The sequence below is a fragment of the Neodiprion virginianus genome, chromosome 7, assembly GCF_021901495.1.
Source record: "Neodiprion virginianus isolate iyNeoVirg1 chromosome 7, iyNeoVirg1.1, whole genome shotgun sequence".
Classification (NCBI taxonomy): domain Eukaryota; kingdom Metazoa; phylum Arthropoda; class Insecta; order Hymenoptera; family Diprionidae; genus Neodiprion; species Neodiprion virginianus.
In genome coordinates this window covers 6,313,595-6,382,205 of record NC_060883.1, presented here as the reverse complement: position 1 = coordinate 6,382,205, position 68,611 = coordinate 6,313,595, and the positions used below count along the sequence as shown (strand labels likewise).

At 37.2% G+C, this 68,611-nt stretch overlaps 1 protein-coding gene and 2 long non-coding RNA genes across 4 annotated transcripts; 1 reads left to right on the top strand and 2 right to left on the bottom strand.

Moving 5' to 3' along the window:
- Positions 1-4,033: 4,033 nt before the first annotated feature.
- Positions 4,034-5,664, bottom strand: LOC124308636 (uncharacterized). The gene is made up of 3 exons (XR_006909053.1): positions 5,602-5,664; positions 4,573-4,667; positions 4,034-4,092 (listed from the first exon to the last, which is right to left on the bottom strand). It is a non-coding gene; the product is annotated as an uncharacterized LOC124308636 (long non-coding RNA).
- A 3,299-nt stretch (positions 5,665-8,963) lies between these two features.
- On the bottom strand, positions 8,964-15,614 carry LOC124308717 (uncharacterized). Of its 2 annotated transcripts, none has more exons than XR_006909067.1 (3): positions 15,600-15,614; positions 10,153-10,471; positions 8,964-9,198 (listed from the first exon to the last, which is right to left on the bottom strand). It is a non-coding gene; the product is annotated as an uncharacterized LOC124308717 (long non-coding RNA). The 2 variants fall into 2 exon arrangements; XR_006909068.1 differs by having other exon boundaries at positions 15,596-15,610.
- Positions 15,615-18,134, top strand: LOC124308716 (ejaculatory bulb-specific protein 3). Its single transcript, XM_046771685.1, has 4 exons — positions 15,615-15,755; positions 16,720-16,891; positions 17,625-17,719; positions 17,876-18,134. Exons 1-4 carry the CDS (start codon positions 15,750-15,752, stop codon positions 17,975-17,977), a joined length of 375 nt encoding a protein of 124 aa, XP_046627641.1. The 5' UTR covers positions 15,615-15,749; the 3' UTR covers positions 17,978-18,134.
- The last annotated feature ends 50,477 nt before the right edge of the window (positions 18,135-68,611 follow it).

Genomic DNA, 68,611 nt, shown 5'->3' with positions numbered 1-68,611 from the left:
ATTTATTGTAAACATGAACCAGGAACCACGGAGCGCTTATCCTGGAAGTCGAGAAATTTTATTAGCGGACTGACAGCTACCGAATTTGGGGTTGCGCGAAAAACGAATTGATACAATTTATTGTAAACATGAACCAGGAACCAAGGAGCGCTTATCCTGGAAGTCGAGAAATTTTATTAGCGGACTGACAGCTACCGAATTTAGGGTTGCGCGAAAAACGAATTGAAATAATTTATTGTAAACATGAACCAGGAACCACGGAGCGCTTATCCTGGAAGTCGAGAAATTTTATTAGCGGACTGACAGCTACCGAATTTAGGGTTGCGCGAAAAACGAATTGAAATAATTTATTGTAAACATGAACCAGGAACCACGGAGCGCTTATCCTGGAAGTCGAGAAATTTTAGTATCGGACTGACAGCTACCGAATTTGGGCTTGCGCGAAAAACGAATTGAAATAATTTATTGTAAACATGAACCAGGAACCACGGAGCGCTTATCCTGGAAGTCGAGAAATTTTATTAGCGGACTGACAGCTACCGAATTTGGGGTTGCGCGAAAAACGAATTGATATAATTTATTGTAAACATGAACCAGGAACCACGGAGCGCTTATCCTGGAAGTCGAGAAATTTTATTAGCGGACTGACAGCTACCGAATTTAGGGTTGCGCGAAAAACGAATTGAAATAATTCATTGTAAACATGAACCAGGAACCACGGAGCGCTTATCCTGGAAGTCGAGAAATTTTATTAGCGGACTGACAGCTACCGAATTTAGGGTTGCGCGAAAAACGAATTGAAATAATTTATTGTAAACATGAACCAGGAACCACGGAGCGCTTATCCTGGAAGTCGAGAAATTTTATTAGCGGACTGACAGCTACCGAATTTGGGGTTGCGCGAAAAACGAATTGATATAATTTATTGTAAACATGAACCAGGAACCACGGAGCGCTTATCCTGGAAGTCGAGAAATTTCATTAGCGGACTGACAGCTACCGAATTTAGGGTTGCGCGAAAAACGAATTGAAATAATTCATTGTAAACATGAACCAGGAACCACGGAGCGCTTATCCTGGAAGTCGAGAAATTTTATTAGCGGACTGACAGCTACCGAATTTAGGGTTGCGCGAAAAACGAATTGAAATAATTTATTGTAAACATGAACCAGGAACCACGGAGCGCTTATCCTGGAAGTCGAGAAATTTTATTAGCGGACTGACAGCTACCGAATTTGGGGTTGCGCGAAAAACGAATTGATATAATTTATTGTAAACATGAACCAGGAACCACGGAGCGCTTATCCTGGAAGTCGAGAAATTTCATTAGCGGACTGACAGCTACCGAATTTAGGGTTGCGCGAAAAACGAATTGGAATAAGTTATTGTAAACATGAACCAGGAACCACGGAGCGCTTATCCTGGAAGTCGAGAAATTTTATTAGCGGACTGACAGCTACCGAATTTAGGGTTGCGCGAAAAACGAATTGAAATAATTTATTGTAAACATGAACCAGGAACCACGGAGCGCTTATCCTGGAAGTCGAGAAATTTTATTAGCGGACTGACAGCTACCGAATTTGGGGTTGCGCGAAAAACGAATTGATATAATTTATTGTAAACATGAACCAGGAACCACGGAGCGCTTATCCTGGAAGTCGAGTTTCACCGCGTAGCGGACCCGAAGCGCGGGATACGGGAGGTTGAGAACCCGGTACTCGAAATACGTAGCGGACCCTAAGCGCGGGATCCGGGAGATTGAGAACCCGGTACTCGAAATTTGCGGAGCGCGACTCTCATCCGTCCGCTCTACTGCGCGGTTCGTTGCAGACTGAGGAATTCGGCTAGCCGATTTTAGATCGGTAACGTCAATTTCTGAACATCCGACATCCAAACTTTGGTTTCGACCTTTCATACTATGTATGATGATGTATGATGTATGATGTACGATGATATGATATGATGTATAATGATTTTAGTTTTCACGTTTCATACAAGGAATACACACTTTATCTCTCCTGCCGATTCCAGACTCAAGCGGCCAGGCCCTTCGATGGTCAGCCGTTGACTGAAGATATATTCTTCAGTGAACGGGTCGGCTAATAACGCTGCCGTTCTGCGACAGTTGGCGATGAAAAATTTTGCTCGTATCTTCCAAATGTGTGTTAAAAAACACTTGAAGTGTTAAGAAGCTTCGTTCTTTCTCTCCCTGTCACCTTTTCAGGTCTTTAAATCACTGCGCAGCGTTAAATACTGTCTCATATACGAAGCATCCATTTCATCTCGTTCAAAATTAGTACTCTGAATTTTTTTCCATCCGAATACTTTTCGAAACACAATTCCGCTCCTCCACCCAACGCAGTTACTTCACTTGCGACCAGCTAAAACAGCGTTTCGATTCTATGCCTATGAAAATTCAAGATCGAGAGAGCAAATGAAAAGTTGTTGGAATAATTTTGAATATTAATGTTATGGGATACATCGAGCGCGTGTCGAATAGAATCCCATTTCAAAATGAATAATTCTTCTCTTTTCATATCATAGCTAATCTAGTAATATAGGTAAATAGGATGGTTGGAGGTGTTCGGAAATGCTAGGATATTTCAAAAGTTGAAGTCGACGATGATCCGGTGCATCAATTTCGTCGTTACAGATTTTCTTTTCCCATGAGGCATAGAGTATTCAACAACGAGAATGCAGTCCTTAAAATCGTTTATTCATCTCTGTCTGGAAAGCTAATTCGCAAGGCGTGGTATTCTAGATATGTCAAAACTAAGCTAGCGGCACGTGTTTGCATTATTAGAAACATACCCGTACTCTACATACACTGTTTCTAATCTTTTGCTACATTTGGTTTAATCCCCATGCTTCCACAGCACGAATAGTCGGAAATGTTTTTGATTATCCATAATAAAATAAAAGAAGTAACAAAGCTTAAATTTATTGTTAAAGCTCTAATAAATACATCAAACTGCGGTCGAATCAATTCATTTATTATTTGCACATGACCTCTATATATTTGATAAATTATTCCTAAATACATTGAAACATATGTATTTAAATTGAAATATCATGCAATGGGCTGTGTAAACTGCAAACTATAATTTCTATCAAATAGCTGCTTTTATGTCAACAGGGCTTTGAGACTCAGTTAAGTTGGATCTCGATTTTTGCCATCGTACGTAGGACATTGGGTTACAAGAACAAATGCGAATTACGAAGAACTCCGTATTAGAGATAAGGATATTTTAGTTCAAGTATACCTATACACAGAAATCCGTATGTGAATATACTAAAACCTCTGTGTTTATTGTAAAAATCTAGTTTTATATATGTGTATATATGTATATACGCATGCATAAGTATACATATACATATATACACATACATGTACATAAATAATTGCCAAGAAATTAGAAACACTCACAACTTGTCGCAAATAGAGTAAAACGTAAGGTTAATAATATACAAATTACACAAGCGCACCATAAAACATGGCAAGGGTAATCCTAGTGCAGTGATTGTATAAACTGAAGAAATATACATTTATATATACATGATATAAATTAATAGTCTAGAAAAGAGTATTTAGAGAGCTTATCTAATTCCGATCTTGTCACAATAGATCATTAACATAATCAATATACGGTTAAAGCTGTATTAGCTACATTCAGTATTAGAGATAATATTTTTTATCCATTTTTATAGTTATTCAATTTCTTGTATAACAATTTTTCAAACTTCACCGCAAAATGCCCAACGAGTTCTCGTAGTGGAAATACGAGTCCAATTACCTTACAGATGGCATTACGTTGATTTTTGCCTTCTCGCGTCGAGTTATAAATACAGAGAAATCTCAATGAGAGCTCATTTCTATAAGATTTACTGTAGTCCTATATTCGTAGCTGTACCTGTTATTCTATATTACATACTGTCCTAAATTTTAAACACACGGCACAACAATGGCTGAAAGCACAATGGCAAGAAGAGAGGAGCAATTTGCATCTTAATAAATCTTTTCTTCTTCATACGTAGCAGAGCGATGTCACGTCGGAGGATATGTACTAGCGGATCACTAGGTGGGGCACAGAACTGAAACATAATTATGTTAAAAATCTTCAACATCTCTTACAGAAAGTAGGTACTTTGCCAGACCTTATATACCAACAACGAATATTCATAGAGGCTCTATTCATAAATACTTACAAAAGTAATCTAATATTTTACCCGCAATCGCTTATTACTGATAACTTCATATGATAATATCCCCTTCCCGCCCCTCCGCGCCCCTCCCTCCGCCCATCCCCTCCCCTCTCACGACCCACCCCGCCCTACCTACTTCTGCTCCTACTCCTACTCCTACTCCTATTACGACGACTACTCCTACTCCTAATCCCACTCTAACTCCTACTATTCCTACTTCTACTCCTATCCCTACTCCGAGTCCTATTTCTACTACTACACCTACTCCTACTCCTGTTTCTACATCCACCCCTCATCCTACTTCTACTCCTGATCCCACTTCTGATCCTGATCCTACTTCATCGAATACTGTAAAAATGGTAAACTCACCGAGCAAAATTCCTCGTCCTCCTTGTCCACCTCCGGCCACCTCCAACGACCGCCAACCACCTCCAACAACCACCGATAACCACCTCAGGATATACCTTGAATAGTAATAAATATTTTCAGTATGAGAACACGTCAAAAATATGGTGTAAGGATTAACATAAGTAATCAATTAATTGATAATATAATAAATCTTATAAGTGCATTTATAGCTACTGAATTTGTGCTTGCGCGAAAAATGAATTGAAATAATTTATTGTAAACGTGAGAAGTTTCCAAAATTTTAGATAAAATATAATTACAATTGCCATTGAATATTGTAAAACTGTTTTACTCACCGAGCACAAATCCTCGTCCTCCTCGTCCTCCTCGTCCACCTTGTTCTCCTCGTCTTCCTTGTCCTCTTCCTTGTCCAGCTCGACCACCGCCAACCACCTCCATCAACCACCGATAACCACCTTGGGTTATACCTAGAATGGTAACAAATATTTTTAGTGTACGAACACATTAAAAATATTATGTAACGCATAATATGAATAAATAATCAATCAATATGTAATGAATTATATTAGCGCCTTCCAAGCTACTGAATATGTGCTTGCGCGAAAAATGAATTGACATAATTTATTGTAAACATAGCAAGTTTGAAAACTTATGGATGAAATATAACTGCATTGCCATCAAATATTATGAAAATGTTTTACTCACCGAGCACAACTCCTCCTCTTCCTTGTCCACCTGCGACCACCTCCAACCACCTCCAACGACACTGCCAACCACCTCGGTTCATACCTGAAATAGTAATAAAGGTTTTCAGTATAAGAACACATCAAAAATGTTGTGTAAGGATTAATATAATCAATTGAGTAATCAATAATATAATACATTTCATTAGCGCGTTCGTGGCTACTGAATTTGTGCTTGCGCGAAAAATGAATTGAAATAATTTATTGTAAACGTGACAAGTTTCCAAAATTTTAGATAAAATATAATTACAATTGCCATTGAATATTGTAAAACTGTTTTACTCACCGAGCACAAATCCTCGTCCTCCTCGTCCTCCTCGTCCACCTTGTTCTCCTCGTCTTCCTCGTCTTCCTCCTCCTCGTCTACCTCGATCACCCGTAGCGACCGCTAACCACCCGGGTTCATACCTCGAATACTAATAAATATTTTTGGTATTAAAATATATCAAAAATATTGTGTAAGGAATAGTATAATTCTTTCAATGACACATTTCATTACACTGATACATATATACATTTCTCACTGGCACCTGGACCGCAGAAACTAAGCAGCGCTTGGTCAGAAGTCACGAGGTCACGAACCTGGACCAACCAGAACTACGGAAAATTAGTCCTGAAGGTCAAAAGTCACTAGGTCAAGGATCTGGACAGTCAGAACTTCGGAGCGCTTGTTCTGGAAGTCGAGTTCCTGCAGGTAGTTGACCTTGAGCGCAAAAACTACGGAGCGCGTGTCCTGGAAGTCGAGTTGCACCAGAAAGTGCACCCGGAGCGCAGGATTCAGGAGGTACAGAACCAGTCATTCGAAATCTGCGGAGCGCGATACTCATACGTCCGCTCTACCGCGCGGTTGTTTCCAGACTGAGGAATTCGGATAGCTGATTCCAGATCGATGACGTCAAGAGAAACAAAATTTTGAGTTACATCACTTTCTGATCGTCCGATCATCCAAACTTTGGTTTCGAACTTCAATACTATGTCTGATGCATGATGATGCATGATGTATGGTGATGTATGATGTATGATGTACGATGATATGATATGATGTACGATTTTAGATTTTACATTTCAGACAAGAAATACGCACTTCATCTTTCCTGCCGATTCCAGACTCAAGCGGCTACCCTTTGATGGTCAGCCGTTGACTAAGGATATGTTCTCCAGTTAACGGATCAGCTAATAACGCTGTCGTTCTGCGACAGTTGGAAGATATAAATTCTTGCTCGTACCTTCCAAACGTGTGTTAAAATACACTCGAAGTTCCAAGAAGCTTTGTTCCATCTCTCCCCATCAAAAAAAGAAAAAAAAATCACCGATAATCACCTTTTTAGGTCTTTAAATCAGGACACTGCGTTAAATACTGCCTCATATACGGAGCATCCGGCATTGAGTCGATTAACTTTTGGAATCGATTCATCGGAATTTCATTCCACTCATTTTCTAGAGCTTCATCAAAAGCGTCTTTGTTCGAATCATTTTTTATTCTTATTCTGCGATCCAACTCCTCCCACAGATATTCTATAGGATTCAAATCTGGACTTTGACTTGGCCACTCTAAAACCTTGACTTTTTCGCGTTTTAAAAAATCACTAATATACTTGGACTTGTGTTTGGGATCGTTATCTTGTTGAAAATACCATCCAGCTGGCATGTGGTGTTTGGCGTATGGTAGCATTTGAATCTTCAATACTCTTTTGTAAACGAACCGATCCATATTTCCTTCAATTCGAACCCACGGTGCAACTCCAAAGCGTGAAAAACATCCCCAAACCATCACACTGCCACCTCCATAATTGACCGTGGGAATTTCGTACCGATAGTTATATTTTTTATTTACAGGACGTCGAACATACTTGATACCATCAGATGACATTAAATTAAATTTGCTCTCGTCACTCCACAAAATTTTAGACAAGTCTGATCTTGACCATGATATATACCGTTATGCAAACGCAAGTCGGGCCTTCCTGTTTTTTGTAGGTACTAAAGGCTTTTTCGTCGGTCTTCGTCCATGTAATCCAAAGAGTTTCAAGCGTCGTTTGACAGTGGAAACGTGAATGTCGATGTTATATTTTTTTTTCAATTCTCTTTGTATCATTACAACTGACTTGCGAACATCACTTGTTGATGACTTTTTTATGATATGATTGACTTTAGGAGACGTTTTTTTTTTCGGACGTCCACTGCGAGTTTTCCTACCAATTTCGGAAGAAATTTACTCTCATTATTAATTTCTTGTATCGCCGACAAGTTGGTAAGTACACACGGGCTGAGTACTGGCCTGGGCTTACCATAACGAAGTCTGTGTTACTCGGAAGGTGAATGCAGCCTGCATCACGTCGAAATCGGTAACTCTCTGATGTTCTGCAGTAAGTTCTCAACTCTATCGTAGGAACATCTCAGGTAGCGCAAGCGCACGACGATTTTTGCTTGTCACACCAAAGCCCATTAGGGCAACTTTCTTTATATTCTTCAGTCAACGACTAGTTCGTTTACGAGGTAAAAGAAACACCACATGATTTGAAATGGGTGGAGGATATATGGATGGTAAAACATCAGTGTACTAGGTACCATAAACGGCCACTAGGCGGTGAAGTTTCTCGCTACGGAAGTAGCTTTAGGGATTATCATAAAACTGGCTATGTCGCTAGCCAAGTTGGTACGGATAACAAGAGACAAAGTCATCGATCGATCGTATTACAAACGATGACGGCACAATACCAAGTTTTGAATCTCGGCATTGTTATTGTCGACAAACAATCAAAAACTAGTGAGACATGTGTCTCATTTATATTTCTACGTGAACATAGTTATGTTATCGGGTATTATCCGTTGAACATCGAGTACATCGGCAAAAATTTTGTATAAACAGATTTAGAAAATGATTATCATTCCAATAATACGTTTGGTGCGCTCGCATAACATTAATGTTTGGTCGATACAAAAGATTTGTGTAACAACAAATTTCATTATGTGGTTCGTTTATTGAACTCTTGACTGAATCAAACGTGGATTTAGAACAAGCTTAATTTGTTTTAATCTTTTAGTCGTTTCAATCACACATTTTTTGGTACAAAATTCACATGTCACAATGGAGACTTGTTCGTCCCATCGTTCGTGACACTGTCCATCTTATTTGCGGAATCAACGAACTCACAGTGTCCGGGATCAAGACCGATTTGTCCGGAGGCTCGGCTTCGACTGCCGTTTCTCTCCGCTCCCGTAATCGGTACCCCTTGTGTTTATCATCAAGTCTCCCTTAATCCCGTGACTGCGACTACGTTTGGTGTTTATCCCATAACACCCAATTTCGTGTATAGCCCTGCTCACAATAAATCAACTCTCAACGTGTAACTCAAACTGGTTTATTATCGATCGCAAATAATACAGCGTAACGTCAAAGAAACAGGTACAGCTTTTACTTCGACAAATAAATATTATGTTCGCCAAATTGATTACAGCAACTAGTTGAATCAAACGAGTATCACTTGATTCAAATAATCCTTTCCATCCGTGTAATTATCTAATTTTCCTCATAAGATGCAAATGCTAAATATAATTCAGTTTAAATATAACTAACAGACTGAACAAGATGAAAAAAAAAGTTTAACGATTTATTATAAAAATACAATACGTATTTGTTTATTCCTCGGTTCTCACATTCTCAATTTACAGTAATTTTTTTTTTTTATTCACCAATATTTATAGATCTTAACTAAACGGTCATGTTATACAATATGTAACATTATTTTCGGGCAACGGTTGATAGTTGTTCTCGTATTCTGGTAAGACCGTCTAAAAGAGTGTTCAAAGTTTCCGGAGGGAGATCCAGAACGAATTTTTTTGTCTTCATTTCACTTTCTTCGTAAGATTTTGGTTCCTCGACCTGAAACAAATTACATACATTCGTGAATTCACAAGGAAATTTGGCTACCTAATTTTGTTCGGACCTTAATTATATTTAGTATATATAATATTTATAACTCTTCGAACTGTTGAACTATGAGCTGTTTATTTTAGGGAAAACGGAATCTTTTTATGTTCGGCCTTCTTTATTCGTTCATGGAAAAAAATATCCAATAAATTCGATCCGTTGTTTTTTGATTTAACAATTTCGTTTTGAAATTCGAAACCATGTACCAAAAACGTACAAAAGTTGAAATATACGTAGTACGGTAATAATTTCATTTTCCTTTTTTAGGTTTCAGTTGCCAATTTTTCTCACCTAATAAAAATTTGCATTTATATCTACAGCTGGCATGAGAAATGTATTCTTCGTAATTCGCATCAGCAATTAGACTTTTGAAAATCTTAAGTCATTCGCGTGAAAATTGTTTCATTCCACAAAAATACAAATCCAGTCATTCACATGAATTAGATTGTAAGATAAATTTCGCTGAAATTTTTTTACGAAGTTTGAAAATACTAGCATTCACAGAAAAACTAATCTGTCCAACAAATAATAAAAAAATACTCAGTCCACGACTTGTAAGTTTGAAAAACCGTTTTAGTTGTATCAAAAAAAAATCGCAATTATTCATTAATCTTTTGTTTCTCTCGAGTTTGCAAATCAAGCATTACAGTGTCATCTACCGGTAACTGGTGGAATTGATTTTCTTCCTTACCGAAGGTAAACAATGAGTCACATCAATTTTTCGATGACGAAAAAAAAGTGTAAAATAAATATAACAAAGGTTAAAGGAGTCAATAATCATCACCAATCAAAAAACTGAAGACACAGAAATCTGCCATTAGGATTTCAGAGCCAGTCGATGTGAAAATGTTGAGACTCGATTCGTGGAATGAACTGTGACAGATTAGTTGAGCTATAAGTACTCACAGTCAATTGCAGCAAGCAAGTTGCCGACTTTTCATTCGTTGATGTGGAATTCGGACTTTCATCGATCACGCAGGTTGATTCAATGAGTCGCGACGGTGTTAAACAGCTCATCGCAATAGAGTTGTTGGCTCACTTCTGCCAGTAGTAACGACAGGAGAGGAATAATAACGCGTAACGCAGTCGAGATAGCTTCTCCACTTTCCTTAGTCGTTGTTTTGTTTAATACTCGTGGCGCCATCTGGGGGAATTTCTCTTAACATTCGGTTCTTCCTTATTTCACTGTTGGTATCCTCAACAATGTACCCGAGAATTGTTGGCCCTAGAAAATATTACGTGCTAAATTGTGTTTATTAATTTATTATTGTCCACCTTTTTGCACTCCAACATTATTGACATTTTCTTTTTTTTTTTTCACTGAAATTATTGATAATTTTGCCTGGTTTTGAACCTGATAAATATATGTTTGTAGTAAATTATGGTGAATTTTCAAACTGCTATTATCAGAAAAATTGAGTCTATTAATTTATTATTTTACACCTTTTCGAACTGGAACATTACTGACATTTTGTTTCTTCTTCTTCACCAACGTCACTAATTTTGCCTGTTTATGAAACTGATAAATACATGTTTGTAGTAAATTATGGTGAATTCTCAAACTGCTATTCCCAGAATTTTGAAAAATCGTCAAAACAAGGATTACAAGAAGTTTAAGAAAAATAAAAGAAGAAAATTGCGAATTTTTAAATTTATCAAAATATTGTATGAGTTTTGCAAATTGTTGAATCGAATGAATCACTGCAGAATTAGCGGTTTTTACTCCAATAGAACGTCATTCAAGATGAGATTTTCTTCGTGTAAAATTTTCGATCACATTGATAAAGAAATCTAGGCTTGATCCAGTATAACAGAATATTAGTAATAGAAAAATAAATGACGAATATAGGTTAAATAAATTTTCGGCGTGATTCATAACAGAATTTATAAACAAGTTTGAAGTTAAAATCGAATAGATCATTGATCGGTAGAAGGTACTTTAGCTGTACGCTGTAAATCTGACGGAGTGCAGATTACAAATCTTTTTGTCAACGAAGTAAAATATTAAAAAAAAATTTGCTCGAAATTCTTAGACTTTAAATAAGGTTCGCAACTCTTGAATAAACAACATTGATTACGTATGGTAACTATTCCAACAACGAAGAGAGAAGTCAATTCGTATAATTTTAAGGTACCTCATACATGGCGTGACGTATTCGGCAGTAAATTGCACGCATCACGGTTCTTGGTAAAAATATTACGGAAGCAGTTTTGCAGAGTTGTGTACACACGCAAAGTTGAAAGCACTTACATCGGCAATCAATTATACGTTTTTTCAACGTTAATGGTTTGGGCTAATCGTGATAGTTGTCTATGACGGGTATTCCCCGGAATATAATTGACAGTATGAAAAATTCCGTGGAACTATCAATTTTATAGTAACTATATACCGACGAGATGCTTAATTCGATACGATTTATATTCACGCGTACATTAACCTTGGTTAAACCTGTAATCTTAATTACGAAATAAAAAAGATTCGTCATCGTATAAACACAATCGTTTTATACAATTGGTTAAAGTTTTATAACAATTGACACGAAACTATTTTGTAATCAGATTTCTTGAACGAATCTTTTCTCTTCAAGTCGCAGTGGAAATAAAAATGCTTCGGAAAATCAATACTTATTACTAAAACGCGTTCAAGTTTCATCGGATAAGTAATTAGTTATTGGACAAACACAGTATGTGAATAAAAAAATAGAAACAATTATACGAACGCTGTTAGCTCCGAGTCAACTTTGAATTTAAATATTTGTATTTCGCAAATATCGAAGGTGAGTCATGACTTTCAAAAGTTCCGTTAGCCGACACCTTGAAGCAAATAAAGTTTCTTAAATGCAAATGCAAAATCCGTGCGGTAATTTTTAGTGGAAGTATAATTTTGTGTTCGAAGCCTGATGAAGAATGCAACGAATTTTAATGTACCAAAAAACCACAAATTATTTTAATAAGCCGGTGACGTTGAATAAGGTTGTTCACATTGAATCGTCATTCGAACATTTTTCAGACTCAGTCATTGACATTTCAGACACTTTATAACCGCAACGAGTTCAGACAAATTAAATTCAAGAAATTTTAAATTTCGAGCATCGTACGTTGTTTTTTTTTTTTTTTTTTGTTTTTTACAGAGAATGTGAAAATTGCGGGAAATGTGCCGATAAAGAAGGAATTCAAGTCACCCGACCGTTTACAGATACAGAGTTGGTAGCATGCCGACAATTGCGCTTCTCTTTTCGGCTTTTGGTACCCTTAAATTTACCGATCATGCATAATATGATAATAATTTCTGTGTTCTATGATAAAGAATATTTTTTCGTACAAACAGCGTGTGAAATAACATTGTAGAATCATGTGAATTGAAATTGTTCCTATGAAATTCCAACCAAGCGGTTCGAGATCAACAGTCGGAAGTGACTAATGCAAAGCAATTGTTGTTAACAACGATGGGTAAAGAGTGAAACGATGAGTAGCAAGCTTGTTGCTAATCGATTCAAGGTAGACACTTGAAAGCGAGGAGTGGCAGGATCAAATTGGTGATAATTATTGGAAACCGTTGAAACTTGAAAGGTTTTTTTATATTAAATTTTCGCAAAAACTCAGCGGAATATCTACCGCGAATTGATAATATTCGAAAGCATCTGGCAAAATCAGAGAACTGTAACGTATTGAAGCAATATTTGAGGAGGAGTAAGAAATTTGCTGGAAATTTGAATATTTCTCAAGCCTAAGCGTTCCGCGGAAAATCAAGATTTTTTATTTACCGTTCCTGAGGTTAGTTTATCCGGAAATTCTTCTTCGGATAGAAAATCGGAAAAAATGCTGGTACATCTGAGAGTTTTGAAGAAATTGTAATGGAATACGTCATTTCAGAGTTGATCAGTGTTTCAGTCATGGATATTTCCTTAGCTGTTTATTTATTATTGTAATGATGGTTTGGCAAAATAAGGATCGAAAATAAAAGAATATAGCAAAATTAGCACTGCATTGATTAGCAAAAAAAAAAATAAAATAAAAAATCAATGTGATTTGAGGATCATCGTTCTCAAAAGCAAGCAACGCTGACCACGTTCCATTTTAATCGGATGGGATTTTCCAATATTTAATCCAATGTTATTAATTTTTTGTTATTCGTTTCGTCGATAAACGTCCATTCATTCAAACTTAGATTGAAAAAAAGTATCCCGTTAAATCTCAGCGTCGTCCGAGCGTAAATTGTCCGGAGATATTTTTTAACCTCCGATGTTATTGAAGCTGTAACTTTGAAAAGTATAATTTTCACATAACTTATAAAAATTCAATTAGATTTGTACAGCACAACGCGACGATTAAGAATGATAAAAATAATCAATATACTGCGATACATAATAAATTATTCGAGTTGACGTAGTCGACAAAAAATTAAGAGAGAAGGTAAAAACCTAGTTGCTAATACTCGATGACGCAATCTTTGGTTCACCGATTGAGATACGCGTTAATGCTGAATCACGATCTTAATGAATTTTTTGCTGCAGCTGTTGCCACGACGCGTGTACGATTATTTCGGTAAGATTTTTGAGGCTGCTAGAATCTTTTACAAGTTTTCCACACTGAGGAAAATTTTATTCGTTACAGTAACTGGAAAAATTCAGTAAAACAGGTGTCGTTAAAAACTTGTTCGTGAAAAATAAACTCTCATTTTCACAAGAGTAAAATCAATTTTCGCAGGGCTTATTCGATATTGTTTATTTACTATTCCAAAGAAAGGTAGATAAATCAACAACCGTTTGCAAAACTCCTACAATTTGTTTTTTTTTTTTACAAAGCAGGTAATACGTAGATGATTTCTTTTTAACAGGCGTATCGGTGTTTCGTCTTCCGATTGCGTCATATCTTCAATCATTTGACATCTCTTCGACAAATTATGAATTCGAAATTATACGGCCGTCTCTCCTTCGGCAAATTCCCCCTCCTGTATCCTCCTCACGGGAACGGACCACGTCTCTTCGTTCGCACTAATCACAAATAATTAATGTGGCTCTCTTGATTTATTCATAAGCTTCGCTCGACTTGAACGCCCTATCCTTACTCGAGAAAATCGATTCTGCGAACACGGCTTTCGACGCAAATTTACGACCCGTAATAAGACCCTTTTTGTCCGAGAACAGAATAATCCAAGCATGCACTTTCAACTATATTTCCTACGTCAAGTTTCAAAATTTTCTTTTACTTTTTTTTTTTAAGGATTTTTTTAATACCTTTTTCGAATTCACTCTGGGTTCAGGATTCAAATTATTACATTTTTTTTTTTTTCACAAAATTCTTGTTCTGGACGGACTTGTATGTCTAAAATTGTTTTAAAACAATTCAGAATCATATTTAAACTATGACGAACAATTGACTCAGGCTGAAAAATTGAGTATATATGAAAAGAAGTTTTTTTATTGAATTGAGTATTTTATGAATTTTTTTTTTTCATTTTTAGGGGTGCATAACGCAGTGCAAGCCAAAATAATGAGGAAGTATTTTTTTTTTTTCGTTAAAAATGATAATGTTTCGTGTTATAGGTGATTGAATTTCACTGATTTTAATATATATAGATATATCTTAACACGGGTGACGTCACAATCTTATAGTTTTCAATCTGTTATATTAACGGCAATTTTGATTCAATCGAAAAAATAAAAAATACCTCCAAAATATTGTTTTCCAATCTGCAAGAATATGAAATAAAAAACTTTCAATCAAATACTCAATTATTAATCGAGCGTTCGAAGCAACGATTTTGAAATTGATCGAAAAGAAATTCAATGTTATCGGTTTGTCATTCTGAAAATCGATAAAATCATATTTATCACAACCATTAATTTGTTTATCGCACTCTGTGATAGCAAAAACGCAAAATTTTTGAAGAATATAGATTTTTTGAAAAGTTTTCATCGAATCCATCGCTTCGATTACGAATAAATGTCGAAAATACAATTTGGAATATCTTCATCAATGCGCGCAGTCTGTAAGTGAGATAAATCCTTGAAACTGTTTTTGCGTAAATATTGACAAAACTTTTCTATCCTCAAGAGAACGTGAATCAAATACAGCGACCGGCTACAAATATTGCAGTGTATGAAAATCCCATCTCATGAATAAACCCGGGTGACGTCTGTCCGCGATGTTTCATTCGGTGAAAAACGGTTTTAAAAAATGACGATAGAGAAAGAGAGAGAGAGAGAGAAAAAAAATACACCCAACACGCGAACTCTTTGAGATACACAAGCAAACACGTCAGGCACACTCGATCCGGCAAAGATGGAATTAGCGAAACGTGATACGACCGGTGAATCTAATCGGTTATGCAAAACTGTCTTCATACTTACGTGCGGCTAAACAAATGACCGTCGAATAAGCGTCTTGTCTCGATATTTCAAACAGAGTTCGCGGAGTCCAAGAGCTATATAAGCAGCCGGTAAACTGGCATCGGCATCAGTTCCGATCCTGAAGTTACAAGCATCACTCAATAAACAAACATGAAGGTACTGTGACCGTAAAGTGATTCAGTCTATATAGTTTCTCATTTCGCTAGCCGGTTCTTTTTTTTTTTATTTTTTTACGAATTCCATCGGTAACAACACCGAGTTTCGAATAAACATGAGTATTTTGAATCGAAATAATAACGATAAGATTGAGAATAAAAATTACCGAAAATCCGACTTCAGATACGTGATCAGCGATTTAAAGAAGCTTCGAGTACCAATTTTGATCAAAGTTCAAATGTTTTATATATAGTTCCTTCTCTCCGGCATATCTGATCCACCGAATTTAAATTTAGCAAATCCGACTTGAAGTTCATGATCAGGATCTAAAAATCATCACGGTTATTTTTCAGTCTTCATTCGAATTCGTTATTTGTTCTCCAGATATAATCATTTTCATTATACTCCTCAGAATTTCGTTACATAAATAATTGGAAAAGTACCGAACCGATCAAAGCTAAAGTCTACTGTTTCGAATTTAAATAATAGTAACAATAAGAATGAGAATAGAAAATATCGAAAATCTGACTTTAGATTCGTGATCAGTGATTCAAAGAAGCTTCGAGTACCAATTTTTATCAAAGTTCAAATGTTTTTTAGATTCATTTTTCCAGCATTTTTCTATTTCCAATATCCATGCACACCGAATTTAAATTCAGAAAATCTGACTTCGGATTCATGATCAGCAATACCAAAATCATTCATTCTCCAGCTAAAATCATTTGTATTTTACTCTTGAGAATACCGTTATTTAAGCAATTGTAAAAGTACTCTACCGATAAAAGTTAAAACACTTTTAAGTTTGGCAAAGATCGGAGTGATTACAAAAACTTCCCGTTCTCCCTAAAAGCATAGAAAATAAGAATATTAAAAATCGTCGAGCGGATGTAGGATTTTACTGGCTGTGAAACGTAGCTTTGGCCTTGCTTGGCTGAAATTAATTCATCATGAAAAATTTTTTCAGGTCGCTGTGGTCGTTCTTGCCCTTGTGGCCTGCGTTTGCGCCAACTCTTACACCACCAAGTACGACAATATCGACTTGGACCAGATCCTCCAGAGTGAACGTCTTCTCAAGAACTACGTGAATTGTCTTCTTGGGGTCGGCAATTGCACCCCCGATGGCAACGAACTCAAGAGTGAGTCGTGCATTGCTGATTATTAATAACATTATATTATTATCATTATTATACACGTATTCATCATAATTATTAACGTATACAACTTAATTTTCCTGTCGCATGTACAAATACTCCACGTTATGTATTTTATCAATCTCTTATATCAAAACTTCAATACACAGTTCCAACGAGTAAGTAAAATCTTATTCGTGTCATTTTTTTAAGCAGAACGTTACTTGGACAAATTTATTAGCCTTAATCATCATTATTATCATGTCTGCAATGAGAAATATTTCATTTTTTATAGACTCTCTGGTAAAAACCAGAAAATTAATTTTCATTTTCTACCTAGAACTGTATTTTTCGTTTGTGGTAAAAAAATTAAAATAGTTTAAACAGTTGAATTGCTCTAAGTCTGTACGAAATTTACTCATAGATGAACTATTTTTGTTCACTTAGATACTCTACTAAATTTTGAAAATATTACAGGAAACACATTTTTCTCATACCCTTTAATTGTGTTGATGTATATATAATTCTATCATCGGAGAATTCAAATCAGTTTTTTAAATTCAACCAAAGAAAATCTAGTATATATATATATATATAAAAGTTACTGTCCATTCGATTATGACAACTCGTACTACATTATTTTATAAACGAATGAAAAATCGTGTCAGTAAAATGATTCCGTGACGTTTGGCAATAATTATAATAAATAATTAATGAAAATTCGTTTCTTACGTTACAGAGGCTCTGCCCGACGCTCTTGCCAGCGATTGTCTTAATTGCAGCGAAAAGCAAAGACTCGGTAGCGAGAAGGTGATCCGCTTCCTGGTCAACGAGGTATGTACACGAGAATCCAAGATATCGTAACATCTCAATTTAAACCGTAGTTTAGATGTGTAGTTAATCGATACGGAAGTTTGTTACTATTCCGCATATCCAGCGTTTGCCTCTGGCATCAAGACGGGTCTGTCAATATTCGTTTGTACGTTACAGCGGCCGCAAGTTTGGGCTAAACTCGCCGAGAAGTACGACCCTAATCGTCAGTACCAGCGTAAATTCGAGGTCACTGCCGCCAAAGCTGGAATCAAACTGTAAACAAATACAGAAGACAGAGAAAGAGAGAGAGAGAGAGAGAGAGAGATAGAGAGAGAATGCAACGCGTTGATTAGTTGGGATTATAGTTAATGTTAAATTGAATTGTAAAGTTTATAAAATGTTTTGTGAGAATAAAATATTGTTATAACAAATGCAATAATTGGTAGTCATTTATTTATAAATAATTAGCACAGTTACAGTTCGTTGAATATGCTCAAGAGTACCCGCAGTTATGAAGTTACCCAGCTATTTATTCAAAGAGGTAACGATCAAAACAGGAGATTCTTGATATAATTACTGAGAAAAAAAATCTGTCGATCTAATAGAAAATTTCTTTGGGTGAGACGGAAAAAAATTTTGTTAACGCGAATAATTTTATTCGTGGGATAGCAAAAGATTTGACAGGGTCAACTTGGCAGTGCAGATTTTTCCTAACAACGAAAAATTTGGTGAAATCAAGTTATATTTACGTCGAACAACAAAATATTGTTTTCACTAACCGCAAAAAAATCATTTCAAATTAACAGCTCTTTTTATCAGTGATCGTTGATTGTGAAGTGTTTCTTTCAGAACGACGTCTTGATTGAACTATTAATCTTCGCAAAACGACAACAGAGTTTCGACTCCGAATGTTGTTGACGTGGTTTCACTATAAGTAGGTTATGTTATTATTATACCATAAAAACGACCAGGATGACCAGCATATTTATCTAAATAAAGATGAAAGATAAGCTTGACTCGCGACAAAATATAAGGTATATTTATGTAAGATGACAATCTTAGATGAAATTATCTCTATTATATACAACACAGGTTCGGTAGCAATTGCGAGTTTATCGATCGAGGTTAGACTGTACATCAGATTGATGAACATTGATGCAGAAGGGCTTGGAAAACTATTATTGTTAACTGACTGACGACCGTGATTACATTAACAAGTCATCATGAAAACATAAATTTAACTCACCGCTTGACACGTTCCGAGTGTAATGGCTCCCCTGTCTTGTAGACTGAAATATTGCCATGGTTCGCTCTCGCAGGCCAATAGAATTCAATTGATTCGCGCAGGCGCGGTAGATCACTCAGCCTCGTTATTCTCTATCGGTACAGCAGTGCGCTGTAAAAACAGTCGTATGAAAATTTACCAGAAATGTCCTGTTCGTACTAAAATGGAACAAGTTTAGTAATGAATTCGGAAATTCAACATCAGGTAGCGTTGGATTGACATGAAATTATAGTTTCTAAAAATCCAAATCGCATTTGCAGAGATTCAATAACGGCATTAAGAAAGTTTTAACGGCGTTACGCAGCTAGTCAAATTTCGCTTTCGTTGGGTGTCTGACTAGCCTAGGTATTAGATTTTTCAGAGTTTGGCAACGTCGCGTCACGTTATTGTGAAATCTTTGTATATTCACTCCATACATAATATTTTCAAGATCCGTCATGCGTAAGACCCACTTTATTTTTTATTTATAACCGAAAAGTCACTCTAATCCAGCGATTTCATGTTTTATGCATGTGATGCGCTGTTGCCACATCGCAACGTGTCATGGCCTGCACAGCTAGATACAACTTCAGACCTGAATACGTCTTTTTATATTTTAAAATAACTTTTTCCAGTATCACAGAAGTGGTAAATAATTCTGAAATATCTTTATCCACAATTATTAGACTTGTTTCTACTGCCAAAGTACTTCGACGATATTTTAATGTAACTTCGTTACAAATTCAATGAATAACTTCAATTCTCGTCCATTCCTCCGTAAAAATATGTGTAAAATGAGCGAAGACATATTTGCTTATATCTTGTAAAAAATACCATGATACGATAAAAAAAAATTTTAACCTGGGGATTGAATTGTAAGATTTTATCGAAAACCGAACGTGAATTCTCGTATGGTTATAACTTTCTTAATGACGGCGCAGGCCTTGAACTTGTGGCTACAGAGCCGGTTGGCATGAAGTATAATTAGCTCGCGGACGCCGAAAAGAGTGGATTGGAGAGAAAGAGCTAATAGGTTGTGGCAGGGCGAAAGGCTATCAGCTTGAGTGCTGTTGAGCTTCCTAACTCGAGCCGCCCGATCAGCATTACATCTACTTCTGGTAGAATCATCCGGGGTAAAGTTGATGCCGAAGCTGAGAGAGGATCGAAGGGAAAGGTGATCTCGCATTAATGTGACGCTGTATCCTCATCGCGTATACAGGTATCGCTTTTCATCCGAACGAGGAGAAAATTATTACAACGGCCAAATTTCTGGTCAGCATAAAGATATCAGCAATACTTCGTGACGATTAGACCAAAACTTCTCGCACTAATGATTAATCGTCAATTTTTATGCACGCGTACGAATTTTTCAAGACAACTGTACGTTTACGTTTCGAGCTTATTTCGCAAGCTCGATTCTCGGTTTTTCGTACATACATCAAATATATTACATCTAATGCGAAGTAATGATTGAAATATTCTCGGAACGAGCTTTCTATGATATGAAATTCAATGTTTGCTTATTGGCCAACGCTGGAAGTAAGAAAGTATGATTGCAAGCTCGACGTTATCGTGTAAGCACTTCATCGCCTCGGCCAAGCTTACAGTTTATCAATCTTTCGCCTGTGTGGCTTCACGTCGAACTTTCGAATATGAGAAATGACGTTGGTACCATAGTTTGGAAAATACTGTATTATGGATATCAGAATATTTGTATTGAAAAATGCGCTTATAGTTTTAAGGTGAATTCAAGATTTAACGATGAGTCAGGAACGGGCACAATGAAAAAATCCTGGAGAAGTTTTAAGTACAGTTGCAGATCAAGCTAGGATATTATTTTGTCATTATTTCGTGTACAGCAGAAATACTTCCCAGTAGTTTAAAATTTTCATAAGAATATCGACAAGTGATATTAAAATGCCGCCGGAGTTGCGTATTTTCATATACGCGGATTTTATTATTACCTGGAGCTTTTAGAAGTTCAAAGGTTCACTGCTCGAGGCTACGTCGTCCTATTGAACTCCAGCTCCTGCAGGAACGGACGAAATATTGAAACTATGTTCAACGTTGATTTGTGCTTGCATACCCCGAGTCCGAATATAAACCTTTACAAAGTCGTCATCCCATGTGCATTCCAAATATTGCAATCCACTCCGAATCTCAAAATATTCGGCATCAATCTCTGAACGCTTATAACGCTTGTTCGGTACGTGATATTATAATAATCATTCATGTTGCGATTATTAATATCATAGTCACATTCGGAAAATGTTACCTAATTGTGACAGGCAAATTCGTGTTCACGCGTGACCAAATTTTAGAATTCATGAACGATCTACAAAACATTGTGTAAAAAAAACAACCAGATAAAAAGTTGAGTCGACCTATTTTGTACAAGCATGTAAAATATTTGTTACCAAACATTTAGAAAAAACGATAGAAGAAGTAGAAAGTTTTCTCCGTGGATTTGAAGACACAGAGCAGCAGATGAATATATATATATATATATAGTATAGTATATTAGACTGTATAAAAAAAAATTGAATATTATTTTGAAAATTTAACTCAAAAGTATTGTTTCGAAAGATGAACAAAAAAGATGCTTTCCAACTTTCAGCTCTTAATATGAATATTTAGAATTGCATCATCGCGATTTTCTATTTCGCTTTTAAATAAACTGTATTTTTCTATGGAATTCAAGGCTCTATGTAAAGGACCACCTATCGTTCTACGATAAATCTACTATTTCAAAAGTTATACGAGGTTAAAAGGTATCAAAAAATATTAACAGTCATCGGTGGCAGTTAGGCTCGATTCAAAATTTTGAGGTTAGAGACGGTTGGTCACCCTGACAAACAGCCACTCTCGGATTATAGCGCACGCGCATTAAATGTTAGCAGACGACGGGCCATGCAGTCGTTAGAAATTCCTTCTGTATATATCTTACACTTATGTACGCGCGTGTGTGTGTCATTAAATCCGGTGATTCATAACAGAAAGTAAAAGACCGAGTCCCGCGGGATTGTCGTAAAAATAAGCGAATATCTCCTGTATTATTTCCATCGGTTAAGCTCGCTCTTCAAGCACACTCGAGTATTTTCCAAAAGGCTGAATGAAAAGTTGTCCTTACTCAGTCAGAAGGACAGGTTCAACTAGGGCTTCGTGGCTTCGTGGCTTCGTGGCTTCGGTGGCTGATCCATGGGGCGAAGAGATCGGGCAGCGGCGGCTAGTCTCTCGGTTAGTACCTGGCACTTGTCCAATTCGACATCGAGGATTTCAGCTTCGAATGACCGCTGAGCACGGTCTTCAGAATGCTCGAAATTGCTGCCAACCAATTCTCGCGATTTCCTGCTCTTCGCTCGCCTTGGCAAGAACGCTCGTCATGCATAATGAAGCCGTTATCAAAATTTCCCGAATTCCGATCGTAATTGTCGCCCCGGATGCGAGCTCGCTTTATGCCCTCCGCACTTCGCTCCAATCCCAACAATATTCAACTGCAGTTGACATCTATGAGGTGTTTCAAGCACTTGGGATGACGAAAAAAGCGATTTTTCAACGATTTTTCACGGAGAGTACATTTCAATTTCTCGATACAAATATTTGTACACATATTTGGGTAACATTGAACTTCGTTCTGATATCTTTTATCTGGAAATATACCGATTTTTAAAACTGATATAACCGATCCTCTGGGAGCATTGCTGAAAAAAGGCGTCAAGATTTCTCGGAAACGGCTGATCCGATCAGTTTCAAATTTTTACACAAGCTTTATGAATATATTTTTCAGTTCTTAATCCGAGATTTCTTCTCACCGATAAAGATTTTTCATTGTAACTTTTTTTTGAGAAGCCGCCGTATTGTTGAAAATCAATACTTTCCTTGTTCCTTAGATTAAAGACCAAATAATACCTTATATTAACTGAATCTGTCTTAATTTTTGCATTACAGATGATCCAGTCCAGAGATAATATCTTGTTCACCGCAAGACGATATTTTTAAGGGTGCTCCCGAAGATAAGCTACAGCAACTTCAGAAATCATTATTTTTACAAATAAAAAACATCAGGATAAAGTTCAATGTTACCCTGATACGTATATAAATTTTTATACAAATAAATTGAAAAATCCTTGAGAAATCGCCTTCCTAACTGCGAATAATCACATATAAATCGAACTTCCGCTATCGACACTCGGCAAATTATTGCACTTATACGTACATATATTGTTCTCGTATTTAATTCAAATTAATCCCTCTCCGTAACAGAAAGATATTCGAAACCGGAATTCGGCCCGGATCCGCAACGAACGGGGGATCGGAAATCAAGATGTAATTATACGTCATCCAGCAAGACTCTCCGGGATTCTCACGAACGATATAAAAATCTGTCCTTCTTCCTGTCGTTCAGACCGTAATCTATGAAAAGTGAGGTTCGAATCGCGTGACGTGGCAATCCGAGGAAGGCTAATTACCTCTCGATTTACTTCTCTTTAGCAGTCTCCCTTATCGGATATTATCGTAGTTATGCATCCAGGTACTTTTACAGGTTTCTTCTTGATCGGTGTAACTAATTCATCCACGCGATCATTTTTATTCCCGTTCTTTTTTTCATTCCTACGATACTATTATTTTTAGTTATTGTTAAGTTTCAAAAATTTTTAGGAACATTTAAGACAGAAGATTCCGAGTTGAAAGCCGATCATCAGTTTAAGTATAAAAATTCTTATCTCTCTGTGTTGAATTGAATATGCACCTTGAGAGATGATTTTTCGTAATGCAAAATCTGCAAAATCTTCCTCAAACTTCTATGGAAACTTCCACGTGAGAAAAACCGTAACGGTGTTTTGAAGAAATTTTGTTTTTCACGAATAATCGGTAGAAACATTCGTTGGAAAAATAAGAACAAATATTCTGTAGAGATAGAAATCTAGATAAATTTTTTAACACATTACTCTCAGCACGCCTTACAATTAGAGATCAGATACTTCTGAACAACTTGCATACCATTAAAAGTTTCCACTGATAAATTTTACCTATTTTGTGATAAATAAATTTTTCTTTCAATACGGATTTAAACATGTGAACGAAAAATTCGAATTTTGAACGATGCGAATTTTGACATATTGATTCTATAGACAAATTATTTGTACAGTATGTGACGTTTTTCTTTTCTTTGTTTTGTTTTATGTAACGATTGAATATGAAGTAAAATAGATCACTAAAGAAAAATGCACAATATAGTTGAGACTAGATAAAGAAAGAAAGATTATTCACTTATTTAGCTAGTTGTTAGGGAATCATATTCGTGGCAAGCCAAAAAAATTGGCTTGATAGTACTAAATACGAAATATAAATCACAGCACAGAGTGCACAAATAAAAGTATACTTTAATTTCAACCCAAAGAAAACAAAACGGCAAATATTGTAAATAGTGAAATACATAAATGATGAAACAACGACGATTAACATTTATATTAATCAGTAGAGCGTTTTATGACGTCAGGTATACGAAGGGGGATCGAAAATCAATAGTATTTTGTGCAATTTAGACTGTTAAAATAATTTTCCGTTCTCTTTCCTCGTTCTACGTTGAGCTTCGAATTAAATGGGTGGAAACAACACTTCCGTAAATTGTACGAGACTTTCGGAATTCACGGCCTCGCACAGATTCTAATCGTACCGTCTCTCTCACAATCAAACGTTGTAAGCCTACTGACTCTCTGATCCGCTCAGACCTTCCATACTTACTATTTATTTTGAAATAGAATACAGCGCCACAGCTATAATTGACAAATTTTCTCAACTCTCTGACCGGCGGTGGTTTGTATACCATATTCGATAATCGACCGGCTTCCGAATATAACTAAGTATAGCAAACAAGGTATCCTAAATTTAATCCTACGAAATAATTGAATTTCCGATTTCTGCTAATGTGAAACAACTTTGCCAAGCGTAAGACACACGATCATCGCGTTACCACTCGGAAGTCTAGTAATCGAATAATATTATCTCCTTTCCGAGATCACGCCGATTCTCGCTCGCCTTCGATTATCTCCGTAATAATTATAATTATCGTTTAAAATTGCTTCACAGCGTTGGATATTTTTCAAATCACATCCACCGAGAGAAATTTTTAGTTTCGGTTACCGCTCAGTCCTTAACTATTTTCATTTTTTACCACAATCGAAAAATATGGTTCTAGGTAGAAAATGAAAATTAGTTTTCTAGCTGATACCGAAAAGTCTAGTATCCGTTACTATTCTTTCTCATTACGATCACTGTTACTATATTTTCTTGAAACTGTTGCGAAAATTTAATGCTTGTGCAACAATAAATTGACATTAGAGCCTTACTTACCTAAGAAAGTACAGTAAACCGAAAAAACTGATTTTGCGTTGCAACTATCAAAAAGGGATCGACAATAGCGCAAAATGTTTACGCGTACCTCGTTTTTCGTAATTCCAACAATTTTCAAACAGTTTTTTTCAACGATGCCTGTTTTACCGAATTGTTCTCGTTACTATAACAAATGAAATTTTACACTTTATTGTAGTGCTCATTATAATTCTCAGCACTGTACATAACCTCTACAAGCTGCGTTTGACAACCTGAGAAGCTTGAGTTGGCGAGCCTGCACGTACGATGTGAGAACAAAGACCGCGCATGCGCAGCCTGACGTTCAATCTGCTGAGTTTTACCGTTTCTTCCCAGTTCAAAAGTAACTCATTCTCCTGAACCTGCAGCTTTCAAACTCCGCTAGCTGACCGTTTTTCGCGGTCTGAGCGATGGACGTCGATAGAGCGGAGCTTTGATCAGCGAAGCGCGAGTCCAACGTACGTCAGAAAACGAAGCTGAGGTATCGCCGCTGTTGCAGTTGTAGCTGTTAACCAGGACATTTATCAGCGATCAGGTTGGCAGAAGTCGGTGCAAGAATTGTCAATATTATTGGCTTCCCGTCGTCGACAGAGAATCCTGAGCTTTTCCACTCCTCGTTTCTTAATTCCCTGCATCGCGTTGCGAGGGTCCATCTCCCAAAGCTCGATCGCGATAAAGGGTCTTTCTTGGAAGTCTACAGATGGATGGAGGGGAAAATAGGTGGTTAGACGGGCGGACAGGCCGCACTGATGTTGTGGATCTGACATGCTGCATTGGGCTCGGACCCCTGCTGAGTTTGACGAGGCTGAGACGAGGCTTTGGGCTTCGTGTGATCAATCGAGTAGGAAGTTTGGGGTGAGTTTCGCGCAGAGTTTGATGGTTCGCTCTGTTTAAAGGGGCCAATCGTTCGAGTTTCCAACATTTTTTTTTTTTTCCTCCCTTTTTCTCTTTTTCGCCTGCGTTAATTTTTGTCCCCTTTAACACGAGTGTGCAGGGCGGTTACTAAAGCGCCCGTAAACCGGTTTGCTTTTCTTTAAATCACCCCGAAATGACAGGAACTTTCCCGACAAACCATTAGTCAAACGTAATTAGGGATACAAAAAGTGCGGCGAAAGTACTGTTCCTTTTAGGGTCGAATTAACGCAGACCTTTTACTCAATAAAATGTTGTAGAAAATCAGCGGGCCTGCTCTTAATTAACTGACAAGAGCCGAAAGAGCGAACAGTTTCTCACGTACGTAAAACGAATCACCGAATTTCGTCGTTCCTTAAATGCATTTATACATTAATTAATTAAGGAAGGAGTAAAAAAAAGTCCGGAATTGATCAAACGAAAAGCTTTTGGACTGTGTCGGTAGTCAAAAAATGTTCCCTTCATTGGATTCAGAGTGGTATCGACGAATCAAAAAAATGAACCGATGTCGATAAATGAAACTTTGGGATTCCGGCAATTTGAGACATCAGAAATGGTCTGTTTTCCCAACGTAATATCGGTCACCTCGCTTAACATTCGGTGCTTTTCATCATGGTGAACCTCCCGTCTACACGTACCCAAAACGCAAGGTGTAATCTGCAAACTACTTAGTTTCGCGTAATGGCTTCTGGTCCCGGTGAAGAGCAGCAAGCATGCACGTGGCAACTTGTCGGGAATACTTTGAAACTTGAAGTTGGAGAGCTCAAAAACTAATCCCGCCATGCACTCGTGATACAGGCGAAATGCTTGGCGGCATGCTAAAATGGGAAACGCGTGGACTTGTAACACCGTCAGAAACTACTATTACCACCCCGGTTTAGTGATAATTATTATCGCAGCTCGTCACGTGTAGACTATACGTTATTATACAACCAGCTTCTAAGCCAATATTCAGGCAAAAGCTGAGCCGGTAAGCAGAGAGAGAGAGAAAGCGAGATGAGCGTTGAGCAAAGATACATTTTACACATATTCATGTATGAGCCTAATTTTGTTTACCTTACCTCTAAATACTGAACGAGAACTCCAGGCGTGGTTTACGGAGTCGAAATGAGAACCCGAGGATTATAGCACTCTGCTTTACCGGTAAACATCTTTGCGGACATATTTCTGCACGTGCGAAACTTCTTCATCTTCACGGGGCGCGTGTCTCAATCTGCGTATAGTATGTCTCACGACACGTTTTCTAACTTGGAGTGAAAATATGGTGATTTTTTTTTTTTTTTTTTAGTACCTGATTATACATATATTTGGGCATCTTGTTGCCTTGGTAAGAAGTCGACTTTAGTCAGTTCAGGACCATTATTTCGTCCGTAGAAATTTTTGTTATGTAATATGGTGGTTTGACAGAGCTCAATACATATGAATATATGTGGTTGTATAGTGGAGAAGTATGTTCATCAAACAAATAATTCAATTGATTTATTATTTATTTCATTGGAGAAGGGTCATTGAAAAGTGAGTGTTTCTTTTTTTCTTGTGAATGCGATAGTATCTGAAAATTGACTCAGGTCGGATTAAATTCATATGAAATGTGATGAGAATAGACCTGTAAATTTGGGCTAAAAATCATTGTTTTTGCGGTGATTTAATTAAGTGATGAGATCGCAAAACGAGTTTTAATCAAATTCTCATATTTCCGAACTGTGCCGAGTTTTATGGAAGTACAAGAAAATGTTGTACTAAAATTTTTAACAATGTAGCTTATAAAACGATATTTCATCCCAAATCACTTAAAAATGGTTGAAAATTCAGAAGATGCGTTTTAATTTCACTCAAAAAATCATATTTTTTTCCAATTTCAGCAAACGGATTTTTTTTTTATCCTAAGAATGTGTGAAATTTACGTTTTAGTCAAAAAGCTGTGAAGACAGAAATACAAAATAACAAAGATTTGAAAGTGCAACTAAAGTTAATCGAGTTCAATTGATTTCAAACAATATTCCCGTAATACCGTGAAAAAAAAAACAAATTCAGGAAAGCATAAACTTTAGCTACATAATAGCATAATTATTCATGATTCTGAAGAGATTTCATCATCAAATCTTGTCTACAATTCAAAAGTCGTATTATTTGATCAATTTCAATGAACTACAAATCTACAAAATTAGATTTTACGTAACAGTTGAGTATTTTTCAATCAAGTAATGGTTTACTATTCATCACTCATGATGATTTCACTAATCATGTTTTTTCGACCAACCAAGAATCTAATTGTAAGTAGAAAATATAACTGTTTATTTGTAAAAAAATTATTCATGATCAAAATAAGCTCTAGTTTATTGAAATTGTTGAATCGATGTTAATTTTTTTTATTATAGAATTGATTCAGTACTGAGATCTCTGACAAGGTATCAATAATTATGCTATTTAGTTACAAATTCCATAAAAAAAAAAAAATTTATTCCAAAGGAATATCGCTTTAACTAAATTGAACTTATTGAATTCCAGCTGCACTTTGAAACTTCCGTTACATGATATTTCTGTCTTTACAGTTCTTTGACTGAACTCTACGTTTGGTATATCCTTAATAGTCAGTTCAGTTGCCGACTTTGTTGATCAAAACCAGTATCATTGCAGTCTTGAAAAATCTAATATTCAACGGAACCAACGTTATGAAAGAAGTATGTTTTACAATTGGTGAGATAGTAGAAAATAGAACTGTGAATAGAATAAGTCACCGCAATTAGCCGAGTTGAAGAAATCCGTAACATTTTTACCACTTTACAGGAATTTGAAATGAAAAATCGATATAACATAAGGTATTGCTGATAAATTTAGTATTTCATTATTGAGGGTTTTCAGAAAAATCTTTACAGCTTAATATAATCTGTGTACGACTGTTCCTCAATAAAATAAATGAAAGAATAATAATATTCTAGTCGTCAATCTCCGTGAAGCCAATATTTGGCAACAATTAGGCTACGTTGGAAATTCAAAAATATTGCGAAGGGAAGTAGGAATAACGAATTGTGCACCGATTACGAATTTCCGTTCAGGATCTTGAGGATCACATTTCCGGGTGCAAGCTTCGGGGATTTCTGTTCACGAAGCCTGAGGTAACGGGAAAATCTACCGGGAGTAGAGAAGGGGTGAAAAACTGAGAGAAGACAAAGTATGAAACTCGATTTGAAACCTGCGTAGCTTCCCTCGGGCGAAAGAATTTTCCCACCCTTAAACCGAATACCGTTCCGAAGTAAAAGATTATGAAATATAAATCCGCTGCAGGTAGATCCGAGCTCATTAAACCAAGTGCGACTGGAATTGATACAGAGGCAGAACTCCAACGAAGACATTATCAACTTCCATCGAACCGACTCGCATGATGAATTAATTTAATATCTCAGATTACCGTTGTAACCAACTTTACAACCGAGTTTACATACGTCTTTCCTCCGTTTCTCTGCTTCTTTCTCTTCATCCCTTAGCTCTCTTCTCCCTAACCGCGAGCTTTCCGACAATTATATACCAACGTCTCGAAAATCCGCCTTGAAATATATATCTGTTCAAGTACACTCTCGTCCTAGTTCCGTATTTGACTTTTCAATGCACACAAAGCAAGTGTCCACGACTCTTACCGTATTATATTCCGTCTTATGCTTCCTGTGTGTAACTTTCTCAAACTTATTCCGCTCCACGTCAAATACAGGTGTTATATTTTTCGCAATCCGAACGTAAAAATTGGCATTCGGTCATTTAGAAATTCATTTAGATGTAAGCAAAATTACCTAATTTTTCATTTTTTTTTTGTCATGAATGTGCGACAAGCTTCTTACGCGATTTGACTCATTTCTCCGGTCCACACTCACACTGGGAAAAATTTGGTTTGTTTTAGTTGCCATAGGATATTCCAGTAAATCGAGTACCGTTGCAACGGCTATTTAAATGTTGTTGAAATTGCAAGAATATTTGATACAACGTTTGGTTTACTACGAATTTTATTTTTTCTAATCAAACAAGGTCTTTGTATTGATTCGTTGTTACACTAACCGTTACGAAGTTTTCTGGGTGCAACTTAAAAACTATTTTTCATTTTGTACGCAGAATTGTATATTTTGGTTATGGTAAAAAATGAATCACAACTACAAATTTTTCTCGCTATATTCTCACTGTCAGAGAATAACAGTAAAATTTTTTATAGTTCGTCTTTTCTCGCACGGGTGAAGAGATAACACCGTTTTTGATGTTTTCGTTGTCATTTTTCAAGTTACGATCAATGACATCGATCAACGTAGCAATTATATGGTTTCAACGGTCAACGAAATTGTACGACAAGTTTTACAAATCAGTATGAAAGTCCTGCTACAGCAGAATAATTATTATACATTAACAATAGTAGTGGTTATTGTAACAAAAATTTGTTTTTCTCTCCGATTACGAACAATTGAAATTCGATGTTCAGAATTTTTGAACAGTCCAAGCATCGTCATGTTCGATATAATATGTGTTGTACTTGCAAATTGATGCTCGAATCATATTGGTTTGAATCAAAACCGCGAGTTAAATTTCGCAAACGTTCCAAAAAGAAGGCATCTTCTATTGCTAATCGTAGCGGTCACGTTTCACAAGATTTACGGGAACAAGAAATACGTTCCTAAATAGCTCCATCAACGATGTCCACTTTTCACAACAATTTCCACTGACTATTATCCCAGATCAAATCCGTCTGAACAGTTTTCGCCAACTCAGCGGCCTCTAGAATACTCGCGATTATAGATAACGCGGAAATCGATGCTCGCGAGGTTGAAATCCGTTCAGTTTCAGGTATTAAAAGGTCCGAAAGTCGAGGTAGGCAGACGGGTGTTCAGTATCCCGGGTGATCATTGGCGGAGCAGAGTTTTCGGCTAATTTTAAAGCTGTTTGCGGAAGAGTTTCGTACACCTGTGTAATGAGCAAAGGTTCGCGCATGTACGCCGTTAACACGGGTTCATACTGCGACCTACATTACGTATACAAGGTGTTTTCAAGTGAACGCCGCGATATGTTGAGTTGCCTACCACTTAGGGGAACAAATATCGGTAACACAGACTTACGAGTTATCGGTAGGTAGCGCTTTTAAAGTCCTTACGAGCGATCTGCAAATGATTGTGCTTCCAAGTTGTGTGGATTTGGCTAAAAAGTTACCAAAGCGTTCAGTGATTGCGTTCCGGAGTCATAATAAAGTGATTACATGACTTTGACTTGACTGAAGTGACGACAAACTCGTAGGCCTGTTTTACCGATATTTTTTCCCCTTGGTGGTAGGCAACCCAACGTACTCCGGCGTTTACTCGGAAACACCCTGTAGACGTTCTGCATACGTGACAGGGTGTCGTTTCGAGACCAAACAGTCCCGACACACCCACCTCCACGTGCTAACGAGTTTGTGACCTCTGATATTCACAATAGCTGGCCCTCTGCACCCTCGCCCCTGACCTCACCTTCGGCCCTTGCGTGCACGAGCATTGGAGAGCCCGGGGGGTGAAAGTCTGCTCGTAAACCTGCTGTGTATCCTAATTGCATCGAACCAGCGAGTACATACGGTTTTAAGGATGAATGGTCGAAGGTTACTCACGATAAGATGTCTGTTGACTTTATCGAGTACTCTGGTAAATGATCGAATTGATCGTTGAAAGAAATTTTTCGTTAATTTGAATAGATACGATGTCACTTAAAAAGACTAATTTTTGTTTTGAGCACTTTTTTGCTCAATGAAATGACATTTCTCTGATCGCCGTATTCGGTTTAATCAATAAATCCTTTCTTTGTGATCGATAAATCTGTTACTATGTTATTCACGCCGATGATATTCAACACTAATAAAGCGACGTCCATAATGTGTGATACAAATTATTATAATTTCAAATTACAGAAGCTAACGATGTGAACAATCGGAGAAAAAATTGTACCGATGAAACGTCCAATATTATTGAACACTGAGACTTTCGATCCGATTCTAATGTTTTTTAGTTCACGTAGTTTGTTCATTATAGAGATCTTTAGAAATCGAATCAACAAAATTTCACGAATAGATATCTCCAGAGTGAATGAGAATAGATTTGAATATGTAAGGTACAGAATATATTCGTTGACAAATACATTTATTCGTAATAATTACGTTACAATGTGAGACTTTTCAAATATTTATCAGTCAATCTTTCGGAATCTGGTTAGTTAACAAAATGAGCTCTAGCATATTGAAATAGATTCAGAAGAAAAACAGAATTTATTGATCTCGAGACTTTTCTCAAATTGTTCATAATATCTTAACTCGTGGGGTTAGCATTTGTTAAAACTCATTTCTCTCACATAGGGAGAAATTCAAAGTAATTTCACTATAAGCTAAGATATCCTACGAAAGTAGTTAGTGACCTTAAAAATCTTTACAGGTCGATTTCAGTCTCAATCAAAAAATCTCAAAAGAAGAATACACATATAATTATTGCGAAAATGATGAACACGATGTCCGAATAGGCAGTCAGATTTTTCGGAATACTAAATTTCGCAGCGGTAAATTTTAGAGAATCGTTGGTGAAATAATCAGTGAGTTTGAAATAAATGTATGAAGGTACGCTTAAGATGAATCAATAGTTAACAGGGAGATTATATTATAAACGAGGAATGAAATTTATTCTTCCATCCATGCCGTGTATTTTAATTTAACAATTTATCATAAAGTTTTAACGATAAGAGATCAGGGTATTGGCTCACTAAAATATTATCTTTTGCCGGAGGGTAATGAATCAGGGCATTTTATCTCAGCAAGAAATTATTTTTGGGGGTTTATATTACGTAGGGTTCTGAGAAACCGAGGAGGGAAGAGCAAAGATACTGCTCCAATTACTAAGGTTAAAGACTAAAGAAGAGACCGGGACGAGGGTTGATTATCAAATGGAAATTGCCAATTGGATAAAATCGTTCTTTTGTTCGTTTGTTTTTATGCTTGTTTTTTATATTTTTCTTTTTTCTTTCATTCGCTCCGAATCTGACGGAGCGGAACTTTTGCATCAAATCACAAAACGCTTCCAATCAAACTTTAAAAATCGAAGTAACGCGGCAAAGCGCAAAGTGGAAATGCCGTGACTGTAGATCAGAATTTAATTGACGCCACTGAGTGACAATTCTTACCGTTATACGCTGTACTAGTTTGAATTTCCCGGAGTTGAGAGCTTCGCGTGCTTTTATAGGACTAATTCATTGGGATGTGCGCATTTCATTTCCGCATTCAACCAGAATTGCGTATAAAATAAAGGGCTAATTATCGCACGGCTTTGTCGTCCCTACGAATAATTATGTATATATATAGACACTCGACAAATAAATGCCGAGCAATAAACTCCGTTGTATAATATATATTCGCGATTATTTATGCAGGATGGCTTTAAAGGGGTTGGATTGCCGAGAATGGGTACGTTTTTCAATTCATTAAATTTGTAGGCTGCGAAAATCTATTTAACAATACAAGGACAGAAAATAGTGAAATTATAAACGACAGCTCAGGCATTGATTTTTCATTTCAAATCGCTTCAAAATTATTTAAAATCCAGAACCCAGATTCTTCGGATTTAACTCCTCGATGGCTCATTTTATTCAGTAGACTATTTTATACAAATTTATAGAACCGGTTTTTTTTTTTTTTTTTATCACAGCGATATTGTTGAATATTTGATTTTACAACTTGCAGCGACATTAAATATATCAACGACAAATAACCAGATTGAATTGACTGACGACAAAAAATCTTCTGAATAAAATCAGTCGTTGTTGAGGGAAATCGAACTAATTAACTGTATTTTTAGACATTTCGCAACGATTTGAAATGACGCATCCAACCTTTTTCATGAATACCCAACGTATGACTGTATCTCGTGATATAAACAATAGAAGACATCGATTTTTGGATATTCAACCTGCTTAAGATATCGTATCGGGAATTCCTGTCTTGACGATTATTTATTGGGTAGGTTTGTTTTTTTTTTTTTTTTTTCAAATGTCAGAACATTGAGGTATGTGTACAAAACTTAGCATCAAGACTATCCATACAACGTATTGAACTATTTCATTCCAAGTTTCTCAAATATATCTGAAGAACAGTTCAAGCGATTGGAATTGGAAACTTGAAATTTGAGGACAATTTAATTTTTGGGTAAATTATCCTCCCGTACATATATTTTTAACGATTATGAAAAATTTCAATCAAATGAAAGAGTTGGTTCGCTTTCCACCCTGGTGCAAAAATGTGCGGTCTTTGTTGTGGATTTTGCACAATTTTAGTTTGCAGAAGGGTTTTACGCATCCGTGTCTTTTTCATATGCATTAAATTTCATTAAAACTTGTTTCAGTGAGCTAGGCGCTGCAATTAAACTTTCTACTCCACTCCTAGACTTCGACAAAGGGATTCACGCGTCACTGCAGCACTTTAATTACCGTTCTATTATCATTAAGTGCGATTAAAAGCTGCTCATCCGATAATCCGACTCTTTATAACAAATGAGTGTCATTAAACTACGGACAAATTTTGATTCGAATATCTAATTGCTCGTATTGCAATTCTGATTAGGATTGTAGAATATATTATCTTACTATTAAAATACAGTTACCGAAGCAATATACCTATACTATATTTCACGCTGGCTCTTATTTATAGGCGCTTTAACGCCCTCTTCTTACAAGTTTCAATTAATTTTTTCTCCTCTATGCGCCCGCTTCATATATTATATAACTTTATCCTACCTCGCCAGCGAGCATTATGGCAACCGTATTGTTCCCTTCCTTTTCTTCGCTTTTTTTTTCGTAGTAATCAAGCCTAATCTTTTCTTTCTTCCTTCTTCTTTTTCATCCTGGTTTTTTTCTCTCACTCAACTCGCGTATAATTCAAGCACACGAAAATGAGACATTAATTTCAGACGTTGGAATACAAGACACGAACATCGTACCGTAAAACTGATATGAATAAAAAGTGCGTTGAATATTATTATTGCGTTGTAATACGAAAGATCGTTGCTCCCCTTGTACAGGGTGTTTCCAACTAAATGCCGGAGCATGTCGTGTTGCCTACTACTGAGGGGAACAAATATCGATAAAACAGACGTACCAAGTCATAATCCTTAAACGCACTACCTGCCGATAACTTGGTAGGTCTGTCTTACCGATATTTTCTCCCGTAAGTGGTAGGCAACTCGATATACTGCAGCATTTATTCGGAAACACCCTGTATTCTTGTATATTCATATAAACGTAATATTTTGCTAGGTGAAATAAGAAAAAATACTGCTGGAAAATGGAAAATGAAATCTTTATTCACTGCACGTAAAAACACCTTAAAAGTTTTCAGACCCAATAATCACAGGCAATTATGCAATCATCGCGCCCTGCTTCTGAATGAGTGTGTATACGTTTATATGATTGGAAATAATTACAAATCCCCAGGAGTCACGTGCTTCTTTTTCAATCTTGCTCACGCTCATAATTGCTATTGGGGATTTAAAACACTATTCCAAACTATCGAACAATTACTTCAAGTATCGATGATTTTCAATTGTTTTGAATGGTGTTTAGACACACTATAAACAGGGCTGTGATCAATCATATTTGACTGTGAGTCAAAAAGAAGAATGGTCGAATAATAGGACAGAATATTAGTTTCCAATGACGCGAAAAATGCAGGTTTGAAGAACATTGGTAAATTTGACACGCAATAAATAATAGCTTTTATTTTCAGTTTGAAGCTTTATATTCCTACTTGTGATCGGCTGATTGAATGCTTGAATAACGTTTCTGATTTGAAAACCCGCGTCACTGCACCCATGATCACTTATATAGTATACTACCAACGATATTTTGTAACCTTTTTCTGACAATTTGACCACACTTTTTCATAACGTTGAATGTGCTGAGGTGTGAAACGATTCAGAAAAATAGAAACGACACGATAATTAATAACTGGAAGTAAAAAAACAAAAAGCACCAATAGCAATGTCTTAGCTCATAATTTGCATTCTCATTAGTATTTCTGTTAGATTATTATTGTAAGTTCTACTCATCGAGAAATAATCCGTTGCAATCGGTATTTGGTTTCTGCAGTGAGCAAGCCTGATGCAATCAAAACTTTTCACGATATTAGAAAGACGAATGTGCGCCAGGTATTTTTCAGCGAATGAAATGTTCCTTACATGTGATATACGGCATCTTTCGTATGCGATTTATATACATATACTGCACATGTAGGTATATTTGTTGCTGGTATATCACGAGCTTATGAGCTATGCGAAGCGTACAAACGAAATGCAGTTTTCTACTGCCTGTTCCCTCGAAACACAATTGAAAAACTTTTGGGACAACTGCGGAAAGTTCGAGGCCAAAAGCACCCTTCTCCAATCTAATCTCCGGCTATCTGCATATTTCTGCCAAACTGGGATAAAACTTTTAATTCCGTACCTCTTCTCATTTTCATTATCATCCCATTTTAACCTGTAGCGAATAATTGTTGGGTGCATAATTTTATTTGTATATTCATTTATTTATTTAATTTATCGAACGAAAAAGCTCGTGATATTATACAATAAACATTATCTATAGATTAACGTTTTCTTCAGTCATAGCTAATTGATTAACGAAAGTAACAATTATTGATCGTTACGCTGTTGCTAATTTTCAAAATACTTATTAAATATTTCAGAACCATGGAGAAGTTTGAAGCATTTTATACAGTTCGTTGTGTTTTAGTAATATCTTTTTTTCGTTTCATTAGACCTTCGGATATTTAAATTCTATATATATATTAGGGTGTTTCAAAAAAAGACGAATTTTTTTCTTTTTCTTATGATGTCCAAAAATTGATAGTATACTTAAAAACAAAAATTTTGGCGCCAATATGAGCTCTTAATATCAGTAGGAAGGTTTGCCTCTATCCATTTCTTTATTTTCCATTTAAATAACACGGGAAATTTTTTTTTTCATTTTTGAATTCTTATTACTTTGGAACGGTTCATCGTAACAACAATCTGAAACAAAAGATTTGTAGAAAATTTCACGCTCTACAAAAAACGTTTGGAGATCAAAGTTCCTCAGATCAACCGTTTCAAAGATATCAGCGATCAAAAATAACACTAATCAAAAATTTCAAATATTTTCCAATAAAAGTACAAAAAAATATCATGTGCCATATTTATATTATTTTTTATGTAAAATTACTTTAATTCTGTTAACCTGAGACTGTAAACTTTTTTTATTTTTGCTAATTAATTCAATACTTACCTCACAAAAAGCACAAAAATCATTTATGTGATATTTTTAACCTTTCTATTTATGTATTTGTGCTTTTTGTGAGTTAAGTATTGAATTAATTAGCAAAAAAAAAAAAAAAATAATCAAATATGTATTATAGCATGTTGCATATTTAAAATGTTTTCAATTTTCCTACGCAGAAAATGCTAGCTTTTGGTTTGAAAAGAAGCTTCAAAGAAACGGAACACTGTAGCACCAGTCTTACGGTCGGTGAAAACGATTTTTCCGGAATGAAAAGTGAAAAATTGATAGAAGCATTTCTTTTTTCCACAAGCAATTTACCCTTCAAGACTTTCACATAGTTTATCACGCGCCTTTAACTTCACCGCAGGTATCTTACGTATTAACACTCTAATATCAAGGTTGAAATTTTCCTAAGCAAACAGGGACAAGGTCCGGGTTTGGTTACTATCAGCCAGTTCAGGCCTATAATTACGCAGGCCCTAATTCATGCCAGTCATGCACTGATCCTAAGTTCTCGATCACGGAATATGTTACAAAATTATATAATTATGCAAATCTCAAAGGTTAGAGAATTGTCCCCTTGAATGGTTTAATGCTAATGATAAGCAGTGACGATAAATCTGCTGGACAAACTATAATTCAACAGTCAGTGACAGAAAACTTCAGAATTTTCAGGTTGATCTGATATTTTCGTGGATTATAAATCTTTGATTTACAATGCCGAAATAATTTCCTTATCGCGTATATAAAATTGTCCGTCGATATGATTTGCAGATTTCTTAAATTGTATTTACATTGAGAGAAATTTTTAGTTCCGGTTACCGCTCAGTCCTTAACTATTTTCATTATTCACCACAATCGAAAAATATAGTTCTAGGTAGAAAATGATAATTAGTTTTGTAGCTGTTACCGGAAAGTCTAGTATCCGTTACTATTCTTTCTCATTACGATCACTGTTACTATATTTTCTTGTAACCGTTGCGATAATTGAATGCTTGTGCAAGAATAAATTGACGTTAAAGCCTTATTTAACTAAAAACGTAGAGTAAACCTCACAAACTGATTTTGCGTTGCAATTACCAAAAAAGGATCGACGATAGCGCAAAATGGTTACGCGTACCTCGTTTTTCCTAATTCCAACAATATTCAAACAGTTTTTTTAACGATACCTGGTTTGCTGAATTTTTCTAGTTACTGTATCAAATAAAATTTTTCTCAGTGCAGAATATCGTATAATCAAGATACCGAATCCTACTTTTGATAACAAAATATCCAAATCTAATATCCGGACAGTTTTGCATTAAAGTAAAAGGCCTGCTGAAAATATAACCCGAGGTATCCCAGGATTTGGAATTGAAGATCCTTAACGAAGGATAAAAAAAAGTCAACCGAGAGATTTCCACTGACCGTATAATCGCTACAACGCGATCGGGGGCTAAGTAATTAGTTCGCTCGATATAAAGCGATTTTCAACCTGCAGCAGCCTCGAGACGCGAATACTGCTAATAATTTAGCAAGCGAAATAGTTATTCCGCCTCCCTGTGCAGCAGGATAGGAATGCCTAGAGAATCTATGATAAACTGTTCGGTGAGAGTTAGGTATCTCCTCTCCTTTCAAAATTTCTACCTCCAATACCTTAATATATGCCTCGCGGTTGCGGGAGGCTGGGCATTAAACTTCGTTCGGGGAAAGTGAAGACGGCAAGCATATTGGAGTATACACGAGGCATGTGTGTGTATGTGTAGACACTGCAGAAACCCGGGTGAGCGAAGTATACTGCATACCTAGTAGGTATATCGCTTAATCTGCAAGGGTGAAACGACGCGGACGAAGAAGCGGCGGCGGCGGCGGCGGCGGCGGTAATGTAGAGGATATACATATCTATTCGCCGAAGCTGGCAGAAGCTCGCGAAGAATGGCGCCCCTTGCCGGAAGGAGAACCGCTATGAGGGGTATTAGAAAGCTATAAGTGAGAGCGAGTAGGAGTCAGATATTACCGAGTGAGAGAAAGGGGTCCAAACTACGGGCCCACGTGCCCCCTTCCCTCCCTCCCTCCCTCCCTCCCACCCTCCATAACCCGCTTCCGCCGCCTTGGAAAATCCACCAGGAGCGTGAAATTGCTTCAAAAATTATGTCCTCGTTCTAACCTCGTGACGTTTTACCTTAAGCTTATATATATATATATACCTATCTATTCTATCGTTTCTGCATCAGCTAACTACACTCGCTGACGAGGTGAGAGAGGGACTTTTTTGTTAATTAGAAAATTTCGTACCGGTAAATTATACGGACGTGGCTGATGTGCGATGTTTCAAAAGATTTTACCCTTGGGCCGAAAAATTATAACCACATCTATTTATGTCTGTTTATACTATCTTGTGTATACTATCTTGTAACCTGTAACGTTGAAATATATGTACAATATAAAGGTATAAATATATATGAGGGTATCTTGTGCTTTTTTCGTAAAATGTATATTTACACTGGCAATTATGATCTTATCTAAATTTGACGAAAAAAGACCTTAAATAAATGCGTAAAATCGACTTGCGCTACCTCTAAATCTTGAGTAAAAAAATTTTCCCGCGTTCAGGCATTATTTTTTCGTCATTTCGAATCGTTTTTTCACTACCACTTTTTTACGAAAAAAAGAAATGATTTTTTTTAATCACCCTAATATATATATGTTATAAGATAAATTGTTGGATTAGAGCAAACCAAATCATTGTATACATTACACCGATAAATCAAAATAGGTTAGATTAAACACAGGTGGATCAGAATGGATTATATCTGGTTAGAGCAGATTGGATAAAATTGCATGCTGTCGGATTAGATTAAACAGAGACAAGATATGAATTTAACTATATAATTTGATGTATTCATTTTGTACTTTATACTCAATAACGACCGTATCGGTGAGTGTACACTTGGGGACAATGAATCTGAGACGGCTTGTCTTTTACACTAGACAGTTATGTTGGTAAAACAGCGAAACCTACAGCGCTACAGTCGGCTGAGGGCGAAACAAACTCAATCTCAATAAACATAGCATAACCCATGACCGTCGAATCTAACCTTAGAATACCGCCGGGATAATGATTTGTTGGATTGACACGTCAATTCTAAGGTTAGATTCCACGGTCATGGGTTATGTTATGTTTATTGAGATTGAGTTTTTTTCGCGCTCGGCTGACTGTGGCGCTGTAGGTTTTTCTCTGTGTTGCCAACATAACTGTCTAGTGGAAAAAATTATTCGTCTCAGATTCATTGTCCCCGAGTGTACATTAGGCAGTTGCTTGCGATATTTTGCGCTTGAACAGTCGGCGCCCGTCGAGCAATATGCCGCACGTCGAAATACGTTAATGATGTATAGGGTTATAAATATGTATAGTATATTATTCAGGTATTGACCATACGTGCCAAATGTATGGATCAATATACTGATATTGAGGCATATATTGATACGTTACGTACATAGCAGAAACGGGCCGTAACCGAGGCGTGTATCGATCAATACAATTGCCCATCACTTAAATAATATGGTCCATGATATATACCTACTGTCTAGATTCTGATTAGATTTTTTCAACAAATTTTCGATGTTTTTATTCCGATACATATTATGCAACTTCCAAAATACGATAGTAAAAATTTCTCACGGGATCACCATACGTTTTCGCGTAGTTAAATGTACAAGAGCAGATTGAAACAACGTATGGGATAATGAAGAAATCGTAAAATCTTCTTCCGCATCTCGAGAACTTGAAATCAATTCAAGATATTAACGAAAAGAACTCAAGTTCTCTCGATCGGCGAGTTTGCGGAATATTTTAACACACTGGCGGTATAAGAGTTACGATTTCCAGTGCATACATATTCATAAAAATTTAATATTCTCTCAACTTCAATTCGTAATATATAAGAATGAATATAAGTAATGATATAAAAACCAGGGAGAAAAATTTATACACTCCAAGGTTTTTTTATATGTTCGGGTCGTGACATTCCGACGTATAATTTCCTCAATCAGCCAATAAAGATCATTGATAAAGAACAATCGAGGAACTGTGTTGGCACTATGTTATAAAAGAAGCCGTGCTTTTTGCGAGGAAATCTAAGGATCGGCGTGATGTTAAACTGAGATTGAACAGTGCTCCATTACAGTGACATTACATTTTTATTGTACAACATTTACACGTTTTATGTTGTTAGGTCACCGGCGTTAAGTCTCTGCGTCACGTTTTCAGTGTCACGCAATGTGCGATACCAAATTCGTTGTAACCCGAGAATTTCAGATAAAGAATGAAGATTGGACTGTTTTAATCTATCAACTGTAACAACAACTAGTCATAGAGTAACGAACAATTGTTTCAGACAGACGTTTTTTTCCTAGATTTAACATACAAACGCACCTACGTTATTTGATGCTGTAAAATTCCGTAAAATCATTACGGTGAATGAATAACTGTAAAATGAATCGTCAGTCTTTGCCACGGATTGATTAAATAATGTTCAAAATTACGGCCACTACAAATACACTTTAAAAAATTAACGAGGAACGATTCTTGGGATTATTTTCAAATTAGAGTGGTAGCTGAGGTATGCATAACGAAATTCATTGTGAAACCCTAGTCAGTGAGATGCAATCGAAGTTCCGACCCCTTTAAAGTTCGATCTTTCGGACATACAATACTTGACAACGTTGAAATCCCAGAATCAGTGACACAAATCCAAAGGTCGTAAAATTTTTTTACAAACCAATTAGACTATGTTTTCAGAATATTAAAATTGAGGGATCTTTTGACACTGGTGAAATTACGTAGTCACGATATTCCTACCAGTATTTATTTTATCGTGTAACGCTAGAGCGATTGAAATGCATCGAGCACTTTTAGTACGTGAGGTAGAAAATCTGGTGTTTCTAAGTATAGAATAGAGTAGTTTTATTGTCTAACTTGTTGCTAGTCACATATATGGTCTGGTGAAACGCCTCTTCCACACACGGGACAAAGAATCGTTCAACGAGCTGTTGAGGAACAGAGATCGAGAAACCTAATACCTCTTCAAGATACGGACCCTAGGGAGGGTTCGTTGATGTAGGATTCCACTTCCCGGTAGCAGGGCGGGGAAAACACCTCAACAACAAATCCCCCGCGATTCAGGAGCAAAAATGAGTAAGACAGAGTCCTGCGTTCGGGGACCCAGCATCCCCATAGACCGCGAAGAAATGTCCTTCGGCATTTACACGCGTCGCTCACAGATTCTTTTCCCTCGATATGAAGCAGTTATATTATTACATGGCTCATTGGTGTCATCTAGTCGGGTTCGTGACTGGAACTTGATAGCCAATTACAGAAACGAGGAATGAGACTGCTCACGGTGCCTCCTTTTCAAGCTAGGAAAGTTCGTTTTCACACAAAACTAGTTGGCGAAGTTTATTTTTGGGTTGGTTAGTTTTTTCTTTGATCCGATAGAAGATGTGGTTGGTTCGGCGATTGGGAAATGGCAAGAGATGAACTGAATTCTGGTTAAGTTTTGTTTTTTCTTTTTTCTTTTTTTTTTTATGCTGTACACTAAAAAACGTCGAGGCTATTCTTCTAATGTAGAGGATTTGTCTAGATGCATGGGTATACACTATCCTTGGTACTCGAGGGAGCACTGCACATTCGAAGGCTTAAAGTAGGGTGTACACTACACAGATAGAGCGAATTGAACCAGCCGTTGCGTTTTTCTCGCACTCCGTCGAGGGTATAATTAGCCTTTTAAAAGCCCCTTGGTGTGTCAGAATGAGGTGGAGCTCCGTTTATACGAGGTAAATGAAGCATCCTCTAAAAATTTATTGATTTACCAGTAAGCGGTTTGTGTAACATCCATGCAGAGTCCGTTTAAGTGCAAGTACTGTTATCGTTGTTCAGTATTTAGGTGAACTTTGACAAAGGTAATTTTAAATCTTTGTCAACTTAACTACCAAATAACAAAACAGTTAACTTTTTCGATCGATTACACAGCCACCCAAGGAAAAGGTGTCTTTTCCGGTGGATTAGACCACCATACTTATGTGTTTTCGAACATGCTGATTCCGATTCTGATCTCAGAATTACTCATCAACTCCAGATTTTGAGTTAAATATATGCGGTATTCCACTTCAACTTACGCATTTAGAGATTTTGCAATGTTCGAGGTTAACGAACAAATGTTTTGGACAAAAATATTTAAAATCTGGGGGTGATGGAGCAATTCTGATACTGGATTCGGATTTAGTGTGTTGGTTAATTCGTGACAGCGATTGAAATTCATAAAACACTCAGTTATAAAGTAACAACAGCAATTCAAGATTATGCCATTTTGTTTCAGATGAGTTTAGAAAATATGCGTGCTATCACTTGGAGAGAAGACCAAGAAAAATGACCGGCCTAAAACATCCAACTGCTCCGAATCAAGAAATCATCGATGCGGATAAATTATCACTGTACTTCGGATATTCAAGAAAACATGTGAATTATTGAAAGGTAACTTTTCCCTAAACTGTACAAAATTTGAATCGATATCAATCGATTCTTTGAATCAGAAAAATTATTGATTGGTAGATTCATGAATTTTATTTATGTATCAGTCCTTCCTGTACTTAAAAATTGAGAAATAAGAAGTTTTGAAAACTAACGGATACATACGCACTAGCTGAGCTTTTGGCTTTGGGTACAGAATGTTAGTTCAGAATTTTATTTCAGCTGTTTATATAATTTGATTCAATTTGATTAACTTCTTCCGTAGTAGAAATTTTCTATTCACATTCAATGAATATTTAGCTACGGCTTCCCATTGCTACGGCTTTGACGATTACGCCATTAATCCGAGGATCGTTGATGGTCCTCGAAGTTTCTTGCGAAGGACATCCTGGGGCTTTGATGTACATGACGTATCGACGGCAACAGGATTAAATGAAGTACCAGTGTACGTACATCGTGGCGTGTCAAGACAGGGAGATCAGGATTACAGCGGTCAGGATCATTAAGCTGGAACTCAGTGTCCTCTCACTGTTGCATTAGAGTACAACTCGAACATATCGACGTAATCAACCGTTTCAGCTCGAATGAAATCTCATATTAAAATCTACTCGCACCTATGTGAAACGCCGTGGAATTTCATGAAATAAACTAAATCTTCTGTCTGTGTCGGTATCACGATTTGGGCATTTTGTATAACCGCTTGAGATTTCACTTGAGCTAACAAATGTCCTTCCAAAAGATATTGGATAGAAAGGAATAATCGAAAAATAGACCTACGCATAGAAATGAAAATACTAATTGTGAAAAATATCCTCTCTTCACAGTTTTAAAAAACTTGTACAAATGATAAACAATACATTGTCAAAATGAATAAAGCAGAGAAAGAAATTCAAGTCATTTGCATTATTGACATTTCCTATGAAACACAATCGTTATTGATTTTCCTATTCAATACACGACTACAGATTTCTGAAAGCATTAAATAGAAATGAAGAAATCGTGAAATCTCAATTAAAAAATGGCAGTGCAACAAATGGAAAAAGAAATCTAGAGACTTCTCCATTTTTTGAAGGGATTGGACGTCGTTTGTTGACGTCGCACAAGATCGGATGCGTTTACTTTGACAGTAGGAAGTCAACATGGTAGTCTCGAACAATCCAATTAGGCATATTCACTGTCACTCGGTTCTATACGAATAAGAATCAGATTCATTTTCTCAGTAAAAGCTTTTCGTGAAAGACCGATTTCGAAGAACAGTTGACCCACGTATGTGAATTCTAGAAACTTGACCGCAGTTTTCCCTAGTTAACTTGGACTTTAGAATATTCTTAAGCGCTTCTGAATGACAATTGACGTTATGATATTGAGCCTAGAACTCAGTTCTACGGTTTGAGCAATAGTCGATTACCAATAAAAATGCCAATCTTACTGTCAATTGACAAAATTCGATGGCGTAATTACTCATAGATGGCTGCAGGTCAAAAACAGCATGCTCCGTAATAGTGTTATTTGTGATTGTGCGATTTGCAAAAAATTCAGCGTAGAACTGCTACTGTAGTGGAAATAGACATCTGAAGTCGAATAAGATGAAAACAAGAAATTGATACAGATGTTTGCTTGTTGGTTTCGATTTCGATGACTACTGCATACAAATAAGCCCACACGGATAAAACAGAATTGTAAAGCTTGCCACTATAGTCATGTTATTCGGAAATAGATAATTCGGAGAAATTTCAGCCACAAATTACTCCTGGTATCAGGAGCGCAGGAGAACCGAGGAGCTCTTCTGAGAATAGGGACACATTGATTCATTGATTGACTGCATGTGATGTCGACGCTGTGTGACTGAAGGCATGTATGCTTGATTGAGAGGGCATGTGATCGCTAATTTTCGTGCCACTTCTTATTAGAACGAAGCAAATCGGAGAAACTTCAGCGGAAATTACTCCTGGTATCAGGAGCGCAGCAGAATCTAGGAGCTCTTCTAAAAACAGGGACACACTGATTGATTGATTGACTGCATGTGATGTCGACGCTGTGTAACTCAAGGCATGCATGCTTGATTGAGTGGGCATGTGAGCGTTTATTTTCACGCCACTTCCTTCTAAAATTTAGTAAATCGGAGAAATTTCAGCGGAAAATTACTCCTGGTATCAGGAGCGCAGCAGAACCGAGGAACTCTTCTAAAAACAGGGACACATTGATTGATTGATTGACTGACTGCATGTGATGTCGACGCTGTATGACTGAAGGCATGCATGCTCCGGGTATCAGGAGCGCAGAAAAACCGAGGAGCTCTTCTAAAAACAGGGACACATTGATTGACTGCATGTGATGTCGACGCTGTGTGACTGAAGGCATGCGTGCTTTATTGAGAGGGCATGTATTCGTTTAATTTCACGCCACTTCCTTTTAAAGTGATATTCCAGGTCATAACTGAAATTACACTGAAATTTTTGGTTTAGCTGTCACATTTTGCCACTACGGTTTCACCAAAATCACACTCTTTTACTAAAATATCAATATTTTAATCCACTGGCGATCTCAAAATTGTGAATAGAATATTTACGAAATTGACCGAGTTTCATCGAATAATTTTTCACGGGGAAGAATTCATTCTCGAAGTTTTGTACCGCTCAATTTCAAGACGTGAGCACCAGAACCGTACAGTATTTCTGTTCCGTTCCATGTATTAAAAGTAAAAATACCTGATTGCCAAGCTGCCTGCCTTTCACATGGATAACGCTCTTACTTTTCGGAACGGAAAACGACTGCCAAACATACGAATTCGTTCACATTACGCGTCGGTAGTTGGGTCATCTTTGATCTAATTGGATGTTTACCCGAAAAAAAGTCTGCCATCAGTGTCAGATTTAACGAGCTGAAACCATCTTTTCACGGTACGCAAGGTGTACCTTCTAAAGTAAAAATGTGCCAACCCAAATTAGAAAACCCGAGAAGATTTTTACGCACGACAAATGGCTTGCGAGACACGCATGGACGCCACGAACAGTTCTTGAGAATAATTCTGATCGCGAATCAGGAAAAGCTTTGAGTTTCGTACAACCAGGCAAACCATGGAAATGACCTATGAATATCCGTGTACATAGATGCAATCGCGGAAGCTACTGTGCTGTACTATATAAGGAAATTTTTATCAGAGTAAAATCAAGTGCTTTGTATATTCGAGGTAAATGACAATGGGCCGCCGCGTACGTGAGGCAAAGTACAACTATTGCACGATAATATAAAACATACGTGGGTTACGTGAATGTACCAAACTGCGCGGGCAATACCGGCTCGTACCTACAGACCACTCGTAACTGTTTTGTTCGTAATGCACGCTGCTGCTGCTGCTGCTCTCCCAAGGGGATGGTTTTAATTTAAAGTGAGTCCACCTCAGTCCCTGTTTTCGTCACGGGGTCAAATTCTCACTGTAAACACACACGGATGTGCCAACGTACATTTGGGGACGTGGGTTTGTTTCTAGGAATGGAATGCAATTATGAATATTTCAACGAACTGGGTTTTACAGAATCAATAAAACAGGTTCGTGAGCTTATGAAGCGAACAATCAGGCAGCTAAATTAAAAAGTTCGGAAAAATACTTCAACGGCGATGCGTGTTTGCAGTTTAAAGTTTGAAACATGATTGTTTTTACAATAATGACGGTTGACGCAAGAAACTTATTAATTTTGTCACACATGACAGCTTATAGACGTCTTTTATCTCTGTCGACTACTAGATCAGAAAGCAGGGCAAAACGGATGATTTCACCTTTCGTGACAATATATACTTTATGGTATGTTCCTTTAAGCGTGGATTACCATTGGTTCTCGATGCCGCAGGGTGTACTCGTATGTTAGGATTTAAGGCGGATAGAGGAACCAATAATCAAATTTACAGACAGGCATTACATTTTCTGATATAATCTCCTTAGGTTATCATTATTGACTTGTGCACCGTTCAAGATATTCCTTAAATGAAACAACGTGCAATGCGGAGACAAGACATTTCTGTCAATCTACGCTTAGAATAGCGATATTCCACTTACCAAATCAGAAAACTTTAAATTGGGGTAGACGTCCAAGCTGCTTATTATTACTCTTTATCAATTTCAGGGCATTTTCATTTATGGGAATGAGATATTAGACAGTGTCATCAAAGTCATCAAAGCATATGTATAGTTCACGTCGTACACAGGGAACCTTCTCCCTCTCTCTACGTAGTATGTACTGCAGAAAATTAATCATGCTTAAACGTCAACAATACATCGAAATGCTAAGTAAGCCTTGAAGGAAACACAGTAGACATGTTCAATCGATGTATTATACGTATACAGTACTCTGCAATGTGTACATTCAACTGAATTGATACGTTATACTTTGTCGTTATGAATATCACATTATTCCAAGCATTTCAGGAGAAGAAACCCGACGCATTTCCGAGGTATGAAAACAATCCCCTTGGCGTTGAAGCTTGTGTAATATTTACTCCAATAAATACTCCATATAACGCGTATTGCAATAATTTCGCAACACTTTGTAGGTATCATACATGCATCTACGTTGCTGGAAACTTTGTATTTTATTAGTAAGATCTGGTTGGATTGATCGTTTGAACTTTGGGTTGCGTACTTTACCTTGAAATGGTTCAGTGTTCTACGTTCGAGAGACATTTTCATCTCTTTGATGGTCAATCAGAATTAGAGCCAAGAGGCGTGTTGTCTTGAGTTTTCACAGTTAATCCACTTGTCTCGGAGGAGCACCCATCTTTTCTGAAAACAAAAATGCAGAATGACGTATGAAAAAATTGTTGGATTGAAAACTTTAAGTTCCATTAAAACATGCATATACAGTACTTGTATTTCTAAATATTGGAATAGATTAAAAAAAGGTCAGAGTGCGATGATTCCGACTGATTGACGATTGATTTTTCGTTCGAGTGGAACAAGGGCTCCGCAAATTGGACGGACTTCGGTAAACAGACAGCGGAATCGTTCGATATTACGTTGAACAACAGGAAACCAATTAGAGTATACTCGTGTATTTTTACAGGTGAAGAAAAAAAAGGAAATAAATTACAAGATAGGGAGAAAGCGAGAGACAGATAGAGAGAGAGACAGAGAGGGATAAAGAAAGAGATAGAGAAGGGGAATGAGAGAAGCGATACGGGAGAGAAGAAAAAGGAAAAAGAGATGTGTAGATAGAAGTTTATTAAGGCTCTGCGACCGAGTCCCTTGAGAGTCGAGACGAGGAAGAACATACAACCGCCTGAGCGGACATACAAAAATAAAGATAAGAATGATAGGGAGGGAAATAAAAATGACAAAGCAAAAAGTACGCGAAACGTAAGTGAAGCGGAAGTAAGCGCTGCACGGAAATTAAGGTCCTCAGAATGAACAAATGCACGATTCGATTCATTAATCATCGAAATTAAAAGGCACAGATTATTAAGAAGTGAGTGACTGAGGATATTCTCACATTAATTGTAGTAGCTGATGCCGTAAATTGAATTGAATTGCAGCTCATTTCAATTAACGAATCGAAATTGGAGCGAGAATTAATGCGAATTACGATTGACAAGAGCGTTAAGTGCTGTATGGTTTAAAACGAGAACAATGAAAGTGCTATGACAAGATTAAAATACCACCTTAATACTGCTTCAGAAAAGCACTGTTTTTATTGGTGATGTACTGAACTGTCAAAAGTTTATCATCAATCAACCGTGTAGCTGACACTTATCGCTAATAGAGGTTAAGGAATTACAATTTAACATGACGCTATGAAATAAAGTTGCTGTTGAACAATGGTACCGTTGGTAGCTATTCCCGGTTTATTGGGTGTCCAATAATCAGGTGCTCTTGGGTACCTTGTAATCAATAACGGATGAATGGATTGATGAAATTACAGGGGAAAAAAAAACGCGAAATGCAAAAAAATTACACTGTCGTTGTTGAAACGGTAAGCCTTGATATTTGTTAGTATCGCAGTTGTGACTTGGAGGAAGCCAGGAAGCGAAGAAATCTCGGACGATGAGCGAATACGAAGCAGGTTCCTAGATTGTTCCGATCGTTGTAATATAAGTTGCTCTTCTGGATTAGCTTCCTTGCCGTAACAAATTAGTCCGCATCATTGGCGCGTGGTAGGGAATTAGTTAACTTTCTGGAGCCATTAGTTTACTCGTATACTCAAGCACCCTACACGACTATACCGGCTATACTTGCTGGATAGCGGGTCCCACGTACCCTACGTAATGTAGCTCACTCCAAGCTGTGAGAGGTGAATTTATGTAAACCTTCAGTCTTTCGTATGTTAAAACTTTGCATCAGTTAAAACTTTGGAGTCTGGATTTAGATATGTACACAAAATTCATGTCGATTCATTGAAATTTTTTGCACGGTGAAATTAAGAGAAATTATCTGATTTGGTTAAACACGGTTAAACTGCTAGAAGGTTTTTTTCAATCCTCTTTTAGTTTCATAAAAAACTACGGAAAATATATCGGATTATACCGAATACATCTCACTGAGCGTTTAACGGTCCCGCGACAAAAGGAGTTCCCAACTGTGACATAACCTCAGGCTATTCAGGACCATAAAACCGTTTCGGATTTCATCCCGCCCTAGTTTTCCACCGAGTGTAATCTATAGTATTTTCATGGACGGAGCAACACAAAATGAATTTCGCACCTTATTAGCATTTATTTGATTTGTTGTTGGAATTATACAAGTTTACGCTGTGTATAAATTGATGTTATGGTAATGTAATCCTCTTAGACGTGCTTGTAGTTAAATTACAAAGCTTAATTCCGTTCACTTCTCGTCGGGGTTCGTACAGACTATTTCCCAAACATCGTTGAGATATCAAAAACAATCCACCCGATGTTGCATAGTTGATAAAACAAAACAAACAAATATATATAATATATGAATGCGTGTATTCAAATCAGAACATAATTTACATCGCAGGGTAGGGATTTTGAATTTCTGGGCTTTCTATGGTCTTACGAGGGTCCGAAACTCCCTCTCGAATTGTCCCAACGCTAGAAGCGACGGCTTATCGGACTTTCGAACTTTAGCTTCGTTTTCTGAATCCACGAAACGGTGGAGCGGGATGAAAATTTCAAGCCAATACGACTGCCGTAGGGTAGAACAGAGGAACAGAGCTCAGCTTTATGTTTACTTTATTATTTTAAGAAAACCCTGAGCCATCGATACGGGGGTTCTGATCCTTGCGCCCTACTTAAAATACACCAAGAAAAGAAAAAAAAACAGATTTCGCTCGAGACCGGAGAAAAAGAGAGACGCATCAAGGTTTTTGGTCAAAAACACCCGTTTCAATTAATTTTTTTACTACGAATGTAGCAAATTTTAATCCGCACACAGTGATTTTCACTGTTTCTGGAGTAATTTCTCCTTTCCTGCACCTTTAAGTAAAACCTACTCTTTTATTTTCTCCATATACGTGCCTGACCCAAGAGCAGAGCTTTAGCGATTACAAGGACCCCAATCTCGACCTTTTAGAGGGGCGAGTCCACCGCGAAGAGACGTTATTAAAGGAGGAGAGGACTTCTCTGAACCCGGTTTTCCTCGAAATTCCGTTCTATTATGCAGCGGTAGACCGACGTTCTTCGAATATAAACAAGCCTTCTGAGGTCACTTTTTCAAACTTTAAGTGACGTCGAAGGGTCAGTGTGCAGTTCAATCTGAATATGACGTTTCTTAGAGGATAATATTTCATCGTCAGGAGTATCGGTGAATTGTATATTGGTCTTGTGACGGCTGATCGTAAGTTTTTTGCTGCTTGAATATTTTAAATGCCTGAGATAATGGTAGTTTTGGTCATTATCATGATCATCGTATTATTTTTAGCCATTAACCTTCACCGTAAATTAATATCGGAGACCATCTTTAACATAATATTTTATTTACGTTCCAGGAATTCACGGACATTTTGCTTTGCGATCGTATAAACACCACACCGTTCAATTCAGGGAAGCATCTGGAAGACTCGTGTACCTAAAACGCGGACTGCACCTGATACCAGAAATAATTCTGCGACCCGAATTAAGGTTAAGGATTGGGGTTTGGTGGGTCGCAGGCTTGTGGGACCTGAGCTTATAAGTATACAGGTTGTTTCGGAGGAAACCCCGAAGTATGTTGGGTTGCCTACCATTGAGGCGCACAAATATCGGTAATACAGACCCACCGAGTTACCGAGTTTAATTGAATGTTTATCGTTTTCACTTACCTTTTTTGATTCAAAGTATTCTCTTATCAACAATAAATACCAGTTAATTAGTTACAATAAATACCAAAACACCCTGAATCAAAAAAGGTAAGTCAAAACGATAAACATTGAAGTTTACTGGTAGTATCTGTAGCACAAAAATTCGACCCGATCGAAATCAAAATAGATATGGTTTTATAACGAGGGTAGATAGGTATTTCAAAATTAGTAAGCACGTTCCTTGTTAAAAAATTTTGTTGACCAGTGGTACGACTTGGTAAATCTGTTTTACCGATATTTGTTCTCCTCAGTGGCAGGCAACCCAACAAACTGCGGCTTTTACTCGGAAACACCCTGTGCCTGTAACAGCATGCCAGCGTAGGGTCAGCAAAGGTATAATTTATTTATCCTGGAATAACATAACAATGTCGAAACCTAGAATTGGTTTTCCCGAAAACGCGAACGCCGGCACGTAGGTCTTCCCTTTAATCCATGCACGGCAGAATGCTTCTCCGATCAACGGTCATTCAACAAAGAGCATCGGTTCTTCGGTCAGATTGATTCGTCCTTCGCGTGATCGAATAAGGTATGCAGCCGTATCGAGCGATCCTGCGGTAAGGTTTATCTTCCGAAAGGTAGGCGATGGGCTTGCGCGCAGTTATAGCTCTTCGGAGCCTTCGGGACCTTCGGAGCTTCCGGAGCGCTTTCGGGCGTCCGAGAGAGGCGAGGGTTTTCGGACAGATAGGAACCATTACCCGGGGCCACCATAGCCAGACCTGCGTCCACCGAAGGCGAGAGAACAATCTAACATTTCAGCTTAACTCCCGAGCTCTCGGACTCGTCCCACAGTCGAAGAGACCTTCGGCCCTCCGTCGTTCCGTCGTTTCATATATACATGCGACTGGAGAAATCCACCCGCCAGAAAGGCTTTTTTCCACGAATTTACCGGCTGCTCCCAGCAGCCCAGATACGATTTTCACGGGTCAAGGGTATCCCGAAAAACCCAGCGGAACGCTGACTTTAGAGCGAATTCGCGGGAGAACAAAGGGGAATATGAAAGAACGTCCGTGTCTCCTCGTAAATAAACTTCTTTAAGACTTTACGTAATCATATGTATTGGTATGACCTGCGTTTTTTCTCGCACAAACGGTGCTTTCATCGCGAGCTTCAATTTGCTGTGCATTGTGAAAAATTGCCGATTGGAGTCAACCAATTTCAGGGTTCACGGCGAGTGAGTCATCGTTTCATTTTCAATATCGCTGAGGAAAATACGGATTTTCAGTTTTACAAATTGAATGGAACGGTGTGGGAAGATTTTTGGGATAGGGGCGGATTTTACAGAGCACGTGTCACGTCTTCCACCAATACCTGAGCTGAAAACAAGACGAAGAACCAAAAAATAATAATAAAAGTATACATGAAATAGTCGAGGAGCTATGAAAGCTCCTATGCTTGGCGATCGTTACACGGACACAACTCTTTTGAATCAAAATTACTTTGATTGCGGTATTTGACAAGTTCAAAGAACATTCGCGAATGTGACTTAAATATACATTCTGATCTCGATCCCTCTAATATACTCTAAGCAAGTGCTGTGTCTTTAAATCGAACAGGTATTATTTTCACAATATAAATTGGCATGAAATATGAAATAAATCTATAAGAATTTTCATCACGGTGGAAAAAAACTCTTATAGGATTCTACGAATTACAATTTATGAACACAATTTGTAGTTCACTATCGTAATTGTGATCGTATTTAACTTTTAATGGAAAATAAACGTAAATTGCAAATTAGATTACATTTATATTTTATGACGAGAAAAATCTAGAATACATATTATATTTATAATTTGTAATTAAAGCAGAATGAGATACACATTTCAATCGTGTAAATCTTGAAATATGTTGAATATTTAGATTCAATGGAATGATCGATTGCCTTCAACAACTGTCACTGAATCAAATGAAAATAATAAATAGATTTGAAAGTTGTAATCCACCCGAATTACTTGCCGAAATTGCTAGAACATCAAATTCAATTGATCATTACTAATATAATACGTGTTTGATTTTACTCTTATTAAGAAATATAAATGCAACGATTTCAATTTATTTTGCCGTCCATATGTTAATTGCAATCAAAACGTAACAACTATAATTACAAAATATAATTATATGCAAGTACTGCTATGCACATGAGTTTGAAGAAGGTAGAATCAAATTTTTGTTTTAAACACGAAATATCGTAAGGCTAGCCTTCTTCGGTAGATTTTTTGCGATTTTTCAAGAAGACGTGAATTGATTACGCTTTTCTGTTATTTACTGAAAAGAATTTTCCCAGAGTGTAACTCGCTAAAGAAGTTTCCACATTTCAGGTTTGTGTAACCGAGCGGTCGAGCTTTAAAGTGTCCCTTGAGAATCTGCTACGGTTCATATAAATAAGCCATGCCGTCTAGGGTATGATTGCGAGTTGATTCACATGGTCGGTTTTGTACATTTACCTATGTATTCTAAAACTAAAACATGCCGGGAAGATTTTTCCCTGCAGTCTCGTCATGATTCATTGATATAATATTCAGAGAACCGAGCCAAGCTGCCGTCTTGTTTACTTTTAAAATTGCCCGAGTAACGAGAGACTGCAAATCTCGCTGTTTGAATTATTGCCGTTCCGCTCACTGCTTCTGCAGATCGATACTGCATAAAATCAGAAATTGTCGCCACCCTTCGCGCCAACTTTTCCGATCCAATTATAATTCTTACAATTGGATCCATCCTTCCATCGACTGTGCTCACGCATATCAAATTAGAAAATGTCTAGCGGCCAGCTTCGATAGGTTTTACTTGATTCAATATACTTCGCAAACTTTTTCCAAACTTTTTTTACTGGTCAATAGTAAGATTTTCACAAACCGAAATGAGAAGTCGTCGCTCTTGATTGTAATTCTCAAAAAATCAAGATTTTGTTTTTCACAGAAGAAATGTAGAGTTTATTCAAAAAATTCTCTCTCAAATATCTGGCTTCAAAATGCAACACGTGTTTTTTATAGTTTCGATGTTATTGAAATTTCTACAAAGATCGGAATCCTGAAGTTTTTCAAGCTTTCCGACGCATATATAATATTAAAAATGGAAAAATCATCATAACCGTTTCAACATCATGGACCGAAATTTAGAAAAAAGGTTGACAATGAGATTCTATGAGATTATTTACTATTCACTCGGTTCATTGAGATTAAAACTAAAATTTAAAGCTGTAAAGCCTGTTTCGAACAACCGATCTATCATTAATTTTCACAAAATCGTACGAGTTCAAAATTTGTAAATTATATTTGAATCTAATAATTTGAGTCACTGGAATATTTTCGCTCATTTTTCAATGTCGTAGCGCAAGTAGCGTTTTATCAAGGTTTGTGGTAATCATGGGATAATATTTATTGCAATAATTCACTGCGATCAAATCAGAGCGACTAATTCTGTTCTCCAATAAATTTAAGAGTTTGGTCCTGAATCCACAGTGTAGAAAGTTCCAACGAGAATTTCTCATGTAATTCTGAAAGGCTTGGACGGCGTTCTGCGAAAGTATCATGAAAAAAATTGATTCCGCCGACTGAGCCTGATATTCGAAAGATACGGTGGTTTAGTACGAGAAATAGACGTAAGAGTGAAAGGCATATAAATTCGGTGCTCTCAGTCCATGACGGAAATTCCCCGAATTGGAATTCCTCGGTTCATTAAGTTGCCAGTAGGCGCCTCCGGCTCCGAGTCCAGAGTAATGTCGATAGGCCGGCAGGCATGTCGAAAAAAGAGGTGGAAGAAAAAAAAGAAAGGGGGTTAAAAGAGAAGAGAAGAAGACGGGGAAAAAATTTCACCAAACTTTTTCTCCACTGGAGAACCGTCACTATCCAAGCCTAAGGGTTGATCCATCGCGTGCTCCATCTGGAATACCAAATATCCCCGGAAAGTTACGGTCTGAAAATGATTTCTCGAGAGCGAAAGCGAGGGTTTGAGGTTTGGTATCCGAAATCTGCCTCGAGGGCATCGCAGCTGCACGCTACGATACAGAACTCTAATCGACCAACCAATTAGCGGATAAATTCGATCAACGCTCAAGATATGTATAAAAAAAATAAAAAAAATAAATAAAAATGAACTGGTGCGAGATTGAGAAACGGTCACGAGACTTGGTTTGCAAAAACACTTTGCTCCGGTTACCCGGAACTTCTCAGGCTATCCTTCAAACACTGGATGCCACGCGTAGCTCTCCGACGGTTCTCAGGACTCGGCCAAAGAGCACGTAGGAACCGGCGATTATCTCGGTGTTAATTAACTGAGGGATACCGCTACGGTGTAACTCCTCCAACGACCCTCCTCCAGGTTCGCGATCTTTCCCTGTATCGAACAACTTCTCGAGTGTTTCTATCTATCCCGTTGCCCCGTATATACGCTATCGAAAACTTGGGCTAACTTCGTATTTCACTTGCTTGGTCACTCTGTGGAATTGCCACGAAAACCGTGCTCCGAATATCAGAAAATGAATCGTTTATCTTGACATTTTTTTATTTAATTCTGATTAGACTCGATATCGAGTGAAATGTACTCAGAATGGTAGTTTTTTTTTTTTATTCATGTTTGCTGGAAGTAATTATCACGAGCTATAGTGATGTGAAGTGGGTAAAAGAATTGCAGGATCTTACTACAGAGCATTATATTTCATTCAAGTTTTCAAGTGAAGAAGTTCACACGTAAGAAAGTTTATTTATTTTTTTGCGTATATTTTTTTTTCTCAAGAAAACAAAATTCAGTATCATGAAAAAAAAAAAAAAAAAAAAAACTACTTAACTACGATGTATTTCCGTACTACTAAAGATTCACACAGAAAATTTACCTAAGAAAAATTAATGATCCATCTACACACGTGGATATTAATGATAGAAAGAATTAATTGATCTAATGCATCTGGGGTGCAATTAAAAGAGGAAATACTTGGGGAAGAAATTGATGATGCTGTTTACTCGGCCACAAGGTCTTTTTTACTCCAGCATAGCCACCAATCCAGTCGTATATCGTATACAACACAGAAACCTGATTATAAGTGCGACACACATCTGAATAGAATCGAATATATATACAAACAAACTCCTGCTCTCGGTTACAGAAACGTACAAGCTTCGCACTTTTTTGGTGTAAATAATTAATTTTTTTTGTGTGAGCAAAAACAGTAATTACACGTTCGAGTTATGAATCTGAGTCTGGAACGATTACACATATTTTGTAACAGTATATAGTTCAGTACCGAGGGAAATTTTTTGCAAGCGTCACATATTCGAGACAGGTTTTGAAAATTGAACATTTCTAAAAGCAGCGTACTAATGAATGCATATTGTTAAACCCTGCACACCTAAGGTGAGTGTATCAATTATTGACCCTGTCTCAATTGTTCACCTTTTTTTTTTCTAGAACTAATGAACAGTAAATTCCTAGTGTCTGTCCCTCCAACGATTGGTTTTAGTCATCGAGAAATTGACAATTTGTACCGTAAATTTATAATTTTGAAAAATAAAAGGGTTAAATAACTGATAAACTTATCTTATATTTTCCTATACCATTTCCAATGGTTTTGAGAAATCAAAGTCCCTGATCCGATTGGCTCACCATTTTCTGCAAGTGATTTTCAGCACCTGGTTAGGTCACGAAGTCCTGAACAAGTTATCAAAATCACGTGATTTCAGCCAGCAAGTTTATGTCTAAAAATCCATAGCAGAATTAAACGAATTTCCACTCGTATAGTGTATATTAGTAATTATCGAACAAGCCATTACAAGTTGTACGCTTCAAGCCGTTTGATATTATAGAGAGAAACAACTGTAAAACGGAATAACTCAACTCGGGTCCGGATAAGTTTATAGTGATATAAGCCGTTTGAGTGGACTAGTCAATTATTCCACGTAGAAGTATTTGATTACAGAAAGCAGTAGCCCTGCTTATATGGCATCGCTGCTATATTACATCGGGCGTATAGACTTGGACCGGTGATTTGCATATAAGCGCAAAATAACTCGCCAATCTCGGAGTCCGCCTGTATACATGAATACTGAAGTACTAATTTGTAAGCAAAAATTATTCCCGCGTTAGGCTTCCTCAATCAAATGTGCCGCCGCACCCACCACCAACCACTCATTTAATTCCCTTCAGAATAACCAGAAACCTGAAGAATTTCAACGTTTCGAATTAATCCATGCATGTTCTTTCATGATTCATATTTCTTTCGACGACTATTCAAAATCTGCATACGTATTCGCGATATGGATGTACACTCGTCAGCAGTGATTCTGAGACGGTTAATTTTTTGGACAAGTCGGTTAAGTTGGCGATGCAATATCCGCTAAAAAGAGCGACGCAATGTCGAAATTTGAACCCTTTCTGTTCGTTTGTTTATTTGATACAGGAAGAAGAAGGATGAGTTTGCTCAGTCGGTAAGGGTAGAAGTACTACATGACCTAAATCTTTGTAAACCTCGCACAATCGATAACCCATAACCTTTTGGTCTTGAAAATGTAAGGTTCGAGGATCAAGAGTTACGTTAGGTTTGGAAAGATCGAGCCTGTTTTACGGCCAGCCGACGGTGACGCTACGTGCTGATTCTGCATTGCCAACGTGACCGACTTGTCCGAAAGATTAACCGGCTCAGAACCTCTGCGGACAAGTGTGCCGGACGTAGAGTCCAGTTAAGGCGCTGAAAAAGACAGAAATAGGATATAACGAACGATTGGAAGTGTAACTGAAGGTAATTGAGTTGAGTTCTGTTGAAACAATATTCTCTCAAGACAGGAGAAATTTGAAAACGCAATGACTTTCAACTACAATGACGCAATTGTTTTCTGACTTGTAAGAGATCTCATTGTGAATCATTTCTACAATAAAGAAACCACAGCATTCGACCGATTGAAATGAACTAGAGCCCATGTTGTTCGTAAAAAATTCTATACACATCTGTGAAATCGAATTTTGGATAACGGCGAAGTATTTTTAATTGTATCATTGATTTACTATTCGTCGCTTGCGATGATTTCATTAATCAGACTTTCTTAGTTAACTGAAGAGCCAAGTAGAAAATATAACCTTATTGATTTGTAGAGAATTCGTTGATGAACAAAATCATTGAAATCGGTAAAACGTTGCAATTTTCCCACTGTAGAATTGATTGATTGAATGATCTCTTCGAGGTCATCAATAATGGTGCATGGCTAAAATCTATGATTTTCTAGTTTTTTCTGCGCTATGGTGAACTTCTTCCGATTAAATTCCACGGGATCAACTTTTATTCCATTTTCAAAAATCAGGTGTTCGTGAGAGAACATCCATCCAACCGTGAAGAAAATCGTTACGATGAGAAGTATGTGACAACAAATGATAACCTCTTGAGTCAATTCCAGGACAAAGAGCAGCAGCACGTTAATTGTTAGAAAATGGTCTCATGGTCCGTTTCATTTCCGTTAATTGTTACGTTTCATATGGACTTCCTGCCTGTACAGATCACCGAAGGTCTACGCGTATGCGTGTCGTGTATATTGGCTAAGAATGCTTTGTTCGAAGGGACAATCGGGCATGCAGATCCATAGATACGTAAAACGGACGGGTGTTAAGGCGTGACGTCCGTTTCGCGTAATTCATCATCCGTACAAATACTGCAGGTAGGACTTTGTCCACGTACCCACCATTGGAACCCTCATCACGCCATTTGTACACCGCACGATTCACCATTAACCCTTTGAATCATTCCGGTCGTTCGTCAATATCGCTTAGCCGAATTGTAAAGTAAGCCGTATCGAGTGCTCCAGAGCTTAGAATAGGTTTAGCTCAACTTCTCTAAGACCATATTATCCTTAAGGATGTACTGGCTATACAAATCGAAGCGAGAAGCGAGTCTCGTTGATAATATTGAATAATTTATGATAAGATAAAATTCGGAAACAATGTTTTTACGCAAACGTATCCAAGATTCGCGATTTTTTCTCCATTTTTCGAAATCTAAAATTTTCGATAACGAAGATTTCAAGATTCATATTGTTACGACGTTTCGGTCGTTGCATGTCCCGCCATCCTCAGTTCTGCGAATAAGAAACATAACATGTTCAACAACCTATCTTAAATATAATAATCTTCACAGACGAGAACGAAATTACGCAAGTTCCTGGGTGGAAATTTTAACGCAATTATCGGAACTTGTATCAGTTGGAGGTTAGGAAACCCCACTTGACATTTTGGCTCTAAAACATAATGCAATGACTCTAAATTGAATGAAAAACAAGATCATCCGGATGCATAAAAATTTTAGAAGGGAGCAATTACGTTTATTGAATGATAACTATTAATAACTTACGATATTCGACTTCTATCAGCGGATCAAGATGTTGGCTGAAGATGTGATGGAGAGAATTGACCGAATATCAAAGTTTGAAGTAAACAGCGTACAGTTTACAATTTCAACAAAGGTACAATTTTAACCTCTAGCTGGGTGTCGTTGGGTTTGTTAAATACCCCAACCGAAAATTGCTTGCTGTAATGATGCAGTTCCATATTTTGACCTGAATATTTTTGAGGTATTCACCGAAATGTCTTTTTCAAGATAAAAAGGGTGGCAATAATAATATTCAACTTTAAGGTAGTCAAAAATGAAGTCACATTTTCAAACTTTCAAGTTACGAAAATTTCAATGAAAAACCCTTACGTTACGAACGACCCCAAGCTGTCGGTTGAAGGTTAAGAAAGGTCATCGGTATATTTCCAATTGGAATCCATACTAAATGATATCTTTTATCCAAGTTCAAAAATGAGCTGTCGAGAAACATTGAACCTGATTTGCAGCCCTTCCCAATGTGAGTGGATTATTTATATCGCGCCACATATATATAATTAAGAGAAATCGACAGCGATAATGGTCCGTTTGTTATTCCGTGAAATCCACTCCTAAACACTCACAAGAATCTCAATTTATGCCCAAACAAATCCCTCGAAAATCCGTCCCTTCTGCATTGTAATCTTACATCGGGATGTAAGATGTCCACAAATCACAACAAGATACAATATTGCCTGAGCCATGCGAATCGTAGTGAACGCAACGGTATCTGACAGCCAATTAATTAGCGAGAGGATACCTCTGCGCGCGTGTGTGTGCCTGTATGTGTAACAGGAGAGTTTCCTCTGCTCTCCGAAAGACAGATTATCTCTTTGAATGGGTACCGTGTAACACACGACTGGCGCCTTGAAGGCGTGTGTGTAACGGCTCATGTGGCGACCACTCATACACTCGAGGCTATCGGCCGGAGTATCCGAAGATCCACTTAAAAGCACATACCTAGCTTTGGCCGAGGAGCACTCAACCCGTATCCTCGGCGTAACTTCCTGTCTTATTCGCTGTCCCATGCGTGGTTCAGTAGTAATTCATTGTCCTGCCCCGTCGTTTCACCGCAAGAAGGATTTACTACGTCTGACCAGCAATGCATTTGTTCACCTCTATCCAAAGTCCCAAGGACCTCTTTGAGCTAGTCTCCTCACAGGGACTATCTTTCAGCTACCTTTCTTACTTTACTAGCGATTCGTAAGAAGACTCCGATAATCATCTTCCAATCTGTGAAGACCAAGACCATTGGTTCTGGCCATTCACATGAATGTCTGAATAGGTGCCACTGACATTTTTTATCGCGACTCAGGCTGGCCACAAATTTCTGGAAAAAAAATTCCATGCCATCCAGGTTTTCCAGAACCTAAAACCTGGTTTTCCCTGACATTTTTCCAGTTCTAGTAAGTTATTAAAGACTAAATCGTTCAGTTTATCAACTCTATGTTCTATGAAAAATATAATGTATATAAAAGTCGGTTCAAGCCAACTTGTTTTATCGACGAAAAAAAGGTGAACTTGTTACCTCAAAAAATCATTTTCAATTCTCATGATAGAAAATTGATGTTTTCAGTTTTTTCCACGAACAAATTAAAAATTTCATGACAATTCCAGGTTGTCACGCAGATCGTCGATCATTTCAATTCAACTCTTGCATCGTGCTTTTCGTCATCTTTTAAATCGTCGAAAGCACGTATAAATTGAATCACTGTAGTTTTAACAAGTAATTTGTGCGCAGTATACTCTGCAAGCAAAATACACGGCATTGCTTTCCGTGTGTTGAAGTTTCGTGCGAATCTATAACACTATCTAATGACAATCTAATACCTATATTTAATGTCAATCTAACACTTTTTGACGTCGAGTTTCGAAATTGACCGCAAAAATTACGCTATGTTAACAGACATCGACCAAATTTAGTCGCATTGAATACCATAATTTTTTTGCAACAGATGTTAAAATCGTCTTCCAAAATCAATGCTCTTCGTTAAAAATATATTCACGGGATTTCGAATTCCGTCGTAATATTCTGTCAGAATGAACGTGTAGCACTGCGGCACCTGAAAGATATTCAGGGAGAAAGCTCAGAGAGGTCTTAGGGCTTTTTGATATAGCAGATAAGCGTATGATAATGAATTCAGTAGCGTGGATACGTCGAGAAAGATACGTCATCGATTGATTTCTAGAGATAAGCTATGGCTACTGATTTAGATTAGACTCGTAGCGTGCACTGCGTATGCTATTTATATCACAACGGTAGCTGTTGATACGCGTGAATAAAAATTATGAAGGTGTGTGAAACGGTCTACGTTGAAAACATGTAAGATACTGTGTGAAAAAATAAAGTTTTTTTCCAAATGAAGGCAGTTTATCGCCGTTACTATGTGGAAAAACAATCGTGTAAGATGCTGTGAAATGGACAATCACAACAATAAACCAAAGAAGCTCTTTGCGTGCTGTTTTACAGCTCAATTTTAAATATTTTTTTTCTAAATTTGTTCCAACCGTCTAACATTGATTAAAATCCCAACTTCAAATGTAGAGTATGAAAATATATGAACATAATATTTTTACATTCGGAATCGGTTCAGCTCCTCTGATTATTGACGGTCACTCTTCGAGTAAATCATGCTGTGTGAGTACATTTCACTCTCGGAATTTTACTCTATCGAAACTTTATTGTTCGGAATTTTACTCTTCGGAACTTTGCCCTATCGTAATTTGAATTTTCAGAATCTCGCATTTCGGAACTTTGAGCCGTCGGGTTTCCGACCGTTTGAAACTTTGTTGTTTCTGTTTCTTCATTGTCCGTACTTCAAATTTCGCGACTAAATAATTTTGAATCAGGCGCTTTCGGTACTTTTCAAATTCGGAATTTCAACCCCGCCCCGTTTTTTCAAACTACCTAAGCTGCCAGAGAGACGTTTGTTTATTTCCACGATTTTCGTCGTTCCTGAGAAAGTCCCTCGTGCATCTCGGTATAAATAAAACAACGAAACGTGTTAATAAATGAATAAACAAGCATATGAAAATCGCGGATTTCGTCACGCGAGTCTGTCGGGAGCCGGAATGAATTATCGGTGAAGTTGGGCTGGCACTAACGGGCGGTGCGCGTGCTTTATACTTGCGTGAAACCAGCCCCAAAAACATGCATAAATTATGCCCAACGTTAGGCCGATAAACACACACGGATGCGATGTGATTAATACCAATTTTCACCACTCCCGCAAACGGACTGCACGCCTCGATTAAAATACCTGCAACAACGCGAATTGCGCGGTTTCACCTTTAACGGGGTCTGCAACCCGAGCCGACAATTGAGGCATTAATGGAACGCAACTGTGACATACACTCGCGGTTAGCCACGGGCAGGTTGTTCTTCCATGTAAACATTCGTAGAAATTTAAAATTCAGAGGGGCTCTCGGTCGGATAGACCGAGTTTCAGTTACACGCGTTCCGCATTTCTGATGGTGTGCTTGCGGAACGAGCGGCGCTAAAGCCCGAAGGATTCCCTCTAACGAACTAACCGTAGAATTATGTAGGAACCCGCCGCTTGAGCAAACCGTATCCTTCGGGCAGAGATCATCCAAATATCGAGACTCCGGCAGCTTCAATTTTTCTCTTTCCTCTCCGTTTGCTCGGCATGAACGGTATTTCCTCCACCAAATGATGTTCGGCATTGAGAAAAATTTCATTTGCTATAGTGGCTAGAAGAATTCACTAAAAAAGGTATCGTTGAAAGAAGTCCTGTTGAAAGTCGATCCTTTTTTGGTAATTGCAACGCAAAATCAGTTTGTGAGGTTTGTTCTACTTTTTTAGTTATACAAAAGCTTTAACGTCAATTTATTCTTGCACAAGCATTAAATTTTTGCAACAGTTGCAAGAAAATATATAGTAACGGTGATCGTAATTAGAAAGAATAGTAACGAATAGTAGACTTTCCTCTAACAGGTAGAAAACTTATTTTCATTTTGTATCTGGAACTAAATTATTCGATTCGTGGTAAAAAGTAAAAATAGTAAAAAGGATTGAGCGGTAACCGGAAATAAAAATTTCTCTCAGTGGGGGTTTATGAATAAATTACAGACACGCGATTCTTTGTTCAATGGTATGGAAAAATCGAAAATATATTTACACGGAAGTCGAAAGCCGAAGGGGCGAAAACTCGTACGGAAGCACTTCTATTAATATCAATATTGCTGTGTGCATGAGTATAGATATGACTTTGTAATATATTTGGAAATTTGCTTTGAAACTTTTCCCAAAGTTTCGAAACGCCTTGTCAGGCGAAACCCCGCAGGCGATGAAACGACGGTTTCTCATCAATTTGAACATGAACCACACTTTCAACTTTCAATGAAGTACGGAGCTGATAAAAAAATTTCAAACAGAAACTTCCTATCAATTTGTCAAAAATTCAAAAACTGATTACCACTTTCCATTCCCTCGTTACCGGACGTCGCACTTTTCAACTCAATTATGTCCATCTGTCTATAATTGACGTGAAAATACGTGAAAATTTCTCGGAATATTAGAACGAAGATATTTTTTCAACTTCGCCTATGTCGAAGATTATAAATTCACCCTTGATAATTATGACTCAGAAGTTAGTTAAATTGGAGAAAATTCGCGGGTGAATAAACTTTCGTGTTTTGAAATATAGTTCTCAAGATTTCTACATCGTAAAATACAGAATATGAGAAAGGTGTGCTAGACTCTTTGTGTTTCACAATTGGATAAAATAATTACAAAATTTTAGTACATCTCTACGAACTTACTGTAAAATCTGTTATAAAATACACTTTGTACGAAAATTCAAGAAATCGGTGAATTGTTAACTGTTATTCCAAGTATGCTAAACATCAAAGTAATTTACCGTATTGGAAACTTCTGATAACTAATTCTGACGATGCAGCGATGCGCTCAAGATGATTGACTGATCATTCGTTTACACAAAAAAAAAAAAAAAAAAACTGAAATTTTGGTCCACTCTGAAATTTAAGGATTTCGATTATCCACTTTAACTGGTTGAAGACGACTCATAATCGGGCATTATATTATAAAAGATCAACTGTGCTGAGTATAAATGAGTATACTAGTGACACCAATGTGACATTTAAATCCTTTGAAGACATGAAATTTTCCATAACGCACATCCGGCGACTGGTAGGTAGCAGATATCGAGTATCTGCATGTTGAAATTTATCCTGTGAGTGAATAACGTTACCCGAAGCAGCCGTCAAGTGGAAAAATGCAGAGAAGCAATATCGTTATATTCACAAGTCGTACATTTTCTGCGTTTACTTTACCGCTAGCGTATCTCCTCCGTTTGTTTCCGTTTGTGCAGTGTTCCGACTGCGTGCAGTAGAAGGCAGCAAATTTCCATGCCCTCTCTCAATCCGCGATGTCTGTGTGAGCTTCGATTCCCGGTTTTCTGGCTCGTGCAGCCGGCTCCTGCAGAGTTGCTCTAACGAGGGGCAACTGATATACCGTCAATTTGCTGCACCCGACGCTACGTACGCCTCGAGGAACTCTGTGCAATCCAACCCGGAGTTATTTCACAGCCAGAAACTTGCACCGAATCTACATCGTTAAAGCTTTCTCGACTCGTACACTAAGAAAAATTTCATTTGTTATAGTGACTAAAAAAATTCAGTAAAACAGGTATCGTTGAAAAAACTTTTCGAATATTGTTGGTATTGCAAAAAACGAGGTACGCGTAACCATTTCGCGCTATTGTCGATCCTTTTTTGGTTATTGCAACGCAAAATCAGTTTGCGATGTTTACTCTACTTTTTTAGTTAAACAAGGCTTTAACGTCAATTTATTCTTGCCCAAGCGTTAAATTTTCGCAACAGTTGCAAGAAAATATAGCAACAGTGATCGTAATGAGAAAGAATAGTAACGGATACTAGACTTTCCGGTAACAGCTACAAAACTAATCTTCATTTCCTACCTACAACTATATTTTTCGATTGTGGTAAAAATGAAAATAGTTAAGGATTGAGCGGTCACCGGACCTAAAAATTTCTCTCAGTGTAAAATTACGGTGTGAACCGGAGTCATGGGAATTTTTTTATGTATTTTTTCTTCATTTAATACTTAAGCCGTCTAACCTGTAACGGATTTACTGGTAAGTTTGAGAAAGTCAAGCGTTCACCGTACCGAGGTTTGAATTGTTCGATTCTGAGCAAGTTAAAACAATGATCATTGTTTGGAAAGTTTAATGAAATTTTCCAGGACTTTAATTGGGAGTTGCCCGAATCAGCACTCGTTGGAAAGCTCTGAGTAACTAATGCCGTTATGTTCTGTCCTGATGTTCTTGGCACCATCAAGATGATTGGATGAAAAGCGTTAGCGCGTATGCGTCAAGCACCGTACAACTGAAGGCCTTCAAGTCCGTTCTTGATTCGATACCAGAGCTCAAGTACATTTTTTTCATTTATGGGATCCGTTAGAGTGTATATTAATTTAAGTTGATTAAAAATAAATTAAACAGAGTTTTCTGTTACGTATGATGAAAATTTTAAATATTTCGCTTCATTTTACCGTCTCAATTTTATAGCAATAGCAAAAAAAAAAAAAAACATTGCATATTAATTCATTCATCCATTCAATCATTCGCTCATACAATACATAGATTATGTGTCAAATGGTGTTTAAAGTTAAAATTGTAAACGTAAATCGTAGTTTTTTTTTTCTACATTACGATTGTTTCTCTGATGTATCTTTATTCATTTTGAATACTTTCTCACTTTCATTGTATATGTTTTCGTTAAAGTTTTGTCTTTTTAATGTTTGAATTGTTTCTCTAATAATCACTCAATTTCTGATTACAAGTAACGTAGATCACTCGATGATATTAATAACAGCGAAACGTTCGTTGGAAACCAAGATCCATGTGGTTTTATCCTCGAAGATAATTCCCAAAGTTTATGCTTTACCGGTCACTGACTTGTTTCTATTGTGACGGAATCTTCGACAATTATTATGAACGGGAATTTCACACATTTTGTTCCGAAAAAAGATTGTTACAGAGAAATCTCGATTCCGAGAACAAAAGTGTAAATCGACGAAGGCGGACACCACGTAATTACACCTTGAGTCAATTCCAATTGTAGTACTAGTTTTGGTTTGAGGCGGGAATATTTGACTTATTACAAGTGCCAAATATGTACCGAATGATTAGCATAAAAATTGGAAGTTTGCTTTCCAGATCTGTTACTGCGGTAACAGTAATGATATTATCACACGACTAGATACTCGAGAGTTTACACGAACTGTGAAACTTACTGTCCACATTATAATGTAACTGTCGCACACGTCGGAGCAGGGTAACATATTGGTTTATTCATGGTGTATAACCGACACCGTTTCATGGTGGCTTAAGTTTGCTGCTACTTGGTAGCTCGTGCATCTTTATTCCGTCCCGTCGTAAAATCGTTAAACCTTTATATGCCTGCACCGCACTTTTCACTAGGAATTATTCCATGAGTATTCTGTTGAACAGTGTTCGATACGACGTCTGCACGAGGTGTTTAAGTCGTGGGAAAACTCACTCGACAAACACGGGGTAGTCATTTATACGTTCACCGACTCTTTTTCAAAGAGTAGCAATGACATCGTTGAAGTTATACAGAGTACAGGGTGGGTACGCTAAAAAATTCACGTATGGTACGCGAGGTGTGCTAGCGAGTGGATTTTCCGCCTCTCGATGGAAACTGGTCTTATACTGTATAGAAAATTGTACCTGCTATAGTTGTGGTAATAATTGTGCTTGGAGTGTCGGTATAATCGTTATATTGCAACGGAAAATCCATCCATTATAGTAATACCATATGCAACTTCATATTATACTTTTTTTGTAGTTTAATCAAAGAGATCGAAGATGAAGGTCACGAGTGGTTACACTGAGAAAATGATTTGGTCGTAGTGACC

Bases quoted from the DNA above. Each gene is read 5' to 3' on its own strand.
- LOC124308716 (XM_046771685.1), top strand. The intron at 16,892-17,624 runs GTGAGTCGTGCA...CTTACGTTACAG, and splicing joins CGATGGCAACGAACTCAAGA to AGGCTCTGCCCGACGCTCTT. The intron at 17,720-17,875 runs GTATGTACACGA...TGTACGTTACAG, and splicing joins TCCGCTTCCTGGTCAACGAG to CGGCCGCAAGTTTGGGCTAA.